Genomic DNA, 72,089 nt, shown 5'->3' on the forward strand with positions numbered 1-72,089 from the left:
AAGCCCTCCGGGGCCACCGTGTCTCGGAGCCAGGCTTCCAAGTAGGCCACCATGTCGCCATCTTCGATCTTCTCCGGCAGGTCTACCACTCGGATGTTGTTGCGCCTGTTACGGCCTTCCGCATCCTCCGCTCGCTGCTCCAGGGCAGAAATCCGGGATAGGGCATCTTTCATTGTCGCGGCCAAGGATCGCTGCGCCGGCTCCAAGGTTTTCACAGAGCCTTCCACTTCTTTGACCCTGTCCGACAGCTTGCCGTGATCCGCCCTAAGGAGGCCCAGGCTCGTCGCCACCTGGGCAATGTCCTGCTGAAGGGCCGAGCGTGTGGTCGCAATCGCCTCCAGGACGCGGTCAAACTGTTGCTGCAACGGCGCACCACCAGCACTTCCCGGGTCTCCATGGCCCTCCTTGTCCGGGGTCTCCGAGTCAGAGGCGGCCGGGGTGGTCCCCTTGGCCCCTCTCGGCTTCCCCATGTCGCGGGAAGCGCACAGTGTGGACTCAGGTAAAGGCGCCACCGAGTGCGGGCGTCGGCTATAACTCTCCCGATTGCTGGCCCTCAGGTTGGGGGCTGGTGATCTTCTTCTCCAGGGCCAGGTGGACCTCCACAGTTTCGGCTCGCGCCACCACCGTGTCGTCGGAGAGCACTGAGGAGGAGGCGGAGACACTCGGCGCCAGGCCGGGCAGGCCCGTCTGGTTAACGAGGACCCGGAGCACGGGCCACCCACACCACCAGAGACTTTGTGGCGCCATGGGGTTGTGCTTCCCATGGGATTGGGTCGATCGGGGGATGCAGCCAAGTGCTGCGTCGGGGGTCGGCACCACCGTCAGGTCCTCCAGGCGTCCGTGTGCCGGGGTTCACTATGGTAGGGGCATCCGACCACCCAGGCGCAATCACCAATAACAGGGTCTCATCAGATCAAAGTCCAGGTCCTCACTTTCCAGGAAGACAAAAGAGCGGAGGGCACGCTGTAACCGGCGACGTTCCTCCAGTCTAATGGTCCCGTCCGAGGGGACAAAGGGGTCCGGGCGCCATGTTGGGTCGCTCTCCTCGGGACCACAAACTTCGAGTTTCGGACGGATCACCACCCGTCCAGGCTGCACCAGGCGCCTCAGTAGGGTCCAGTCGGGCCGAACAACGATTTGCGGGGGCTAGGGTGCCCCGCGGCCTCCGATTAACAGGATAATCCCGGGCTCAGTCCCGGAGCCGAGCTCTCAGGCGACCATCGCCATCGGCGCCCAAGCCACGCCCCCCTATCTTATTGGTATGATGCAGCAAAGTCACAAAGGAATTGTGGTGCATATCTTCTCTGTGGGCTATTTCTTCAGGTGACAAAGTGCATGCAGGTATGATAGCAGGGGGTGTTGGTGTTGGGATCAATTGTTCCATGGGATAGAACACGTCCAATAAGTATACAGTAATTAATGCTAGCAATAACAGACAGAATATCACCCCAGGTATGCACATTTTAGACTTGTACCATTTTTTCTCCATTTTTAGAGCTGTATATTCCCTATCCATACCTATCTATTCCTCTACTTTCTTTAATTAAATGTAGTGCTATTCATGACACTATGTTGTGAATTATCACTTTGAATATTTACTATAATATAAGCTAAACACACAAAAAGAATGAACACATATAAGGTGAGGCTGTAGTACAGAATATATTGCGAACAGCTATTCGTTAATATTTCAGATGGACTCTGAGAATTTCTTTGTACTTCTCGCCTCCCAAAGATATGCATGTAATTCTTGTAATGCACGACCCTTTGGTCACTTATATTAACCGTTAGTGCAGCCTAACTTAATTTTCACAATATTGTCCACTGTACCTCACCCTAAAGGTAGCTTTTTAAAGCAGGCTGTCTTTCCAACCTGTGAAAAGTTATTTGCTGGTTGCTGCAGCAGCACGGGTGCTCACCGTGACAGGAGGACTCGCAAATACCTCCCGGATCAGTTCATCTACTAATTGCTGCAGTGGCACGGGCACTTTGCAGTTACAGAAGGATTCGCAAATACCTCCTGGATCAGTTCATCTACTAATTGCTGCAGTGGCACGGGCACTTTGCAGTTACAGGAGGACTCGCAAATACCTCCTGGATCAGTTCATCTACTCAACGTTGTACTGGCCCACTTTTTACTAATAACTCCCAGATGAAGTGTGCTAAACCTTTCTTGTTCTGCAACTGAGCTATTACTTCTGGTGGCAGTGTGCAATATACCCTAGTTGAATTCTCTCAGTCAGAAAGTACTCTGTCTAAAGCTTCTCGTAATGCTATACTATTTAAGTCTTGCATTAGCTCATATTCTAGCTGATGAAATGAAATGAAATTAAATTTGATTTGTAGAGCGCATGGCTGCCCGAAAGCGTCCCAGCGCTTGCTTAGGGAACCCGTCCTGGTATCCCCCTGCGAGATAACCCATTACTGGGCATCCCCAAGGTGAAAGCCAGGCATCCCACTGCGAGGGGCCGTTGTGGGGATTAAGCAAGCTATTGCCCAGAGTTACAGAGTGGGACTCCATGATTGGAATAGGCACCGAGGCAAGAATTGTCAGGTCCGGGGAAATTTGAGCCCAAGACCCGCCAAGGCGGGGAATTGAACCCTGGTCCGGGCCAGACCTCTGCATCAGGGTCTGCCGCTCCAACCACTTGAGCCACACTTCTCCACATGATCAAATGATTCCTGGATGTACAGTAGTGCGCTTTCGTTGTTTTCTTCACCGTTATTCCCAAAGTCAAAGATATTTGTTAAAATATCTGTTAGGATGATATCTAGCAGTAATACTTCATCTATTTCCTGAAGAGGATCAATTATAGGTATTATTGACATTTCATCTCTGTCTTCTTTGTTGACCGTAAATTGTACCTCTTCTCCTCTTTGATCAATTCCGGTGTTGGCATGTGCTGCTGACCTGGGTCTTGGCTGGATGTGGTGTCAGGTGGTGCCCTCTTGATGTTGCTGGCGTGGATCCAGGATTTGGTGTTGGTGCACTTTACCGCAGTCTTCGTGGCGAGCAGGACCTGCTGTGGACCCTTCCAGCGAGCTTGGAGACAGTTGGACCTCTGGAATGCCTTGATGAGCACCCAGTCCCCAGGTTTAAACTTGTGTCCTTCAACTTGCAGTGGCTCTGGAAGGGCCCCCTTCACGTGCTGCTTGATAGAAGCAAGAGTGCGTGTAAGTGACATGCAGTAATCATTCAACAATTCATTTGTTATCATAGGCAGAGCATTGTTGTCTGGAACTCCCCAAGCTACCATTGGCAACCCAGTGACTATTTCATGAGCACTGAGTTTAGTCTTGGCATTTAGGTAAGGCATCCATCCAGGTCAATTTTGTGTCAGCACATATTTTTGCTATCTTGCTCTTGAGCACGCCATTTTTTTCTTTCTACTGTACCGGCCGCCTCTGGATGATAAGCGCAGTGTAGCTTCTGCTGTATTCCCAAGGCTTTGCATATCAATTTTATTATTTCATTACAGAAGTGGCTGCCATTGTCTGAAAATATGGTTTTTGGGACCCCAAAGCGTGGGATCAAGTCCTTTATCAAGCACTTGGCTGTTGAGATGGCATCATTGTGTTTTACCGGGTATGCCTCTATCCATTTTGAATACATGCACACCACCACCAGGATATACCTATACTTATTTGTAGGTGGTATCTCCACATAGTCTATCTGCAGGGCTTCAAATGGCATTGTTGGTTTTTGAAAGTGGCCTTTGGGTACTGGAGCAGTCTTACCCACATTGTACTGTGCACATACCATACATCTTTGACATATTTCCTGTGCTGTTTTCCTTATATTCTTGTTCACCCAGAACTTGTCCATACAATTTACTATGGCATCCCTGCATATGTGTGCCGGGCCATGCATGGCCAAACACGTGGAGTAGACCATCCTGTCTGGTAACATATATTTATCCTTGGTGTCATTCATCCAACATCCTTGAACAAATGACCCGTCCTTTGACCAACCCATCTGTTCTTCTGCTGTTGCTCCTTGTTGCATAAGTCTTATACCTTCAGTTGTTAGATCTAGTGACTTCACTTCATCAGGTAATTCTTGGGCCGTTAGTACTAGTGCTGAATTATTTCTTGCTGTCTGTTTTGCTGTTATGTCAGCAAATGCATTTCCCTGGCCTACCTTGTCAGTAACTTTCTTGTGAGCACTGCATTTAATTATGGCCAATTTCTTTGGAAGTGCCAAGGAGTTAAGCAATTTAGTGATCAGCACTCCGTGCTGTATCTAGTGCCTTGTGAGGTAATAAAACCTCTTTCTTTCCAGAGTCTTCCAAAGGAATGTGCCACATTAAAGGCATATTGGCTGTCTGTGTATATGTTAACACACCTCCCTTCAGATAACTCACAAGCTCGTGTGAGTGCCACAAGTTCTGCTGCTTGCGCAGACAACTCAAGTATCTTACAGGACTCAACTACAGTTTTATTTGTTCCAACTGCATAGGCTGCTGACGTATTTCCATCCTCTGTTCTAAGGCAGGAACCATCCACCCACAATTCTCCTTCAGCATCTGCATAGGGTGTATCAGTCATATCTATTCTACCTTTTGTTTGCTCCTCAGTTAACAAAATACAATCATGGTCTGAGTCCACTAGATCATCAGTGGGAACAGGTAACAGAGTGGCAGGGTTAAGAACATTGCACTTGTGAAGTGTTACATGTGCTGCAAATAAACAGATCTCATACTGCGTGAGCCTGGCATTTGTGAGGTGTTGAGTACGTGTCTTATTTAATATCAGCTCCACTGCATGTGGTACATAGACATCAACTTCATGTCCCATTATTATGCTTTCTGCACGTTGTAGTGATAAGGCAGTTGCTGCAACAGAACGTATACAGGAAGGTAAAGCCTTGGCTACAGTATCCAAGGTGGCAGAGAAATATGCGCATGGTCTTTTGTGGTCACCGAACTGCTGGCATAGAACCCCAAGAGCACTCCCGTCAGACTCATGAACATAGAGTTGGAAAGTCTTAGAATAGTCTGGTAGGCCTAAAGCAGGAGCAGAGCAGAGAGCTTGCCGAATGGCAAGGAAGCTTTGTTCATGTTCTTGCAACCACTGAAGGGGTTCGGGCGTGTCCTTGTGGGTCAGGGCCAATAAGGGTTTTGAATTCAAGGAGAAGTTAGCAATCCAATGTCGACAATAACTGGCCATACCTAAAAAGGCTCGCACCTGTTTTTGGGTGCGTGGCACTGGTGTCTGTAGAATCAATTTAATGCGCTTATCATCCAATCTTCTCTGCCCTTTCGACAGGATGTGTCCTAGGTAGGATACTTCCTGTTGAACAAATTGTATTTTTTCTGGTGAAACTTTGTGACCACGTTCAGCTAAGAAATTTAACAAATTAATGGTGTCAGTTGTACATTGTGTCTCAGAGATGCTACCAAGCAGCAGGTCATCTATATATTGTATTAGCACAGAATTAGGTGATAAATTGAATGTGTCTAGGTCTCTTTTCAAGGCCTGGTTGTAAATGCTCGGGCTCTCTGTGAACCCTTGAGGGATACGACAGAAACAGAAGGCTCTCCCGCTTACAGAGAATGAAAAGAGGTACATGCTATCCTCATCTACTGGAATTGAGAAGAAGGCATTTTTTAAATCCACTACAGAAAAATATGTCATTTCTGGTGACAATGTTGACAATATTGATACTACATTTGGGACAACCGGGAACTGTGGCACCACAATTTTATTAATTTCTCGGAGATCAACTATGAATCTGTAACTTTTTTCATCAATATTTCCATCTCCTGTTTTTTAAGACCGGAAGAATAGGGCTGTTACAAGGACTGCCTGATATTACTTTAACAATCCCTTCTTTTAGTAAGTCAGCTACTATATCCTGCAATCCCTTTAGACCCTCTGGAGCTATTTTGTACTGTGGTATTCTTGGTAATTTCACATTCTGTTTGACTGTAATTTTTACAGGTGTGATGTTCATTTTCCCAGTGTCATTTTTGTGTTTTGCCCATATCCTTGAATCTATCTGATCCATTATTTGTGCGGTAATATTTTGTATTCCTATTGATAGGAAACAGTTGCCCATTTCCTGTGCCATTGGTCCATCTACTTCCAAGAAAACTCCGTCTGCAGTGCACTTAATTATGGCATTCATCTTTTTTAGCAAGTCCAATCCCAACAAATTAAATGCACATTTGTCTGATATAAGGAATGAATGCGTGTCCTGAATTGGGCCTATACTGTATTTCAAGGGTGCTGAAATTGGGCTTGTTACAAGTATGTTGGTGAATCCCACTGACTTATTTATTTTTCCCGAGAGAGGAACATCTGGAAACTTTTTCTTTGTTAAGGAGGAATTGGTGGCCCCTGTGTCTATTAGTAATTCCACAGGTGTACCTTCAATCTTACCCCTCACATATGGTCCAGTGGGATCTACAGGGATTACCATCCTCTGTATTACCTCTCTCGGGCCTCCCTAACGAGCATAATAGTCCCATTCCCCTTGGGGCCCTTCCTGATAGATCCCATCATAAGGGTGATGCACCTGCATTTTTGGTATTTCTTCATTATCAAAGAAATTTGTGTTGGGGGATACCCTGTTGGGCCAGGTTGTGAGTCATGTCCTTGCTGTTGATATCCAGCTCTTCCCATGCTTCTTCCCCGGCCTCTTGATCTCCCCATCCCACCACCTCTCTGTGACTGCTTGACTGGGTGTGGGCATTGCGCTCTCCAATGATCATGGTCCCCACAATTAAAGCATCCATGTGTGTGTGTTAGTTCATTTGTGGTTGTATGCTGTGTTGGGGGTGCAGAGAATGACCTTTGTGGGCCCCCACGGCCTCTTCCTCTCCCCCTGCTTCTTGGACCACGGCTGCTATACTGGTGAGCCTGCTGAATCAAGACTTTCGTTTTTAATTCTTTTATTTTGTTATTTTTATTTTCCAAATCCTTTTTCCCTAGCATTTCGTAATACTGTGCTAATTGTAAAACCTCTGTTAGAGGTTTGCATGACCAAGTAGGGTTGTACTCTAGAATCCCTCTTTTAATTGCAGGTTTTAAATTATTTACAAAACAGGAGACAAGTGCGCTTTGTGTTGCTTCTTTTTCAGTGTCTAAACCACTTGAAGCTGTGAAGACCTTCTGTATTCTAGAGAAAAACCCGGATACTGTTTCTTCAGTATCTTGAATGCATGCATTTAATTTTGACCAGTCAATTTGTTTTCTTGGTACTAGTAAATTTATTTTGGCCATTATTTTAGCCGGCAAATTTTTATTTTCCTCTGAAATATCTTCTCCTTGTTCCCTCTTCTCTGTAGTTATTTTTTCCCATTTTATTTTTAAGCATTCATCATCTTCTCTTCTTATCTTTCCCCAAAGGTCTGGTGGCAATATTATGGAAAACATCTGTTCTATGTCATCTAGTGTTAGAGTGCCCACTCTTAATATTATTTCTGTCTGTCTATACCATTCCTCTCTTTCTTGTCTAATGTCTGGAAACTGAAGTGCAAATCTATGTAATTCAACATTTGACCAATATGTGTGAACTTTAATAGTGGGCTTCCCTTCCTGACTTCCTGGTACTTCTCTTAATGGCATGGTGTGAGTAGGGGAAAGAGTACTAGCTTCCTCCTCTTTACTTTTTTAAGTTTTGTACATTTTTGTTCTAGTATCAGTAGTGTATCTATCCATTCAGCTAAAATCTGGACAGCATCTAATATTTCTGTGCTTGTTGCCCCTACATCGTCCATTACTGCTGATATTGTGCCGTTATGAACACGGGACAACCTGTCAGGTTGGGGGTAGCCGTCTTCTCAGGCCAATATTTGTCCCAGTCTTTAAACCAGCTGTAACTTTTTTTGTCCAACTTTTCCAAAGCGCTGCGTTGAAGTGCATGCGTGAAATCAGTCGGGAAGCGGCTTTTTGCATTATGCCATGTGGAAGTACCACTTTTCATAACCTCTATTACCCACTCGTGTATCGCTTTCTGTTCTTTGTCTGATATTTTTGTTCGTAACCCTGTTCTACCTGAACCAGAAAGAGGCGTATCTTGAAGTTGTATAGGTATTGTCTTACTAATTTGTGATGTAACTTGTGGTGTGTGTGGTGCTGATGAAGCTTGCATTGTTTGCGGGCTGTATGGTGGTGGAGTTGTCAATAAACCTTCTATTACAGGGTCTTCGGAATCTTCCTGTTCTAAGGGAGCATTAGGTAGAGTTGGGTAAATATCTGGTATTGGCTTGTGAACTGTGAAGCATTTGTCTACTTCCATTTCCTTTTCCCTACAATGACTTACATGTCTTTCTTCTCCTTTCTCCCTATCATGGACCATAGCTTTTCCTCTCATAGTTTTAGGTTCACTTGAGAACCTTGAAGCTACATATGATCGCCACGCATGAAAAGCATCCCACTGCAACAAACGTACCTTCTTCCCTTTCTTTTCACGTTCCCTTAAACAATCTTCTAAATAAAGCATTTTAGCTTTATCAAATGTGCCATATTCTGGCCATTGCAATTCATTATTTTTCCTGGTGTAATGAGTCCATTGATCTAGATGGAGAATTGAAGAGTATCCCTTTTTCTTTGATACGTACCACGCTGGGGTACCGCGAGGGGCTGTAGGTTGGGTGACATCTAACGCTGCCCTGCGGCCTTTAGCTGTGCTCAGAAATAATTTGCTAAGCATTTTTAATTTTATTTAGTTACAAATTTAATTATTTTTCTTCCTTTATCACTTTTTATTTCTTTTCTAGAAATACACTGTTGTACACCCTATTTCAACAATATGCATATTTTTTAGACGTCTTTCAGAAGCATGCTCTGTCTTGAGGCAACCACCCACGGTCCCTCTGAGGCAACCTCCAACGGTCCCTCCTCTGTCCTTGGGATCCTTATGATCTTTCACAGATTGGACAGTCCTCCTCAGGCACTTATGTTAAAGGTACCCTCAGACCTCCCCAAGGAATTCCTAATAATTAAACAAGTTGGAGTTACTGCAGAATGGACACGTACACGTTCACTTGCAATTCTTTCTGGTTTCAGCTGAATTTCAGACAACTTAATTTTAACCATTTGTGCAGCATGGAGCTACCTTCCATTATGAGTGGCTCATATCATTTACAGGCAGATGTCAGACATAAATTAATATAAACTACGGTTCACTTTATTATTATTATTATTATTATTATTCTGAGTTTTGTATAGCGCCTGGTTACCGAATAGGCATCCCAGCGCTTACCAGAACATAACACTACTAAAAGAATGCAGGGATTAAACGGAGAACAAAAAAGTTTTTAAAAGTTTGCGGAACCGAAGAAGACTAGCTTCCGAGCGCAGTTGTAGGGGCAATGAGTTCCACAAGGAGGCCACATTTATTGAGAACCTTCTGCCACCGGTTCTTGCCTTTTTCACCCTGCCAACCTGAAGGAGATGTTGATGGTCAGAGCGAAGAGATTCATATTCATTCAAGAGGGCCAACTAATTTTTCATCTTTTACAGTAGTAGAGTAGTGTAGAGTGGAGAAGAATAGAGGAGTGTAGAGTGACATCACATGGAGTGAAGTGTCATAGAGTGGAATAAACTGTTGTAGAGTTTCATAGAGTGGCGTTGCATAAAGTGGAGTGGAGTGGCGTAGAGTATTGTGCATTGCTGTGTAGTAGAGTGTTGTGGTGTACAATGGAGCGGCATAGAGTGGAGTGTTGCAGAGTAAAGGGTTGTGGAGTGTTGTGGAAGATCATAGACTGTCAATTGGAGTGGTGTAGAGTGGAGTGCTGTAGAGTGGAGTTCCGCAGAGTGAAGTAGAGTGGAATGACATATGGTAGACTGAAGTGGTATAGGACAGAGTGGTATAGAGTGGTGTAGATGAGAGTGGCGTAGAGTGTCATGGAGTGGCAAACAGTGTTGTGGAGTTTCATAGAGTAGACTGTCAGGGTGAAGTGGAGGGTCGTGGAGTGGCATACAATGGAGTAGAGTAGTCTACAGTGAAGTGATGTAGAGTGGAGTGGTATAGAGAGTGTTGTAGAGTGGAGTGGCGTACAGTGGAATGGAGTGGAGTGTAATAGGGGGGATTGTCGCAGAGTGGCCTAAAGTGAAGTGGGACAGAGTGGCATAGAGTGGCAGGGAGTGGAGTAGAGTGTTGGAGAGTGGAGTATTGTAGAGTGGAGTGGAGTGGTGTAGAGTGTCTTAAAGTGGGAGGGAGTAGAGTGAAGCACCCTAGATTAGAGTGGCATAGAGTGGAGTGGAAAATAGTGGAGCACAGTGTCATAGTGTGGAGGTGCATAAAGTGGCATAGCATAGAGTGGAGTAAAGTGTTGTGGAGTAGAGTGCCGCAGATTGGAGTGGTATAGTGTGGAATGAAGTGTCATAGAGTGAAGTGGGGTAGTGTGTAGTAAAGCGGCTTAGAGTGGATTGGCACAGAGTGTTGCAGAGTTTTGTACAGTGGCATAAATTGAAGTGGCATAGAGTGGTGCAGAGTATCATAGAGTGGCGTAGTGTGGAGTGGCATAGGGTGAAGTACAGTGGAGTGGCATAGAGTGGCATAGAGTGTCACAGAGTTAAGTGGCTTAAAGTGGAATGGAGTGGTGTAGAGTGGAGTAGAATGAAGTAGAGTGGAGTGACGTAGAGTGAAGTGGCGTAGCATAGAGGGCAGTAGAGTGCCATAGAGTGCCTTGGAGTGTTGTATAGTCAACAAACATAAAGTGGCATAGAATGTGGTAGGGTGGAGTTGTGTACAGTGGAGTACACATGGCGAGGTAACACACTGCCATTACAGAAAACACATTTTAAATTGAAATGTTCATTACATTAATACAGACATACAGTTTTACTGATAGAACTAACACCACACAATAACACATGTAAATGGCATCACCAAGTGTATTGATTTCTTTTAATTATATTAAAATATTTGTTTCCTCCACACTTCAGAATTACAAAAAAAAATCTTCATTCGTGCTTTGCTAATTCTGATATATTCTGAAATATTTGCACAGGTCATTTACAGAGATTTACATTTTGTTTAGTGCTGGGAAAAATAACATCCGTCAGCCTTTCCTCTCACATGGGCACTCAGCAGGGTTATCAGATAAATCCTCTCACTTTGAAGTCAGAGAAAGAAAAGTGAACATCAAGCTCCCTCGGAAGATAGAGCAGTACATACAAGCTAGCCTGGCTGATGAGGGCTGTTAGCTCGAAACCGGTCCCAGGATGCTTATTTCCGGTTCATGGAAGACATGGCTTGGCAGTTCGGGATGGACTGTTCCCATGAGGCATAGGGTCAAGACTGATTTGCATATAGCTGTGTCTGAACTGGGGTAGTGAAGTGAGCTAAAGAACAATGATGGATTCAACCCAGATCTGTGACTGGGGGTGAGTGTCTGAAAAGTTTTAGTGCTCACTCCATCATCTACTTGTGTTTGTTCAGAGCCTTACATTCCACAAGGCCCTACTGAATTGCAGATCACTCCCTAAACATGGTTTGCAAATTTGGGATCTTCTTTTAGAGGAGAAGCTGGACATACTCTTCCTGACAGAAATGTGGTTGGGGGCGGACTCAGACCCTGAGGTCATTGAGGCATTACCGCCGGGTTATAGCATGGCTAGGGTGGATAGACCCTCAGGAAGAGGTGGGGGGTTGCAGTTATCACTAAAGCCCCTCTAGTGTGCTCTTTTGAATCTCTAGGGATAGAGATTTGTGAGGCCGGCAGCTTTGGACTACAAATTGGCCTCAGGGTCATATATCGGGTATCCTTCTTTACAGACCACCGGGGAGCTTAGGCAATTTTAGACAAAGTCTGCAAGAATGTGTAGCACATATGGCGCTAGGTGTAGTAAGTTTATGCTACTGCGAGATATGAATATTCACTTTGAGGATGCACGACTGAAAGAGGCTGTAGAGATTAAACAGGAATTACAGGACAACTATTTGGAGCTGCTAAATCACACCCCCAGCCATATGCATGGCCATTTATTGGATCCAGTGTTTACCAGCTGGGATGGTATCATGACGAGAGCCCCAAGTCCGCTCCCTTGGACTGACCACTTTCTGGTTCCTTTTGATTTCTGTATCACTGGGGCTGAAGATATCCTGAGGGGGGGTTATAACAGCTATTCCCACAGAAAGTGGAAGACCTTCTCCCAGTCTGTATTTAATGAGAAGCTACGCATTGGGGGGATGCCGGGAGGAGAGGATAGTGAAAGCTCCAATTTAAATCTGGAAGCCCGTATCCTTGAAACCCTGAATGTAGTAGCGCCATTGTATACCGCTAAGCAAGGGAAGAGGGCTAGACAATCTGCCCCATGGTATGCTTCAGATCTGCAGTCACTCAGGTCGGAGTGTAAGAAGCTGGAAAGAAGCTGGCAGAGGGACTTTGAAACTCTTAGGAAAAATGAGTATAGAGTTGCCCAGAGGGGCTATCAAAGAAAGGTGAGAGAAGCAAAGGTCCTTCATTACAAAACTAGAATCAGTGAGGCAGAATGCTCCGCCAGAGAGCTTTTTAAAATTTATAAGGAGATCTCAGCGGTTTCCAGCTCCAATGCGCCTGAGTCAGACTCTATCATGGAATGTAACAGAGTGGCAGAATTCTTTGCTAGTAAGGTGCGTAAAATTTATAGCTTCTTCTCCAGCTGTCCTGCAAGTGGGGAGACCTTTGTAGAAATGAGGGAGACTGAGTACTTTGACTCTGACAGTAGGCTGGAGTGCTTTACAGTACCTACATATAAGAAGCTTGTAAGAACATGCCTTAGTGTGAAGTCAGGATCTCCTCGTGAGCCAGCCCCCCCTAGAGTGGTGGGAGGGAGCTTAGAGGTTTTAGAAACATTCATTCGCTATGTCCTTGAAACTTCATTTAGCACCCAGATCCTTCCGCTGAGCTGGAAGAAGGCTATCGTTCTACCGATAAGGAAAAAGGCCAACATAAGCCATGCAGTTTTAGACAATCTGAGACCAATTTCCTTGTTGCCATATACCGCGAAGGTAGCTGAAAAAATAGTGAACTCACAATTGATGGCGTTTGTGGAGGAGGCCAAACTCCTTCATCCTTCCCAGTCGGGGTTTCGGGCTGGATATTCGACAGAAACTGCCTTACTGCGTGCCACAGAGATGCTACGGCAGGGCGCTGACGCAGGTCACACCATGGCACTGGTTATGCTTGACCTAAGTGCAGCGTTCGACACTGTAGCACATATCACCTTGCTACAGTGTCTGAACAGGGGAGGTGTGACGGGTCGGGCGCTCAGCTGGTTAAAATCCTTCCTGACTGGCAGAAGTTTCCCGGTCCAGAGAGGCTCGCTTCAATCTGTGGAAATGGCACTGGAACAGGGGGTGCCGCAGGGCTCGGCCTTGAGCCCTACCTTATTTAACTTATACATGGCCCCCCTAGCAGCTGTGGTTCAATCGTTTGGTGTAGAGATAGTATCCTACGCCGACGATACTCAACTGCTGCTCACCCTCTCCCAGGCACCGTCAGGTGGAGCCGACAACTTTAGAGCATGTATGCAGGCCTTAGCAGTGTGGTTGGATAACCACTGCCTAAAGCTGAACGGCTCAAAGACGAAGGTGCTGGTGGTCGGTGGTGATCAACTCAAATGGACGTGCGACTGGTGGCCAAGCTGTCTGGGTACAGCGCCTACCCCGTGTACGGAAGCTAAAAACCTAGGGATTTGGGTAGATCCCACACTTTCCTATGAGGCACATATTGGGTGGCTGGTGGGGAAGTGTTTTTGAGTGCTTAAGATCCTGAATAAAACCTTGGAGCTGCTCCCCTTGGAGGCTAGACGCACGTTGACCCAGGCCCTGGTTACATCCCGGCTTGATTACGGGAATGTCCTCTTCTTGGGAGCTTCCAGCACAAGTATAGGGCGGCTTCAGGTATTACAAAACGCAGCGGCACGTCTAGTGCTAAGACTACCTAGGAGAGCGACATCCAGAGTCGCATTGGCGACCCTCCACTGGCTTCCAATAAAGAAAAGGATACTGTTTAAGGCCCTTCTGACATGTCACCGTATCCTATGGCAGAAGGCTCCCCCATACCTTACTGATTTGATCACTAGGTATGAGCCGAGGAGAGCGCTGCAGTCTTGCGGAATGGGCACCTTGGTTACCCACCGTTTTAAGAGGGCTAAAATGGGAGGTCGCTCTTTTAGAGTGATGGCCGCCACAAGCTGGAATAAACTCCCGCTCAGTCTTTGCCTCCAACAATCGGAAACTACGTTTTGGTGTATGTTAAAAACTCACCTGTTCCAAAGGTGAGCTGGGTGCTGTTCTAGGATGTGGGTCAGTCACAGTGCCTGGCTAGTATTGCTCTCACAGCGTGGGGACACGCCGAGATGGAGGAGCCATAGCGCTTTACAAATATCTTTATTATTATTATTACATTAAACCTGTCTTCGAATACACAACACATGTGACAAGATAAGACCAAAATGTAAGTTTCTGTTTATAGAAAGCAAGCATTTGAATAAGAATTCAAGGAGCGATGGTGAAAAGGGGATAACAGCAGCAAATAGCTAGAAAATATGAGTTACAAATCACATAGGTAACGGTAAACAATGGGTGGAATGCCTTCCCAAGGAAGCTTTTTAGAATGTCCCAAAGCCTCATAGTAAACAAGACAGCTTGGTAGACTTCAACCTAAAAACGGAAAACGCCTACAAGTGCTTTAAAATATTGGAGGTGGTCCGGCTGGACTGTGGGACTGGAGACCCCAGGAAGAAGAGTTGCTTTCATTCCTACAGTGGAGGGACCCTCACAAGCAGGACAGGGATTCAAATTGCCGGATGCAATGAAAAGAGTAATCTCCAAAACAATTTAGAGAAAATCGTACGTGTTTCAGTAATCCTTAATGTAAAATTTCACATTTTGCTCGACTGCATAAACAAGTCCATTGACATAAGCTGCACGAGCGGTTCTCATTAATGTATACAGAGTTGGCATGTGTTGTTAAAAGCTTGCAGATGTGGGTAAACAGGACAGCCTTGCTGGGGAATTTTTCACATTCTTTCTCGTTTGTTTCTGTGCACAGGCGCCATCCCTGGGACTCTTCCACTTATGTTGGTGCACATTCAACTAAAAGAGCTATTTCAGAGCGAAAGGATGTATTATTTTGTGGAGATAAGCAGAAACATAGTTTCATATCCAAGGTATTTTCAAGTTATCCTTCTGGCTGTGTAGATCTTTGAAGGCTTCAATAAACATAGAGAGTCGGAAGGTCTGTTAAACAACATAGCTGAGTAAATGAGGTCCTAATGAAGTGACCCTTTTGGACTACACCGAACCAGGCCAAGTGGTCACGCGACACGAATATGTATTAGATATCCTATCAGCCCACCCATCTGGCGGAGCCTCGTCATGTAGGACGTCTAACCAGGGTGGTGAGTCCAAGCCCAGATGAATTGGCCAGACAACACACACTACTGGTACATCTTGTAGAAGTGTCCGTGCCACAGAATGGTGCTGAAACAGTGCAGTGCAAAAAAGGGAATAAAGAATAAGTGATCTAAAATGGCGGTCGAGGCAAAGAAAAAAGTATTTATTAAAGATATTCACCAGGACGCCAGATTAAAACGAAGTGTAGAACAGTGTGAAAGAATCACTGTGTTGCTTTGCTGTGTTGTGAATTAGGCCAACATGTTTCTGCCGAAGGTGAAACTACACCGGCATTCTTCAGGGCCAACTACAAAGAGATGTTGCTACTGCAAAGGTACACTCAGATAATTTATACAAAGTGAAGCAAAAAAAGGAAGACAGACCAAATGTATTGTAAAAGACCTGTCCAAACTACTGGTGTGGTCATCTAGACCATCCTACCATATCCTCCAGATCAGCAGTTGATAGAGGAAGTAATCCTAAAAATGAAAACACAAAAGAAACGACAAATGTTGTACATTATACAGTCAAGATAGACTATTCACGATATCAGGACCTACATATGAACTCAGCTTGGCAAGTCCCTATTAGGACGGCCATATGTTTTGAAGGTTTCAAATTAAAGTAAGCCAATAGTCATTGCTAAACATTAATTACAAACATGATATGAAAGGACTTACCCAGCAATATGTGGGAGTCAAGCCTCACCTCACCCGGCAACGGCTCGGAGATTGAGGCCCCGCTCTATGCACAGAACATAAAAATAGAACATGTCACCCTGAGTTGACTCAGTGGTCTGTAGTCAGTATTTGGTTGTACAGTCTGTGCATATATAAACTGGTTGTGTAACTATCCTCACCGAACGCTGTCCCATGGAAGACAGGAAAAGGACTGGCTGATGGACAAAGCTAGTGTCTAGTCAGTGGCTAGCACAGTCACCCTGGAATAAACCCATAGGTATGGCTAGTGCCTGTTCTATGGTAATACAGACTGTTGTATACTCCCACCATGAGCCCAGGAATAGATGTAAAAAAAGTGGCTCAGGGTTGACTATGTTCCAACTAATGGGTCTAAGTTAACCAAACCCCTGTGTTGTGATAATAAGGAAGGGTACTTAAAGTAAAGTGAGCCTGGAACTAACCCTCTATTTTGGTATAAAGAGTTAAAAAGAGCTCGAAGATAAAGTAAAAGCTCAAAATAGCGTCTATTTGAAAGGCAATTCACCTACAGATAAGCTCAACTTGAAAAAAAGGGGGGGAAGCCAAAGCAGGAACACAGGACTAAGCGCTGTGCATCATTATCCAGCCACTCACCTCTCCGTCGGTACCCCTAGGCAGACACCTAAGCCGAAGGGGAGGCGACGAGGAGAGGTGAGGCTGATGTATATATACCCCATATGATTGGGTAATTGGAAGCAGCTGTGTGCCTATCGCCGCTGCCGGTGTTGCGAAGAAAATCCTTATGCGCATGCGCGGTAAGATAACAATGCTCAGCGCTGTGAGCACAATACCGGGCATGCGCGGTGAAGTATCACCAGCTACTGAACTACGAGCGCCGGTCACGGAACCGCGCATGCGCAAAGGAAAACGGAGTGATTTCGAGAGCGACTCGGAATCCCCATGTCTATGCGCATGTTCAGTATCAGTTGTCAAATCAACCAATACAAACGGCGGGCATAGCGTTACTCTGCTGTAATGACCAAACCACTTGCACATCTAAAACGAGGGCTGCCATCGATGACTGACAGGTATGGCAGTTTGAACTCAGCATCAGTGTAACCATCATCCGTTCTAATTGTCCAATACAATCTCTTGATGCAGATGAGCGAGCCACCAACAGAAAGAGGAATACTATTGCAGGAGAATGCAGTGTCCTTTGAAAAATCAAAGAGAGGGTTACTGAAATAGGATACCCTTGGTGATAAAACCAGGAATAAAGGTAGCTCGGAAAGGGGAGTCCAAAACGAAATAGACTCGGAAAGGTAGAATAGTTTGAAAATCACAGACCAAATCGAGATCTGTAGATAAAAGAAAACTCAAGTTGAAGGCCAGGGTTGTCCAAGCTGAACACAAAGAGTGAGGGGTAAGAGGGAACGCTTCACACCAGCTGACAACGGGACAGCCAAGCAGAATCATGTCACTAATTCTAACTGAAGGCTGACAGGAAAGGAGGGACTCAGCCTTTGCTTTCTGAATTTACCAGTGCAGCTAGCCTCGAGTGACACGCATAGCAAGCCTTGCTATTATTTTAAACATAAACCCTATTGTTCAAACAGGTATGCAAGTGTGAACCATCTAAAACTCAAAATAGGTTTAATTTTCTGCTGCGGTAGAATTAGCATGTTGCCAAGAAGCAGCAGAATGGGGGTTGAATTGTTATAAACATATAATGCAATCATATTGTATTTCTTCCTGATATTGACGCTTTTAAAGCAGCCCTTATCCAGTGCTTCCAATGGTACACCCCTGCTTAACCTCTACGGTCCGCGTCCTTAATGAATATCACTATACACAAATTAAAAAAGGTCCGATGGGGCGGCAGGAGTTTTGTGGCTGGCACAGCAAAATTATGAAACTTTGTTTTGAAAAATTCTCCCAGTTGCATTCATTTTAGAAATGCATTAAAAACGTGGCTCTTTAATCAATAATTAGACCCCATCCACTCTCCTCCTTTTTCAAGGTAGCGCCAAGACACCGACTAGGTATTTAAGCGCTTCTAACCCTTTTAACATAACATAAAATGTTAATAAATGTTGCTGGAGCCATTTTATTTATCTTCATTATTTAAAATAAAATCGCTAACATTGATTCCTTTTTCTGTAGTGTTCTTGAGTGTGTAGTTTATTAATCTAAAAGGATTTGGGGTTCCACTAACTATCCCTGTAATATCTCATAGGATTGGTTGTTACGCGAAACACATCTCACTCAGATCTTGCTCAGTGGGGTGATTGCAACCTAATTGTTTTGCTGTCTGCTGTTGGCACACTGACTGAGTCCTTAGTGTCAGGGAGCTAGAAAAACACACTCTGTGACTCTAGAACAATCTGTAAAACGTATCACAATCATCTTCAACAACCACCACACGACAATTCTGATAACTGTGACCCTATCCAAACGTGAATGCTTCTTACTGGCAGAAAGCAGTGTTGTGGACGGAGGCTAAAAATGCATGTTTGAAACTTCTTCTTGTCAATTTAAAGGGTTTGCAATGGCTAAGGATACTTTAGAGCAGTTCATTCAGGGCACCCAAATCTCCTTGGATATTTGACCACACCCAGAAACTCTTCCAACCAGTCAGGGCTGTCCAGATCTCCATCTCAAACTCAGGTGAGGTGGAAGAACCTGTAGACCAACAGAAGAACCTGAAATTCCAATGAACTGGCCCTGGAGGTGTTATGGCACCCCTTAAGGCAACTGTTAGCAGTTCCCTCCCAATCTCGTACAGCGAAGATCCCTTTCCCATCATGTGAAGGTAGCTACAGTATCCCTTCAAATGGATCCAGACTGCCAGTGTTGCATAATCCATAATCCCAAGTGAAATTAAAGCTCAAGATTTTGCTGAACAGTAATTAGCAGCATTCCAAGAGCCATAAGCTCCCCCATAATGGAATGGGTCAAAAGGTTTCAGTTAGTAAATATTTTTTAATTAATGTAATTTGTTTTAAACTCTGGGGAAGCAAGCAGGAGGGTGTGTTATTTGCTTCATTTAATTTTTTATAACATAAAATACAAAAGTAGAAGCATAAAAACCAAACAACACCAGAGACCTGATAACGCTAGGTACATTTAAAGCATTAAAGTGAATACACCAAACTGTATCCAACTAAATATAGGAAGCTCTACTTCATTCAGCGATGTATGTGACCACAGCAACCTGTTAAATATTGACACTGCCCCACATTTTTACCCAACTGACTGTAAAGCTGTGTATATTCTGCAAGTTTTGTGGACTTTGTTGGCTAGAGTGTCATTAGCTGGACTGCAGTCCCCTATAGATGTCAAAGATTAACGGCGGCAATGGAAAGCCCTCGAGGACACCTCAAGTGGCATGTTTGCACAGTAATGTGGCAGTGTTAGTTCTGATTTATTGTTTGTAGAGACAAACAATACCACTGTAATGTCTTTGACTCCAGCCCACCTTTCCAAATGTTGTACTTGGATTTTGTGATTTTCCATATTGTACACCACAGGGTGTGCATAAGTAGGATTTTTTATTGACCTGCATCCTGAAACGTGAGAAGGCCTTCTTTAATATTGACTAGTGGGGTTTCCGTACCCCAGGAATGGTCTGAAGCCCGATTGTAAGATGCATTGATGATTGTTGTAACAGCAGAGTCTAATGATTGTTTATGGCTGTCCCTAGGCAAGGCTTGGTTTGGAGAAATAAGCTTCATGCTGCTTATGGCTCATCAGTGTGAAGGATGAGAAGAATTCCACAATTTTGGGTGTGATTAGGATAAAAGGAACGATCCCATGGCTAGCTCAGATATCAGCTCGAATCTTCGAAGAAAGGAAATGCTTTTGAAGTGCTGGGTGGTTGTGAGTGTGGTGATCTTGATTGGCCCTATTTCTGTCACTACTCATAAATTGCTGATCATGTTAGATGTTGTTTGAATTCACAAACATGTAACTTCCATGATCTAGGCTGAGAAGGTAAGGTTTCTCACACGTCTGTACGAGTATAGTGGAATCCAAACGTGTCTTTCTTGAGCTTAGGTGTTATGGTGGAATGCTCTGCAGCTCTGGACACTGCACCTTGTATGAATCATCTACTAATGGGTCTAGTGATGGCAGAGGCTAATGTATTACATACATTTGGTAATGTATCAAAGCAATCGTTTAAGGGGGTACTATGCAAGGCATGGAAGGGAGATTTCAGGCTTCGGTTTCTCATGCTTTTTAGACTTGTTTGAAGCTCCTATTAGTGAATGATGGTACAGGATGCCTGCATTTTGGAGTTGGTGACTGTAGTAACAGAGATCTCTTGGTGTAGGAAATTGGGGGCGCTGAAGACCTTTTTCAAGCATCAAACACAATCCGTGTCAAGATGAACCACAAAAATCACTAAATTAACCAGTGCTTAACCCTCTTGTAGCTTGGCACAAAAGCAGTCAGGGCTTAATTACAGGCAATGTGTCAAGTATTTATGCAGCACACAAATAGTAATAAAGTGAAAACCAAACACACACCAATCCCACACCACTTTAGAAAAGTATAGAGGAAAGAAATGAGACCAAAATGACAGAAATCAGTAGAGCAGGAAATATGTAATTTAAGTGCCGCTTGAGGCTTGGGACGTGATTGTCTGCTGTTCGCCCTTTCCCTACCTCGGAGTAAGAGCTGGGATTTCTTGCTGCCAGACGGGGACCAGTGCCGCCAAAGGAACCACCGGGTGAGACGCGGGACTGCGAGGACCAGGGGGCCAAGCAACACCTGACAGGCCGCACCTGGTCCTCTTCCCGCCCCGCCCCCTCGGCAAACGACCATCCCTTGGGAGCATAAAATCATTGCATGCCTCCCGCATCGCGGGACGCACGCGGGACGTAGCCCGGGGCTAAGACCGGGCAAAGAGCGGGCCGTTTTAGGCCGTTAGAGGCCGGCAGAGACCGGACCGGGCCCCCCCTCTAACGTTGTCCCTGTCCCAAGGCTCTTCTCCTTACTCCATCAGCCTGCAGTTCGGACTGTTCCTCTCGCCATGGCTACTAGAGTATCCAGGAGCAAGGCTGCCCAACAGTGCTCCAGCACACTGGAAAAATTCTTTCCGAAGGCCAGTGCTGCGGCTAGCAAAGGTCACACAGTATCAGACACTCTCCTTGAGGTGAACTTAGAAAACGCGTCAGTGTCAGTGGACCCCTCGGACTCTTCTTCCATCGATGTTAGTACTCCAATACCCCTTGACGCCACCCATCTATCTCTCATGGATAGCATTGATCAGACAATCGAGTCAGTCCTCCAACAACTTAGGACCCCGTCTAATCTACTGAGGGATAGTGAGCCTTTGCGCCCCTCGGGGGTGGTGGAGACCACTCCGTATATGAACTGTGCGGAAATGACTAAGGCGCAGGATGAAGGGCAAGTTGCAGCGCCAACAGATCCCGTAGGCAGTAGAGTGGACCATCCCCCGAAAAGGAAAAGGTCAAGGAAGCTTAGAGGGGCAAAAAGGGCCAAAGTGGATAAAGCCAACCCAACATTAGATGTTAGCTCAGACATTTCGGCTTCTCCTGTGGTTACTTCCCCGGGAATTGGGTCTGATCAACCAGACTCGCCATTAGCCACAGTGGTACCTGGGTGTTCTGGGCCGTTCATATTTGGTGGAAATCCTCCTAATACGGCTGAGGCTCTAATTGGCTCATTTAGGGACATTCTTAGGAGCCTGTTGGAGCCCCTGTCTGCAAAACTGGACTCCATAGCTGCTAGACTTAGGGCTATAGAAAACGCACATAACAGAAATAGTCCTAGCAGGGGGTTGGGTCCAAGTGCACAGACGGCTCCCCGGGAATCTGTAGGGAATAGACCAACTACTGCTGGAACAAGCATACAGGCCCCGGCTGGGGCACAACACAGTGTTACAGGCAGTCATGCTCCCCCACTGCCCTCTTCACAAACGTCTAGGCCCCCTGTCCCTGCACCTAGAAGATCTAAGCAACCGACACTACCCCTTCCAACAAGTGGGGGGCGAGTTAACAATGAACATATTGGTTGCCCCATTAGCCCCAACACTAGGCGCAGGGCGGTCAATCTGCCCCCTGAGGCTGTGCCCTACACAGCGATTATGGTGGGAGTTCCTGAGCTCACTGGCGACACCAGAGAGCCACAGGACTCACTCCGTAATAAGGTAATTAGCTGGCTTAGCATTAACAGGCCCCTCCCTTGCAATATCAAAGGTGATGTGTTGATGGTTAGAAGGATCCCATGGATCGGAGTCACCCCCAAAAACAGGGTAGGGACTGTATCATAATTCGTTTTAAAAGCCCACTGGTTACCCCTTACATTTGTAACTGGCTGGTAAGGCCGGATAAGTCCAACATAGAATTAGTGTCCCTCTCATACTTCTACCCAAATGTTTCCAATCTAGTAGTGGGGAGGGAACAGAGTTGGACCAGAGTGGGCTTCGCCGTAGATGGTTCACGGTACAGACCCAAGTACAACACACTGCCCGCCCATGGCAATTTTGTCCATCAGAATAGATTCTCCTGCCTGGACCAAGTAGATTGACCAAAAAGGGGAGACTCACCACAACACCTAGTAATTTCTGCATATGGGTCTACACTCAGGGGGGAAGGCACATCTGCTCCCGTAATTGAAAAAAGGTCCCTGGCCCCTGTAAATGAGGGGGGGACCGCCCTGGGAAGCATCCAAGTTTCAGATGAGGATCCACCAAGCACACCAACTGCTCTTACAACGCAATTGGTGGAGCTTGTTGAACTACCCACCCCGTCGCCCATTACTACTGGTTTGGGTGACCTGGGTAATTCTGCACATGACATCCCGCCTGCACTAAGTGAAGCAGGTCCACAATCAGAAGGTCCAGGCCTGACTATCCTTTCCTGGAATGTAGCTGGCATCTCAAGTAAGGTGGGCACCCTGGAGTGGGAAACTCTGGTTAGTAAAAGTGACATCCTCCTCTTCCAGGAGACATGGGCTAGGGCACCACAGCTTAGGAGGGGATATGACATTTTTGAAATCCCGGCAAAGACGAATGGGAGGGGGAGACCCTCGGGCGGTTTAGCAATCTGGGTGGCGAGCCACATTGGGTGTCAGGTGGAAAGGATGGACACACTCTCACAGGACATTCAGTGTGTGCTCCTCAGATGGCCTGGTAAAAGTACATGGGCTATTGTTAACGTCTACTCACGACCAGTCGCTGTGGGCAAGGAATCCCCAACCCTAGTTGATCTTTCATCTTTTCTAGGGCAACTGCCAGGTGACCTGAAAATAGTGATGGGAGGAGATTTCAACTGCCATTTTGAACCCCTGGAAGGTCTAATGGGGGGTGCCTTCACTGCCGAGGATGACCACTGGGGAGTTCCACCTTCCACCTCACCTCACCCCAAAGCCTGGTCTCCGTTGGCAGTACAACTTACCTCTCTCACTCTGAACTTTGCACTGAGGGCGTGTAACGGACGTACCCCTTCTGACACTCCTTCGGTGTGCACTTTTAACAAAAAGGGCCATGAGTCAAGGTTGGACTACATATTTATAGATATTTCCCTGTGGCCCAAAGTTCAAGATTTTAGAGTGATCCCGAGGACAGACAGTGACCACAATTCCCTTCTGTTGGAGATCCAGCACCCTGCCCCTGCTGTAGGGCTGCCAACTACCAATTCTGGAGTTGACCAGGGAGACATACTACTCACTACAAGTAGGCGCCGGGTGAAATGGGGGAAGCTAGTTGACAAAGAAGAAGCTATAAATAACCTCTATGGCATAGCACTCCCCAGGTTCCAGGAGGTGGTGCTCTCATCAATCAACCAAGATCCTCTGACTACAATGAGAGACTATTTGGCATTCACCAGGCCTTAGTGAGGGACCTTGCAGATGTCTTCAATCCGGCGCTGCCCACCAGAAGTAAAAAGACTCGCGCTCCGACTTGGTACACCTCCACCTGTAGGAAAACTAAGTCTGAGCTACTTTCCGCAATTAAAGAGGGTAGCGATAAGGTGAAGGTTGCAGCCCTTAGGAGGGGGTACAAGTTAGCACTGGCCAACGCAAGGGCAGAGTGGGATTGGAACCACTGGCATGAACTGACTGAAGCCCTCAAATCCAAAGACTCTAGAAAATGTTGGGCTCTGGTAAATAATGGGACAGGGGATCTGTTATCCGCAGTAGAACCCAATATTGCCCCCTCTATTTGGGAGGCTCACTTTGGGACACTATATCAAGAAACCACCCTCTGGCCTGAAGGGATGGTGGTGGAGTCCCCCTGCCCTTCAGATGTGGCCCTGGAATTTTCCTTGGGGGAGGTGAAGTTAGCACTGGAGCGCCTAGCGCTGGGGAAGGCACCGGGGTTGGATAAGCTACCCGGTGATCTGTTCAGATACCACCCTGACATCTGGGGCCCGTACTTTCTTGTTCTCTTTAATGCTATATTGGGAGGTATGGCGGTCCCTTCCTCTTGGCTAGGGGCTGAAATAGTTCCGATTTACAAGAAAGGGTCCCCTTTGAGTCCGGCAAACTATAGGCCTATTAGCCTGATAGATGTTCCCCAAAAGCTTTTTGCGCGCCTCATTCTGAACCATCTATTAGACTGGGAGGAGGAAAATGACATCATGAGTCCCCTGCAGGCTGGCTTCAGGAAAAACACGTCGACCATGGACCAGATCTTCCGCCTCGTTCTCCTCTACTGGAAGACGGTGAGGATCGAGGGGGGGAGATTGTACATGGTCTTCGTGGATCTGAGGTCAGCCTTTGACCTAGTCCAGCGCAGGAAACTGTGGGAGGTGCTGGAAAAGTTAGGAATTCCCCCCCAGCTACTTAACATCTTAGCCAGGCTGCATGAGAACAACTATGCACAAGTCAGGTGTGGTAGAGATGGCAAACTTTCATCCAGGTTTCCTGTCCGTCGAGGTGTGAGGCAGGGTTGTGTCTTGGCACCGACCCTGTTTTGCTTATTCATCAATAACGTCATCTCACACCTGGAAAACGTCAAGGACAACGACGCCCCCTGTTTGGCAGGTAGGAAGGTACCGGCAATCATGTTTGCCGATGACACCCTCCTCCTTTCAAAATCCCCCATGGGGATCCAGAGGATCCTGGATGGATTTGGTCTTTTTTGTCATCAGCATGGGTTGGAGGTGAACACAGAAAAGACCAAGTTCATGATCTTCAACCCACCAACCAAAACTAGGCCCAATCCCACCCTGGGGACCGCCAGCCTTGAGAGGGTGTCCACCTTCATATATCTGGGGGTAACACTGCAGGAAAATTTATCATGGGACCGCCAGATAGTACGGTCTAGGGCCAAATTATCCCAACTGTCGGGTGCAATCCTGAAAGTGGCTAATACTACTTCCTTCAAGCCCATAAGCCCGGCCCTTGAAACTAACAAGACCCAGGCCAAGGCTGCGGCTGCGGCCATGTATGGCAGTGAGCTATGGGGGTACAAAGCGGTGAAGGACTTATCAACAGTTGAAAATAGTTTTCTAAGGCGCCTTCTAGCCCTTCCACGTGCCACGCCACTTCAGCCTCTGAGAATGGACATGGGTCTCCCCCCTATTGCAGAGGAGCTTGTGTCAAAGCCAGTGAAGTTCTGGCACAGGCTCTGGTCTACGGACGAACTTCATCATTATAGGGAGGATCTCACCCATGTCATGAGTTTAAACTGCAGTGGCAAAATCCCCTGGCTCACCTTTGTGGAAAATGAACTGTCTGCCATCAATCTCCGCGACCTGTGGGAGGACCCCGCGCGAGGCTGTCAAACAATCTCGCGCAAAGCCCTGGCACAAATCTACAAAGCCAGGTCCCTTGCTCACTTGATGGACGCTCAAAACAGCGGCACCCTAACCTTGCGATTTTTAGAATCCAAAAATTCTTATGCTTTTGAACCTTTTATGGATTTTATCTTTCCCATCCTGGCGAGGAAACTGTATGTTCAATGGAGGCTTGGCACACTCCCCATTAACTCATACACCTGCAAGTGGACAAGTGGGGGCGATAAAACATGTCCCTACTGCAACAACCATGTGGAAGATGACCCCCACATCTTGTTTGTGTGCCCTGCATACCAAAGGCCCAGAAAATACTGGATAGCGCCGCTATGTAAGAACCTGGGGTTCAGAGAGTATGCTCAGGCATATAGGATTTTTTGAAAACCAGCACCCTGGGCCTCATTGTGTTCGCTGTTTCCAAATTTCTTATGCCCATATGGTTGATCAGAAAGAAAAAATCCTCTGAAGCCCCCTGAACTTTCTAATGTAATTGTAAACCACTCCTCGCTGGGAGAGCGGACTCTATTTAAATGTATTTTAAAATGATGTATTTTAATGTCTGTAATGTTTGCATTGCATCTTTTATGGTCTATATGGCCGAAATAAAGAATTTTTGGAATTGGTAATTTAAGTAAAAATAGACCCAAGAAGCAGAAAGTGCCAACCAGGAGTCTCTTGCTGTGCTAGACCGGGACAATGTCACAAGTTCAGGCCAACCACAATGGAGTGTGGGATGGATACGGGGATCAGGTTAGTCCTGCTGAAAATGTTACCTTCTCCAAGCCTGGAACACAAAGTTCAAAACGTTTTCAGAAGAGGAGCTCCACTGATGCCAACCAAGAGTCCAGGAGCTGGGGAGGCACCTCTTGAGGATCAGGAACCCACTTCAGCAGAGATCCTCTGGGCTTAGGCAAGTCCAGTTGCAAGTCCAGGAAGGTCCAGTTGCAGGTCCAGTTGGACCAGGTCATCTGTGCAATAGCAAGGAGGCATCTGGAGCTTGTTGTGTCCTTGTAGCTCAGAACAGGAGGTCAACCAATAGATCCTTGGTGTCACTCAGGTTTGCCTGGGATGAAGGGGGCAGGTTCAGTCTTCCTACTCTGAGAACCTCTGGCAGCAGGCAGTCCTCTGAAGAACAAGACAGGCCTCAAGCTACAGGGAAGTCCTATGGGGAACAAGGCAGGACTCAAGCAGGGCAGTCCTCTGGTAGTAGCAGGGTAGTCCTCTGAAGAACAAGGCAGGCCTCAAGCAGCAGGGTGGTCCTATGGGGAACAAGGCTGGCCTGAAGCTGCAGGGTGCTTCTCTGGGGAACAAGGCAGTCTTTCTTCTGTAATGTACAGAGGTCCAGGAGTGTACTGACGCTTGGGTCAGGAGGTCCATGTGGTACCACCCTTTGAAGTGGGGAACTTCCAGTCCACCCCACAATCGGTTCTGGAAAGTTCCTCCATTCCTCTTCCCAGACTTCAAAAGGTCTAGGGCATTGATACTCAAAGTACGGCCGAGGGCCCTCCTGACATTTACATGCGACCCCCTAGTCAACAGCAGCACTGGGTTATTGTTTACTCGACTCAGCACCACAATAAAAATATGTTAAGTAACCAGGCAAGCATTTCCCTAAAGGTTAATTGATGTTAAAGAAAGGAAGTAACTAGGGAGTCTTGTACCGCCTAACTTTTGGAACACCTTCATTTTTAAAGCCATCTTGCAGCAAAAGTGTAAAAATATGACAAAGTCTCTTAAAGTTCAAAAAAGTGTATTTAAATAGCTTGCAGAACCTTTGCACCTTAGTATATCAGATTTTCTCAGTGCATTGAGAAGTATTAATTTAAATGTGGTTGTTTTCAAACATGAATTTAGAAACATTAATTCTTCCCCCTCCCCTGACAACAATTCCAATAGTGAACTAAAGAGGCATGCCAGTTGTTTTGTGCATTCTTTGGGTGAATGGGTTCCTATTATACATAACCCACATTATAGTTTATGAAATCAAACACAGGAGAAGTTCTTGTACAGTGCACATCACAAAGTCATGTGCTCGAGGTCCTCTTATATGTGATAATGAAGAAAAAGGAGGGAAAGTGAAATAAAACAAGGACTTAGAATCATGCAAATTGGTAAACTGGAGAAACCTGGATTTATTCTAGGATTTCTGGTTTCATAATTCAGCCACTAGATGTTTATGATTTGCTTATCCTACACCCATCTTTCCATCAATCCCCCTGCCACCCAGTTGTCATCAATACGGCCGTCGGTCACATCACAGACCAAACTTTTAACCCCTGGAAAATGTTTGTGAGTATGGTCTACAGTGACAAAGTGTGATGTCAGGTTCCTTTGTGAGTGTGCTGGATGAAGCTCTTAGAAATGTAAGTGGGGCATGGAAGAGCTCCACCACTCCCATCTTGGCAGATTGACTCTCTCCCAGCTACACCCAGATCCTATTGTTCACTATCTGGACTCAACAGACATTCCTGATAGTGGATCAATCAACAGGTCCAGGCAGCCGGAAACTTTTAGAAAGCCTCAGAAAGTTTTTGGGCAGTAAATTGCCTTTTTTTTTAAGTGACATTTTCACAATTGTAACCTAAAATCTGACTTTACGGTTAAAGAGGAGTTTCAATTGCAATTCATTTGAGTCCAAGCATGACATTTGTACCTGCTCCCAATCAAAAGTTGGCATTTATTAAATGTATTAAGGTAACCCAGCGAGAAAGGTGGGCCTTACACTAGTTTCAAACAGCTCTTTAATTTTCCAAGTAAGTAGTCTTTTCCCTCTGGACCATTTTGTGATATCCCCTCATGTGGACTTTGCAATAGATTCTGTCAGAGGCTAGCTGTGTTGTCATTACATATTAGCTAAATATGTTCTGAACCACTACTTGCTCACCTTATCAGCTGATGGGTGTGGAGAAAAACTCAGGGGGTTTCTTATGATGTTGGAGTGAATGTCTTCCAGTAGTCTGTTTTCCCTTGCTTCAACTGGGATTGATGAGGTGAATTAGAAGCAGTTTGATTGGGTATCTTCTTTTCTCTAGGTTACTATGTTGAATAGGGACTTTCGGCCTATATCCTGTTAGTATGGACTTTGTCATCCCCTTCAAAAACTTTATCAAGGAAAGATCAGATCAGTATTTTCGAAAGATATGTATGTCTTAGGAGAAAATGCCACAGGTAAAATCTTGGTCTGGTTTGTGAGCTTCAGTCTGGGCAGATGTTTCAATCAGCGAAGAGAACATTAATGGTTCAAGATTATACAAATGCAAGCTGTCTGTTTTGTGGGATGGTCACAGAATCGCCCATCCTCATAATCTTTTGTGATAGGCCATGTGTTGGCAATGCTAGAGCTGTGATGTCCTCAAAAAAGGTGAAGTTAGATCCCTTTTTAGGGATCACTACTGTAGCAATGAACAATTAGATTGGGCATGATGAGTAGCAGGCCATCAAGTTTTCATAGGAGGGCAACTTTGGTTCAGTTATTCCTGTGCACCATATAGAGGCAACTTTGATTGGTGCCACCTCACAAGTTCTGCTACTTGATATGAACTTAATGAGGATTTTATAATGCATGGGGAGCAGGTCATAGAGTAAGTCTGCGGCATCAGTTGGGACTAAAGTCTCCATCACCCCAAGTATGAGAAGTCCCTCCGCCCTGATTAAGTCACAAATCTTTAATCTGTGTTGTAGCTGGAAGAGCATTTAAATGACCAATCTAAAGGACAGTGAATTGGGCAGTGGTTATATTTATCAGTGTTTTTTTAGACTTATTGGTCGAGATTTGTGGTTGGTATATGTTTGTTTTCTAACAAATGTTGGGTTGAGTGGGTATTTTGAAGTTTGGTTCACTTGACCCTTGACTTGCTTTTGTTTTTTGCCTTAACATCAGGGTCTTGGTAGGTGTTTTGGTAGGTGATTTTACCTCTGCTAGTTCTTATTCACAGTATGATGACGTAAGGTAGATAGGCATTGAGCTCTCTCTTGAGTGAATTGGGTCTCTTGTTCTTGTTGTGACAACACAGGTGTCTCCAACTTCAAGTCAAATTTATGCTGGTTCCGGAGGTGAAAGTAAAGTTGAAAACAGCATATGAAATGATAGTAATCGTGAGAGTATACAGGTGCTTGAGCAGGTGTGTAGGAGTGTGATCCCTATGGCGCTATTCGAAAAGCCAGGTCTTCAGCTTCTTCTGAACTGAAGAAGTGATGAGGAGGCTTTGATGTGTTGAGGGAGGTCGTTCCATGTTTTGGGTATGGCATAGGAGAATGAGCTGGCTCCTGCTTTGCTTCTGGGATTGCAGTTTTTTTAACTGAAGCAGAGTTTAGGTGTCTGGCAGGCTGTTGAAAGTGTATGCAGCTGTTCAGGTATGCTCGTCCAGTTTTGTGAAAATCTTTGTATGTGTTCATGAGAAGTTTGAATTGGCAGTGCTTGTGAATGGGGAGCCAGTTAAGCTCCTTGAGGTGAGGTGTAATGTAGATGTGGTGTGATGTGGGAGGCTGAGTATGAGTCTTGCAGTTGTGGATGGTCTGGAGTCTGAGTAGGAGTTGGTTGTAGATTTCGGCATAGAGTGCGTTGCCGTAGTTGAGCCTGCTTATTATAAGTGTTTGTGTGATGGTCCTTCTGGTGTTCTGTGGCTTTAAGAACTTTTTTTTGCATGTGGGGGATGGGGAAATAGGAGGTGTTCACTGTGTTGATTTGTTCCATCATATTGAAGTTGTTGTTTAGGATGATTCATGGATTTTTTTGTGTGCTTGATGGGTGTTAGTTCTAGCTCCAACGGCAACCAGGTTGAGTCATATGGGAAGGCCTTATTTCAGAAGACCAGTACTTCCATCTTGTCAGAGTTAAGCTTCAAGCAGTTGGTCCTCATTCACTCAACTTAAACAGGTCATGCAGTTGGTGAAGTTGGTTCTGGTGTCAGTTGTCTTATCTGTCAGTGTGATGATGAGTTGGGTGTCGTCGACATAGGAGACAATAGTGTTGTTTTATGATTGGATGATGTTTGTGAGTGGTGTTCCACTTTAGTGTAGTTCCTATATTCCTGATAGGCTCTGCGCATTGGAATAATATACACTATAGTTTTGACATAGGACTGCAGTCAGTATGTCTATAACGAGTAAATTAAACTTAATTACGTGTGTGTGTAGCTAACACAGAGATCACTAGAAACGTTATCGAATGAACAAGAAGGGATCAGTTTCTGACAACAGCATAAACATGACAACTTTGTTTCCCTTAGAGTCGGAATAATCTTAGAGTCATGGAAACAATAGATAACCATTTCACTCAGTCAATCGTGCATTCTTCGTTTCTACAGAGTGTTGCACAGAAATAGGGAGACGGGCGTTTCAATAAAAATGGTTTATTCAACAGTCTTATTTCTCATGCAAGAGATATGAACTGCCACAATCATAAGACAGAATGTGAAGTATAAAATGTACAGTGTTAGCAGTAAGATGAAATAGAACAGTAATAGTATGTCTTGTAGCTATGACATATATTCATTAAAATACATACATAAATAACAAAGGCTAAAATACTCATCTGATGCTTCTAAAATAATCCTACCCCAGTGTACCTGAACTAAGTCTAGTACGAGAGAAGAAGTAGGTGCTGTTTTAGTCTGGTTTAGTTATGCCAAGTGTTGCCAAAAGTTTCTCTAGGTTCTAATCAGCTCCATACCTTAGAATGAGAGAGGTTGATATCTCTTTCCCAGGACTCGATCTCTAACACCTCGCAAGGGGAGTCAGCAACACTGGAGCTGGATTCTCAGTGAGGAGGATGACAGCATCTGGTCAGTGCATCAGTTGGGGACTTGACTTCCTTCGGAAGTTGCTGTGGTGAGCCGCGTCGTGCAATTAGGTAGCCGAACCGTGAACCGAACCGTGCCTTGCCATAGCAAGTGAATGTATATTTATACCTTGAAGGTGTTTAGGAATGCCAGTATTGACGTAAAAGTCGGGCATAAGAACGTCATAAATGAACTCCTAAGGATAGATGTTCATTCATAATAAATGAGTTCTTGGAGAAATCAATATCCAAGCAAGGGGAAGTCTTAAAGGCTTAAGAGTCTGGTTTTCCAAGACCTCGTTGTGGCGTAGATGAACGGATGTAAGTAGCCATGCTTTTATTTGGTTAGCATGGACAATGCTTAAATAAGGGCTGGATTTCTATGCCTAAATAAGGGCAATGTAAATTGTACCTATATAAGGGCATGAATCAGGAAATTCATAAGGAATCTAAATCAATACACAACACCGACTCCACTTTCATATGTACGACGTTACTAAATCCTAAACATGTAATACATATTTAAAATACATCTACACACGAAGTGCTAAAAATATGTCCAAAAATACATTGTAAAATGCATTCGAACTGGTCGTAAGCATAACAAATGCCTTGGTGCTGTACAGATTAATTAATTAACAAAAAATAACTGAGGGTCTAAAGCGATCTACTTGTGTTCTCTGTGCATGAGAAACCTATACTCTGTGTATCCTATGTGCAATATGGAATACAACAGAATATTTCACAATGTGAAAAAATTCCATCAGTTATCGTTCTGTACCACCCTTTTGATCATCTGGGTCCCTTCACACAATGAAGAGTCCATGTTGTAACCACTTCTTAAAATTTGGAAATTAAGTGTGTAGCCCAATGTGGAGAAAAAATATGTAAATTTAAAGATGGCATGTACTGGTAACTGAAAAGCAGTGCATAGAAAAGAAGTGAAAGTGACAAGAGTGAACTGTTTAAAATTGGAGAGTCAAGGGGAAAAAAACTTTATTAGATAACCCTCAACTTCCAATGGCTAAAAAATCAGTGCAAAATATATATCAGTAGTTTAAACAAATAGCTACTGGTTGGAATATTTAGGTCAACATGTTTCTGCAGTTTCAGAGATCCACCTAGGTATATACTGCTTTCAACAGGACCGTATTTATGCTACTGCTTTATATATCAAGGTGCAAAAGAGAAAGAAATATTTTCTATATCACCTGAATTTTCATTATTGTCCTCCTTCGTACTGATGAAATATCCGTAACGGGAGGAATCAGGTAAAACAGGACACATGGAACACAAAAGTAGAGAAAACATGGCATTAAGAAACATTATTCATTTAATAGATTGCCATCAAGGAGCCGTTCACATACTAACAGGCTCATGTGTACATTTAATGTACACAACCCATCCACATCTGTTGGGCTACCCTCCTGCTCACCTTTAGTGTAGGAGGAACTTGCTTCTCCTTACCTGGCCACGGCTCAGGTATATGGAGCACCGCTCTGTTTTTAGAAAAAAGCATAGATAAGGAACAAACCAGCGATAACTGAGTTCTAATTGCTCTCATTGCGCGGTTCTCTTTAGAGATGGTATTCGAGAGTAAACCTTTGTTATACACTTTGACTAATGATTATTCATACAGGACTTTAAACACATTCCTTATTAAGAAGGAGTTCTTATCATTAGTACGTGTACCCGTGAGATCTCTAGGGTAATGCATGTACACAGCCAGTTCTATTTATACAGCAACAGGCACCAGAGCGGTCGATTGCACAGTGCCCTTCGAGCGACGACAAACCGCTCTTGTTGTCGTAGTGGCCAGAGTGTTAAGCCCCAGACACCGACGCACCCACAGATATACTTAAGTGTGTTACGGTGCCTTAGAACGAATACAAAACGCCTGTCTCATTAATGGATGTGCAAGCCCTGCCTCACTAGCCCGAATTTGTGGGCGAAAGAAGGAATATAGTCAGGAATGGGGCGGCAGGACTCATCCAATCCGTTGGTACTCCTCACGTCCATCTGGGCCGTCTCGGGAGGTACCGGGAGGGTGAAAGCCGCCATTCTTGTAGCTCGTCATGTACGTCCGAGCGGGTCTCTAAATATTCCCTTGGACCCTATCTCCATTGTGTGTTCGTATGCTGTACATATTAAAGCAATGTTTCATTCTAAGCATATGTTGACATTTGAAATGCAATTTGAATGAATCATGAAAATATACATTTATGAAATGGCTCGTAAATACAGAAGAAAAAGGCCGAAACCATTTCATTTCAGATTACATAATCATTTGGTTGTGGACAAGGTCATATATTGTCTCTGAAAGTATTCAAAGAATTCTTGTTCTCTATGAATAGTTTTGCTATAAGCAGATTACTGGTGCCAAAAAGAAAAATACAAATTTGTAAAAAAAAAAAATATCATAGGAAAAAGTTCCAAAGTTAGTACATTATTTTGAAAAATGAAGGTCAAATTCAAAGTTTCTCAGAACACTGTGTGCCAAAATCAAAAGTCAGTGTTAGGGCTGGGAGAAAATATGAAATATTCTACATCTGTAGACAAAAAGTCGTCTACCATTGTAGGTGAAAGTTGGATTACCTCAATTAGAAGATTAACCGCACATAGATGAGAAGCATAGCCTTCAGCATTTGTCGCATCAGCAATGTTCGTATCGGATGTTACCTGCGTGCCTGTTGTTTCCTCTCATACCTCAGCAGCAGCATTTTGTGTCTGTGAGATCTCAATGAATGCCATCATCAGAATTGGTAGCCGCGGCGGACAACGCAGAGCATGGGCCGTTACCGGGTCCAGCAAAGTATTGATATCCGTAGGCATGACTGATGGGAGTGTTAGACAGATGTCTAGCACATATTCTTCACCGCAAAGCAGGCAGCATAGAACAGGTAAGATGCAATCTTGCCAGATTGGTCTGAATGACTGAAACCATGTGGTATTTAATTCTCGTAGACGAGGTAAACCCAGAATTTGAACTATGCGCTCACGACACTTCATCTCCAATAGAGCTCGCTCTATGGTGCTTGGAGTAGCGTTGGTAATTTGGCTTGCCATATCGTAGTAGTAGGATCAAAAATAGGATCCCTGCAACGAGTCCAAAAAGCAGTGTCGGTCCGCCAAACACAGAGTGCACGAAGCTGGAAAGTATTCTGAGGACTGCTTGAAAAGGTGCTAACAGTCCTGAACATACATTCTTAACTAGATGTACTATACCGCTCGTATCAGACATGTTTAAGATATGTTCCAACATTTCTAAGAAATGTATAGGGAAGTTTGTATTCAAAATGGCATCTATCTCGGCAGAAGTCCTTGCACCTTGTAGATCAAAGGTTTCTTTGGCCGAGGTCAGTGGCACAGTTTTTTGCAAAAGAATGACTTTCATTCTGCTTAGAGTATCAATTCGTATAGAAGAGATTTTCAGTGAAGGCCATAGAGGCGACTCCCTGGATGTCTTGGTTTGGGGAAACAATACTTGCATATAGCAAGTGACCCTGGATGACACAGTTACTAGATATGGAATCCGTGGCAACATGCCACAGCAGCTGTGATCGTTCAACATAAGGTAACTCCTGTTTGAAAGTAGTCCAAAAATTGGTTTAATCACTGCAGCCAGTGAACCTTGCAGGTGACCGGATAAGTTTGTAGTGGAACCACTGCAGGCCCCATGTAAATTAATACCATGACAAAGGAGAGAACTGCTTAGTGTGTTTTCATAGTTTGAACCGCTAAGAAACACTTCACCTCTCCCACTCCGAAATCTGTGTGCGTATGGTAAATTCCAGGCTGTCTTGATGTATTCTTTTCCCAACCTTTCATATTTTCCTACTGGTATGTGTTTTAGGCAATACTGAAAATGGAAAATTGTAACAGGCAGTGTGATTTTACCATGTATGATCCACTCAGTAGCTGGCTTTTCTGGCACTGGGAATGGTAATCTTTCCAGTTTTTCAATGCTCAGCACCGTATAAGTCTGGTTCCCTTTGTGACAGTTTGATCTGTTTATCAGTGAGATTGAATTCTGAAAACAGTGACGTAGTATTAATTAAAACGCCAAGGCACATAACTTTTGTAGCATCCAGCCTAATAGCATGATAGAACGTAACTGAGACTAACCATGTTACAACATGACCAAGTCTTGTTCCATGATGTCTATGGCAGAGAACACAATGCTGTCCAATGAATATATTCTGGACGACAGAGTCGTTAAACCATTGTCTACTACAGAGAGAGATTTCTATAAATGAATACGATCAATTTCACGTATTCGTTCTACAGTCTCTGCTTGTGTAATCTTCCATAATTCGTTATATGCAGCATATATACCGGCATATATGAAATGTTTTTGACGCAGTTTTCTTGGTCCTAGCAAGAACTCCCTAAGTTCTACACCATCTTTAGGTAAAGATAAGTGTTGTTTTACATCTTCAAGTGTGAATGTATGTGGCCAATCAAGGCATAGTTTTCCTACACTGTATGTTGTTACTATCCCAGGATGCTGTCTTTGAACATATCTTTGGTCTTGCCTATTGATAGTGAAACCCTGTCTTTTGTTCACAAATCGATCTTGACAGTTGTTTGTGTCTGTGGGCAAGAGCAACCATTTTTTCCATTCTGGATTTGATCTGTTGTGATGCAAAATGGTATGTACGTCGACCTCCCCCCTTGTAGTGCTATTACTAGTAGGTGCAGGTATGGTCGGTGTGTTCATGTCCTTGATCTTGGCTAACCCAAGGCAAGACCATAATTTGCTCAGGGATGATACAGGCTCTAAACATAGCTTCTATCCCCTGCACTTGCCAATCTTTTGTACCTCAGAGAGTTTTTGTCTCAATGTTGTCTTTCCAAAAGTCGAAACCATGTCTAGACAGTTGGGCAAAAAAGGCTGCAGAATAAATTTGTTTCGTATTTGTTAACATATTTTTAGTTCTTGTCTTGTTCACATATTTACAGTAAAATGATTAAGCATTTGATAAATTGAACCCTGAAAAATATGGACATTTCATTGCAAAGGTTTTTGAGCTACCCTTTGGAGGTGTAGGACAATGTTACCATTGGTTATACATATATACATTTCTAGGTATTGCAGATTTGTGCAAAAAATTATGCCCATAATGGTTATAACAATACATTTGTTCATAGTCTGATGAACCCTCTAAATATTTATGATTTGTGAATACTATCGACATTTCTAGATCAGATGTCATATTATTAACAGTCTCAAAGTCCCAATCACCAGAAAAGGTATTAGAGGTAATAAAGTCACTTAATGAAATCTTGAATAAGTGAGGAATCTTCAAAAGCTCTAACGGGCCAAAAATGTCATATTCAGTTCTATACCAAACTATACCATCTGGTATAGAAAGGGCTGTGATGTTCACTGCTGACAAGTGGCTTTGTTCACGTTGGGATGATTTGTGTGGCTGGAGAAGTAAAGTCACACTTTTACTTGCTGTGTCTATTCAAACATATCTTCCATTTATCAGCATACCCAGAGTTATTACCAAAGTAAAAAGAAGAATATTCCCAAGACAATCCACACTTCAGTCCATGGTGAAACCAGATACGTTTTTTTAAGGAGAAGAAAAAAGTCTGTTGCTTGTTCTTTGAAAGTTCTTTTTGCTGGTGTCGTTTCAGGTTCGCTGGGATCCTCAGGAAACGTATCACAGTTAATGAAATAGCCAGAGGCAGTTCTGTCAATGGTTGGAATTGCATCCGGATTTGTTGAAATCGCTGGAACCACTTGCTCACTTGTTACTTAGATGGGCGAAACAGGACAAACTGTTATTTGGGTCTCAAGAGGAACGGGTTCCATAGCATTGTTGCTTTGTCCTTCATTTCTCACTGTAGGATCTTCAAAGGTGATGAGTCTCTCAGTTTGAACCTCTTGGATTGTAGCTAGAGGAGTGTGTCTGCTACATTGTCGGAGTCCACTTGGCCTACCACATAGTGTAATGGTTTAATTAGGTCTATAGACACAAATCTTCTCTCCTTTTTACCAGGAAGGGGCGGAAGTAGTACTGTTCTTGATCCGTGGATTGCTAGGACAGGTACTGGTTGTCTGTAAGAAGGCCCAAATTTCTTCTTGTCCACGATCTTTTCGCTGACTAGATCACCAAGCTTTGGGATCCAGACAGGCCTTGCTGGGACGGTTGTTTTTCCCCCAGTGGTGGTAGGCTTCAGGAACACATTGCTTTGTTTCATTCTTAGTTCATTTGAGTCCTGTAAAACAACCAAACGATCTTTTAAATCAAATTTCTTATTTTCCACCATTGTCCTATGACAATCAATGTCCGCAACCAACATTCTTGACCCAAATAGGACCTCATATGGAGTGACACCACCTAGAGAACTTTTTGGCAAATTGTTAAGACTATGTTGGACCCCATAAAGATGTTTGACCCACCCATCACCCGAACATAATACTCTAGCTGTTATAGACTGCTTCATGTCCCGGTTTTTTCTTTCCACAACAGAATTTCCCTCCGGATGGAATGGAGAAGAGTACCGCAATTCAACGCCCAAACTGGCCATGGCTCCTTTGTAAGCTTGAGAGCTAAACGCAGGGGCCTGGTCAGAGTGTAGTGTGCGTAATGCGTATGTGCCGATGAAGACTCGCAAATCTTTTATAACAGTTTGAGCGTCAGCCGAGCGCTGAGGCCACATCCAAAGGAACCTTGAACACGAGTCCATTGCAACCATGATACATTTATAGTTACCATCCCTTTGTAAGGGACCGCAGTGGTCCAGGTAAACACAAGCTAATGGTTTATCTGAAATTAACAGGGCTCATCTGCGCAGGACGTTTCACAGTAGGGACTTTAATCTTTCGCAATATTTCACAGTCCAAGACATTGTTTCTGGTCCGTTTCCTAATGTTGGGCCACCAGTATTGTTGCTTTAATAATGACACTGTGGCGGAAACAGCAGCATGAGCTGAGGCAAGCCCTTCATGTGCTGCTAGGATTAGTCCTAATCTATGTTCCAGGTTTGGTATTACCCTATCGCCCACTCCAGGGATTCGAGCAAATGGAACATTGTTTACATCAGTTATATACGAGTATTTGAGTGGAAACCCTTTAGGTAACGCTGCACGGCTGCCTTTGCATGAAGCATTGACAGCCAGTATTATTTCACATTCTATTTTCGTTTTTGAAAGAGTGATTGCAGCTACAGAAGCCATTTGCACAGCCCCCTTCACGCCTTCATCAGCCAATGAATTCCCTTCAACGTGAACGCCATCACGTTGAGGATTCAGCGTGTGTATCATGTGCATATTTTGTAGTCTGTTTCGCAACTGAACTACTTGTTCCCAAACCGTTTTATGCTTGATTGTGCCACCTTTTGCATCTTTAAAACCATTTTGAAGCCAATTCTGTAAATATTCATTAACATGATTTTACACAGTAAAAAGAATCGCACACTATGAGTGCGGGAAATTTGCGATCCGTATTTTCAAGTGCCATTATGAATGCTTGTAGTTTAGCTCGCTGAGCTGTACAATCTCCTAGAGATTGCGTTTTCATGACCATAGGTCTGAATTTGCCATTGCGCATACGACCTTTAATGATCGCGCATGCACATTATAAGCTTCTTTACCCCCCCGTAGAGGGTTGTGCTGATCCGTCAGTATAAATTATACATTCATGTTGGTCTAGAGGTAGAATTTCATCAGGCAAAGGACATTTGTGTTCTTATTGCAGGAATGCTTGTGTTTTCAAATGAGGATCAAAAACGTATTCAACATCAATTGCAGCAAGAGAATTATCTCATTGTATCCATCTTGGATGTAAAGCTTTTGCATTCGGAATGCTTACTTTTGTAACTGCCTCTAAGGCTGGTACAGGAGCTACGACCGTAATGCGTTTCCCCTGTGCTAGGGCTCTTTCTTTTGCTACAGCGGTTTGAACTGCTGTCAGAATTTTTCTGTCGATGTAAATTTCATTTCTGGTTGCGTGTGCAAGTGTAATTTGTATGCAATTGGTACTATTTCACCTTCATTAAAAGTTAAGTAGGTGAATCCGCATTGACCCGGAATGATTCGGATCACTAACTTGCGTACGTTTACGCGTGTTTGTAAATGTTTTGTTGCTAACATGTCTGAAGTGAACGCAAGATTTCTGTGAATTCTCTTTTCAAATGTGTGATTTTAGAATCAGGTTTGATTAATTTGTAGAGAGGTTTAACCCTTTCTGCGTAGTTTAGAATGTATGTTCTTCCAAAATTCAGGAAATCTAGAATCGACTGTAAGTTTTTCAGCATTTTTGTAGGTTGGAGCAGCACACACTTTTCTAAAAAGTTGGCTGCCAGGCTTTTGCTTTCACTTGATAGTTCATATCCTAGAAAAAGGACGTTGAGATGGGCAATTCTTGATTTTTTTAAATTGAATTTATAACCTTCAGAGGTGAAGCCCAGTATATTGGTGTTCACCCTGTTCAAGTGCCGGTTCAGGTCATCATTTGTCAGATAGATATCATTGACATATGACAATGCCTCGTCATCATAAGTTTGTAGAAACTCTGTTACCCTTGCTGAGAATAACCCCGGAGAATTCTTGACTCCTTGAGGGAGATGACAGAATTGAAGCTGGGTCCCCTTTATTGAGAAAGCGGTCAAATACCTACTTTCAGGAGCAATGTTTTGGCAAAAGAAACCGTTCGAAATATCTAATGTGGTTTTATATTTTTTAGGCAAAATGTTATTCATTAATGCTGAACTATGTGCATTTTGCACTTTAAATGTTTTACAACAGGAGTTTAGGTGTCTGTAATCCAAAACTAGACAATATGTATTGTCTGGTTTGGAAACAGGAGACAAAGGATTGTTCATTGATGAGGTGCATGTTTCAATCACCACTTGGTATTCAAGTTGATCTAAGATCTTCCTGGCCTATTGTTTAGCTTCTTGCTTAATTGGACACTGCCTTTGTGCAGGAGGTTGATTTTTTAACTGAATTGTGTGGTGAGGTGAGTCCTCATCCCATCCTACATGATTTTTATATAATTCTGGGGCTTAGGCGACAGCCCATTTCCTGGCATAAGTATATTTTAAGTTACTGGAACATGGTTGGAGAAGGCTGGCATAATGATGTCTTCGCCATGTGGGCACTCTCTGACAAATTCTGGTGGCCAGTCCTGTTCTGCTAGAAGTATACCATAACCCTTTGAAAGTGGCTCCCAAAAGAGTGCTTTCACTTTTTATGGTATGTCTCCCTCCATCTGAAGTGTTATCTCATATAACCTTTGTGGATAACTAACCCTGGCATCTGTATTCTCAACTTGAATGTATTCAGTCAGGTCCACTGTCTCAAGATGTCCATTCAGGTTCTGGCGACCTATTGATACTTCTGCTGCGCTGTCCAACATTGTCTGAGCCCATTCTCCGTTCCTGAGCTGTGTTCTCAGAATCATCGGCATGTCTAATTTTTAGATCTGCTACTTTCTTCTTGGAGAATTTAGGTTTTGTTTTTCTGAACGTGTTGATCGTCTTTGGACTTCACACGTTCTTCTTTTTGATCTGACAGTCTTCTTCTTTCGGATGTCTGTGACAATATCTGAAAGGTACGAGAGGAACGTGTAGCAGTATCTTGATACCTGTCAGGTTTTCTCAAATTATCCCTATTCCTGAGGTTCTACCTCCTTTCACAGGACTCCCTTTGAGGAGACCTACCCCGGGATTGAGAATCTTTCTCTTTTAAACGTTGTTTGTTATTTTCCCACTTATTTTTAGAAGATGTAGGATTGTTTTTAGTAAAGGCCTTTTCAGGACTTTCAGACAGTTGTGGTTTTACTGGTTTCCCACCTAAACTGTCTCTGCCTAATTCTTCATATAATTTTTCAATTATTCTGGCTAGTTCTTGTAGTTGTTCTGTTACATCAAATTCCCTTAGTTTCTGGCAGATTGCCACTGATGCTACTACTCCCTTAATATTAGATAATAATATTGTTTAGACCTGGTTAAAATTTTTTAGTAACTTCATACCTAAATTTAGAGCAGGTTCTGCCCCATATTCATTTTGAAACTGTTTCAGGACGTCAGGTATTACCGCCATAGACAGAACCCAATGGGTTTCAGTGTAGATAGTAACAAAGACTGTACTCGAAGTGGTGCAGTCTTCCAGATGTGGTGCTATCCCCATTGGTAAACAAATTGTTAGAATTCTATGTTTCTCATAAGGGCTGGTATTGGGAAACACTGCTTCAAATTGAGCTATCCAAAATGGAATTTGTTCACGTTTTACAGGCAATTTACCCATGTAAAGTCTGTGATGTGATTTTTAGTGTATTTCCCTGGTGAGAGGTTTGTTGTGGAATAACTAATGGTGGTTGGACTGTGAGAATCCACATGATATATTGGACTAATTGTCTATACATTTTGATTATCTCTTTGAGTTGAGCCATTAATTCTTCATCTGTGATTTCTTCAATGTCAGGATGTGGTCTATAGCCGGATAAAACCAGCCATGTTGCTCCTGGTCTACCTAGTGGACCGAGCCTGGTAATGTGATTTAAATGTTTTAGGGCGCCTTTAAACCAGAGAGTATGCTCCTGGTATGTAAGTGGAATTTCAATATCGTCGAAAGGAATATATTCCATAGGTGGTTCATCTTCTTTGTAGAAGTGAAACATGTGTGTTACTGGATTTGATTCTGGGAATACTATCCATGAATAGAATACTCTGTCTGGTGATAATCATGTGCCTCTATCACAAAAACTGCTCTACCACCTCTTGGTGTTAGGCCATGTTTTATAAGTTTTAGAGTGATGGCTCTCCTTAAATTTGGAGTAATGATTATTGCATTCTCATCGGTTTAATTAAAACTGTATTGTAAAAAGCTACCGCAACATCGTTGGTTACAGCTCCACCGGTTTCGGTGTTATTGTCGTTATTAGACATTGTTTAATGAAATTTGCAGAGCAAGTTTCAAGGGAACAAAGATAAGGTGCACAATATTTTGGAACATTATATCCTTCAATGTTGAACAAACCAAAAAGCTGATACCTAGGATTTTCGTCCTACTCAGCTATGGCGGATATTATCTCTACCCACTCCAGACGTCTTATGGAGTATTATGAGTAGGGGTCTCTGAGAAAAGCACGACTGAGTTACTTCAGTATCTAGAGTTTAATTAGTGCCTTACCAAAACGTTGGGCGCCATGTAGTGTAGTTCCTATATCCCTGATAGGCTCTGCGCATTGGAATAATGTACGCTATAGTGTTGACATAGGACTGAGGTCAGCATAAACATGACAACTTTGTTTCCCTTAGAGTCGGAATAATCTTAGAGTTTTTGGAAACAATAGATAACAATTTCACCCAGTCAATTGCGCATGCTTTGTTTCTACAGCGTATTGCACAGAAATAGGGAGACGGACGTTTCAATAAAAAGGGTTTATTGAACAGTCTTATTTCTCATGCAAGAGATATGAACTGCTACAAACGTAAGACAGAATGCGAAGTACAAAATGTACAGCGTTAGCAGTAAGATGAAATAGAACTGTAATAGCATGTCTTGTAGCTATCACATATATTCATTAAAATACATACATAAATAACACAGGCTAAAATACTCATCTGGTGCTTCTAAAATAATCCTACCCCAGTGTACCTAACCTACGTCTAGTTCGAGAGAAGAAGTAGGTTCTGTTTTAGACTGGTTTAGTTATGCCAAGAGATGCCAAAAGTTTCTCTGCGTTCTAATCGGCTCCATAATTTAGAATGAGAGAGGTTGGTATCTCTTTCCCGGGACTCGATCTCTAACACCGCGCAAGGGGAGTCAGAAACACTGGAGCTGGATTCTCGGCGAGGAGGATGACAGTGTCTGGTCAGTGCGTCAGTTGGGGACTTGACTTTCTTCAGGACCTGCTGTGGCGAGCCGCGTCGTGCAAGTAGGTAGCCAAACCGTGGGCCAAACCGTGCCCTGCCATAGCAAGTGATGGTATACCTTGAAGGTGTTTAGGAATGCCAGCATTGACGTAAAAGTCGGGCATAATATCGACATTAATGAACCCCTAAGGAATAGATGTTCATGCATAATAAATGAGTTCTCAGAGAAATCAATATCCAAGCAAGGGGAAATCTTAAAAGCTTAAGAGTCTGGTTTTCCAAGAACTCGTTGTGACGTAGATGAATGGATGTAAGTAGCCATGCCTGTATTTGGTTAGCATGGACAATGCCTAAATAAGGGCAATGTGAATTGTACCTATATACGGGCATGAATTCGGGACACTCATATGGAATCTAAATCGATACACAACAGAACAGGGAGGGGCTGAGGAATGATCCCTGGGGACTCTGGAGATCAGTTTTTGGTTTCTGATGTGAAGGGTCCCAATGTTGCTTTTGGGGTTCTTCATGTGAGGAAGGATCCAGTTGAGTACAGCTCCTTAGATGCCAATCATTAGGTACACTATGTAAAACCACAAATTGTTGCTAAATTTACTCTCACAGTGGATTTTAATTATTGCTGTTATCTTGAAGTGGACAACATCTTACATCAAAGAGATATATGGTATGGAAAAGTAAGTTCATTCTTGGTTTGCTCTTCTGTTTTTGAATGTGTGTTTTTATTTTTTTTACCAGTGTCTCCTATTGTATGGGAGAAGGATATGGGGCCTTTTATGAATCATAGTAGCCAAGAGTAGTAGTTTTAGGGCAACTTTGGGTTACATCTTGCAAGTGTCTAGGTGTGTTCAAGTGTACATGGCATTAAATCTAACAGTTAGGGTGTTGGGGATAGCTGAATGATACTGGCAGTTGTCTTATGGGTGATCAGCAGGATGCTCCCTGGAGGTGGTGCATGGAAGGAGGTGATCCTTGAGCACTAGTGCTATGTTCAGAGGGGACATGTTGGGCAACATATCATCTAAGTGTGCTCTTGTTAGTGGCTGTTTGGAGTGATTCACCGATCCTGTGACCACTAGTTCACAATACGAATCAAGGGGCAGGGGATTTTGACAGTTGTTGATGTTGGTCACTCTTCATTTGTGCATGTGATGATTAATTTGATATTCGTTTTCACTATAATTATTCCAGATTTGTTTATAGGTGTGTGGATTAATTGGGATTTGTTTATGGTCAAATATGAGTACATTCACTGGCCATACCTGTTCATTATTGATTTATAACTTTTTATTGGGTTACATTAACGCCCTGTAAGTATTAATATGACCATTTATGGAAGTCCATGGGACTCAGAGTATTAAATAGTTATGCAGTATCTGGCCGTCCTTATATAAATGCAAGCTGATGAGAGATATCAGTTTCCTTCATAACCATTCTAATTTGTTACTGAATGTTGGCACCAGTGGTTCCTAAAAGGGGTTGCAATGACTTATTGTGTTTCAGCCAGAAGAAGGGCATGCACTCTTCCTCTTTTGAAAGGAGAGAGAGGTAGACCATTTCAACATGGCTCCATACACAAAGAAAGGATGCTGCTGATGGGTGACAGTGGCAGGGAATGGAAGCTCCCAGGGCCTGAGTGAGTAAGATGGGACACACCAGTTATTATTAGGGGACCACTCGATGGAAGCAGTCCAAGAGATAGAAGTGGTAAAACAGTTGTGGGTTAGATTGGTCAATGAGCTTGGTGGATGAGGAGGCTTTGCAGGATGCCCCTAGTGGCTGCCTGTTCTTATAATGTGGGGTGTACACATGTCAACAGAAGCTATGTGGTTGAGCCAGGAAGGGAGAATTGGTGTTGGGGATACGTTGTAGTACATCCATCCTGTTGGTCATCTTGATTCCAAAGACTACATAGGTCGCAGCATCTAGAAGCTTGTGACACTCCACTTAGCCCCCTACAGCCACCAGGGATTTAAAAACATCAGCACAGAGAAGCTATGTCTCCTTTGCTTGTGTCCTGCTACATAAGTAAAACAACAACTGCACACACAGCGCAATTTACCCCTCCTGCAGGCAATCCGAGTCCTATCTTTGCTCTAACAGATGACAGTGGATGACATTTCAATACATTTTTAATGATGCCTGACCAGGACATTCCTATTGTATAACAAAAAAAATGCGAGAATTTGGAATTGACTATTCCGAGATGTTTCATTAGTTTAAACCAAAGAGAGTAGTCAATTGGGTACCCCTTTCAATCACCTTCCTGTATGGGAGTCCATGATGGGAAACATTGGTTACATCGCGATGTTCACACCGCAATACCATTACAAATTGGGCATTACAACACAATCATTACAATGACTTGCGATGGATGGAAGAAATAGTATGAAAAACTATCCCAACACCTTTCCTACTGTAACGTAGGCTGGAGCTGGTGATGGAGTGAGGATTCGCACGTAAAGCGACTTGCTCTTTCTCATGAACCTCGTTAACTTGTAATAGTACTAAACAATCCTGTTTGTCATTAATATTACACTTTTACAGTACACGCGGGTGTCCTAGAGATGCTTGCATATGTGTTCATTAATCATAACTCCGCTTGCATACTACAGAATGGCCGCTTCGCAGAAATTCAGTCTGCGCATGCGTCGGTCATACCCATGTGATGTGACGCACTGGCAGATTTGGAGGGAGAGTACGCTCATGCGCATTGTAGCTGACATGGCCGCTTATTTTTTAACCACGCGACCTGCTTGCCCATGCTGCTTTTGCAATTCTATCTATTTCTGCTTAATCATTAATCGCTATAGTTATTATGAAGTAAGGGGTGCAGTGTAGATTACCATGGTGTACAGTGTATTCTATTTTTCTGTGTTATTAATTTGTTTTCGCTTACTTTTCATGTACCACGTATCCATGGGCCTGGGAGAGGGGGTAACTCCATCTTTGAAACCTGTTTCGACCCTGTCACGTGATGAGGGAAAAACCCACACTGCGCAGAAGCAGAACCAAGCCAGCTGGCTTCTGAAGCAAGATGCGCTTGGGAAACTCACCTCTACCCTGGGAGAAGATGCTGGATTTCACCTAAAATTGTTACATTTGTTTCTTTCCACTGTGTACACCATTGTCTTCTTCTACACGTATGCCTGGGAACAGGAATGTAAGGGGTGGGTACTGTCATTTGAATATTTAATATGGGAACCTGGAATTTTAGGTGGTGACAATGACCTAACCACCTCTCCTGACCAATCGTAAGTTGGGACCCTGTCACTTGCAACATTTGTGGGTGGTCTGGGGACCCAAGAAGAGTATAACTAGCCGAGTTTAGTTAGGGAAAATTGTCCGACTTGTCCGAATAGCTGACCTGTCACCGACCCCACGACTCTATAGGTGATTGATACAGAGAGCTGCGGAGCACTCTGTCCGAATTTCCACAAACTCCAAGGGGTGGAAATAGTCCTAAGTGCTGGCGAAGCACTTTGCTGGGAGATTCGAGAACCCAATCGGGGTTTCTGGCGGATTCCGTGCAGTGAGGGGGTAGCGCAGGCGTTGCATCCGAAGCTGCAGGGGTTGGTCGTGCCCTTTGGTGAGCCCAGTCCTGACCCAAATCCTGAGGGGTATCCTGTCCTGAATTTCCGTGAGCTGTACCTGCTCACCTTCTGGCATCCCAAATCCTTGAGGGTCCTTGTCCTCGTCTTTCCCGAAGCTGACCCGTGGCCAGGGTTAGTCCTCATTCCTGTCCTAGGTAAATATACCTGTGGGTGTCCGTCAACTATCCTTTCCTTCCTGCTCTTTAATAAAGCCTCTATGCCCATGATATTTCTCTCTGTTCTCTCTATTGAAGCATTTGCAAAACTGTTTTATTAGCATGTTCCATTTTTCCCCTTTCCTGTAGGGCATATTTGAAAACTGTTTTTGCTTAATTAAAGTGTGATGAACATTATAAATGTGTAGGATCTAAGCTAGATAGACTAAGATTAGGGTTTGAATCACTTATAGGCTTTAGGCTCTCACTGACTAATGTGTTAAAATTACTGTCCCTAGTTTAAGCCTGAAACTGGATAGCATGTTCCCTGTTACCCTTACCCAATAGAATTCCAGTTACTCTCAATGGTGTTTTCCCTTATCCATAGTTACATAATCTTTGTGATTTTGCTTATTGATGTTTTTATCAGCATTTGTCTTATACTTTTGTCACTTTAAACTTTACATTCTTACATAAAGACTTTAAAACGCCTCAGGTGTCTGTGGTCATTCAGAAAACTACAAAGTGATGTTAAATGAATAGACTAAGTGTTTAAGAATTATCTTGTTGCCTGTCCTCAAACAGCTCCTGATCCATCAGGAAGAACAAGTACCTGTGGTAAGTCAGGTGCTATGGTAACAGTCTTGCAGGAAACACACATAGAATACTGATAGTGGCGTGTAAACTCACCCGACTCACAAAATTGTACTTAGCAATCACGTCATGGGCCCGAGTGCGTGAAAATCTGGTAAACTCTGAGCCGGGTGACCTGCGCGCTCTATCACTGGAATAATAAATCATACTATTCCTAAGTCCAGCGCCCTCCAGCGCAAGTCGTTGAAACGTCTTGCGTTGTAATGCCTGCATTGTAAAGTTATTGCAGTGTGAACACTGTGATGTAATATCGTATATTTGTCAATGATGTCTAAATATACAGTCAAGGAAAATCTGTGATAACTCTAGAGCTGTAGGGATCTTGTATAAGGGAATGGAATGTCCTGTTTTAGAAAAGTCGTCTTTAATGACTAACAAAGTGGTGAGTCCTTGTGGGTTGGGTCGTGATGTGAGGAGTTGATGGAGTAATCCCGTTGTTTGATTATGGGATGCCTTTGTCTGTGAACACACACATCTTTGCACATAACTTCTCATGAAGTTTCGGCCATCAAAAACGCAAAGCAGCACAAGATCGTGTTTGTTTTATTGCCCTTGATGTCCTGCTGCTGTAGAGTCTTGACACCATAGCAGCACTTGTTCTTGCAGTTTCTCCTCAGGAATATACAAAGCTTCTCCTTTAAAAGGATAATTCTCTTTCCGCTGCTTTAGGGAGACATAGTGTACACAGAGACCATAGTTCACTGATTGCTGGGCTTTGGTTACTTTCGCTACAAATGTATTTCAGTAAGGATGGGAGACTGAGGTAAGAGTTAGATAGTATGAGGTTGGTAAGGCTCTTCTTTTCCAGCTTGTCTTGACAGGGCATCCATGTTATTACCATGGTCGGTAAATGATCTCATGGTGGAACCTGTAAAGGAAGAGAGATAAGTAAACATGCGGAGCACTGAAGCATTTCTTTGATGTGAGGTATTGCAAGTTATTATGGTCTGTTAACTTTGATCTCATGCATAGATCCCTCCAATTAATGCCACCAATGACAGACTGCATCCTTGCTAGCCAGCTGCTCTCTGTCATACGTGGTATTACTGCATTCCAGTTTTGTTAAATTGTTTGAATATTAAGCCTTAGGTGCAAAGCTTTATGCTTATGGATCCCTATTGCATAAGAGGAATCATTCTTCTCAACAATGAAGGTAATTGCATTTCAGAATAGCGAAGAATAGAGGTTGTTGTAGATCCTTTCTTTAACACAGTAAAGATTGCCTAATCTTCTTCCCATTTAAATGTTATTCCTTACTTGGTGAGATAAATAATGGGTCAAATGATGGTGGAGAAATCATGAATGAAATGTCTATAAATGTTGGCAAAGACCATATAGTCTTTGATGTTATGGGGATATGGATGCAGACTGCTTGCACTTTGGATACCTCCATACCTATTTGTTCTTGCTGAGAATTTGTGCCCTAGAAAAGTAACTTCTGGCAACTCAAAGGGAAGCTTTTCTAACTTTGCATAGAGCAACTGTTTCCTGAGTCTAGAGAGTACCTCCTTGACTTAGACTTGATGTTGATGTGTTACATTTCCTTTCTAAATGACTGTATCACCCATGTAAAGAACCATGAATGTATCCAGCTGGTCTCTAAAAATGGCATTCACAAAGTGTTGAAATGCAGCATGACCATTTCATAGTCAAAAAGCTATACCAAATATTCATAATGTCTTCAATTTGTCTCTCTCACTATTCTTGACAAAAATGTAAACCCCTTTTGGATGCAGCTTAGAAAGAAACAAAGGACCATCAGTGATATCAAATTATAGGAATTCCACGTGACCACCGAAAGTGCTCATTACCAATTGTCTGCTTCCCTTCCTTACTGACGTAAATAATTCTATCCATTGATTTTAGGTTTATTTCAGTGTGACACCCTACATGAGCTCAGATATGGGCCCTGTGTTCACTATGACACTAGAATCAAGCTGTACCTGACTTAGGAGCCTCACTTAGTGTGAAACCGGTCTAGGGGTGATTGTGTTCTGGTTCAGAGAAGATCACGCTTGGTAGTTCGGGGTGGCCTGTTCCCAATGGAGCAGGATCAGGACTGATTTGCATATGGCTGGGTCTAATCTGAGGTGGCATGGTGGGCAAAAAAAATGATGGACTGAGATTTTGTCTCAAGTAAATTACCAGTGGCTGAGATTAACTCAAGCATTCCACCCATCACTTTTTTGTTTACTTGAGTTCCATGCTTACTGCTCATGATGTGAGAGAATAGCTGTCTATTCCCTTTACTTGTTCAGGTCCTTCCCTGGTAAAATGTGCGATGATATGGTAAAATCAGAGATATGGCCCGTGGAGCAGCCAGAAGCACCTGAATGCACCACAGCATAAAGTATAAGTGGAACTTCGGGTAAGCCAGGAGTACTTGTAGGAAAACAATCTTATTTGGAAGCAACCGAATGTTGAGTGTTAGATACGATTGCCCTTTGCCTTCTAGGAATGAACAAACCCATTTCCAGGTAAGGTTGATCATTCACACACAAAATGGCCAGGAGTGCCACAATATAGTCACAAATATTTTTTCCGGCAGCACTCTGTTCCCTCTGGAGGAAGCGTTTTTCTAACTGCCCCTACCTACATTGGTTCATGAGCTTTAGAATCTCCCATTACACCTGTAGATTGCTGTGAATTCAATACACAATGAGCCACCTCTCCTCTCTTTTTTCCGATGCTGTGATTGTGCATCAATTTGTAATGTGAGATCGAATAATCCCATTTACCTGGTGATGAAAGGGCATCCTTTGATTCTTCCCTTACACCTTAATAAAATATTTTGGCACAAGATGGGCCAACAAATATTGACAAACAAAGGAGGGGTAAAGCTACAAACTAAAGGGCAAAAAAAGATCGAACGGATAACCTAGTAAGGAAGAAAACAAAGGTGTTGGGATGCCAAGATGAGTTGATGACTTTTAAGAGAATGGAGACACAATTCAACTGTGAGATATTATCAGGCACAGAGCCATGTTTACAGTGGTGTCAAATATGCACTGCGGCTGATGACCCAGAAGTGACTGCAAAACTGGACAGTTCCACCCTTGCAGTGGTTAATGGTCTAGCTGTTCTTATGTGCCACTGTCCCGTCTTTCATAACATCTAAAGCTCTCTCTGTCCATATCGGACAACTTTGTAATTCCCTTGAGGAATTATGGTATGATGTCTCTTCTTGCACATGATATTACTATACGAGACAGATTGGAAGATTTTCCTTACTTGTTTCTTTGTTGAAAACATGACTGTAAAGTTCATCGATGCCTCTTGTCACTTAAAGTATAACACCAAGCTGAGTGAGAAGAGATTGCGAGTTGAACAAATACGTTTTAAATATTTTTTAAACTGAAAGAAATGCATTTCAGCCCAGAATTGAATTGCCATGGAATTCTACATTTTCACTGAACTGGCATGAAGTTCCACATTTTCACTGGTGCCACTGAAAAAGCTGTATCACCGAACATGAATCCTCAGGTTTACGGAGCAAAGCAAGTTGTGGAAATGAGCCTTTTTAGGGGCCCATCGGTGCAGGCGTTCACCCCCCTTATCCGTCCACTCCTCTTCAAACCAATAAAATAGAGATTGACACTGAAGCTGGAAAATCAAATGACAAGTTTATTAATCACTCATGAGTGGGACTACATCAATGCAACACCCTTGGGCTCTGTAGGAGGTAGTACAAGGAAGGCAGAAACCAAGGGTCTTTTATACCCTGTTTGTTGTTGAGTAAGCATGGAGACTCAAATAGAAGGTACAGGCATACACAGGATTAGCTACCGACTAACATGGGCAGACAGATATCACTTGGTCAGCAAAGTAGGAGGGGAGATAGAACTGCTTACATCAGTTGGAATTGCCTGACAGTTACATTTTAAAACAGGTGCATTCTAGCAGCTACAGGCCTTTCTTGGCTCATGCATTGCTCTGGCTTAGAATAGAAGGAGTTACCTAAAGCTGATGACTCAAGCAGAATAGAAAGGCAGGCAACAGTGAAGACGGCAGAATCACTTGGCTTAACAAAACCACAATTAAATTGGCTTCAGCTTATGCTAACGGGAATTTCTGTGATTATCACAGACGGCCCTTTTAGCATTAGCTGAAGACATTGCTATGCAGTAGAAGAAACATGGACGTTATTACGGATATCTATCAACATTAATTGACTATTTTCTTGGTCAGTTACTAGTCAGGCATTTACATTCTGATCATTTCGTTTAGCTAGTATACATGAGATACAAGTAGAAACACATAGGGAACAGAGCATTGGGCCACATTGTATACAGAGGCAGCAGGAAAAATGTATCACAACAAATATACATAGGGCTGATAATAACTTCCAGCCCCAGACAGTAAACATTGTTCTTAGCCATCCAGTCAAGGTACATGTTCCTGAATTCTAATGGATTTCAGTGGCTATTTTGTGCATTTATAAATCGCCTCAAAAACTGATGGGGCGTGGTCAGGGATATACACGCAGCAACTGCTCCCAATGATGCGGCATGCTCCACCACGATCGGCCAGGATGATGTCAAGAACCATCCTGTTTTGGAGCGCCACAATTCTCACAATTTATAGTTCTTCCATGAGATTTCCAAGTGCCATGGCTGTCTGATTGGTTACAGCCTCTACAACACGTGTCAAGCGCCTGATCTTTCTGCTGTTTAAGGCTGCACCAACAAAGAAGAAGAATCCCAAATTAAAGTCAGCGTTCAGCTGCAGTGCAGTATCAGTTTGATCCACCTCATCATGATTTATTGTCCTCTTATATCAGTTCTTAGAAATGTCATTATACAGTTTATAGTCTGTGTGGTAGGATGCAGGAGCCAAAAACACAGGTGGTAGCAAAAAGGACACATAGCAGCTACCTGACCATCCAATAGGTAGGTGGTAATAACCTTTACTTCTACAAATAAAATAGGTGTTATGTGAAGACCAAAAACTGCTATTGTTCGTTCCAGTAACATTTAACACTATAGTACAGTCACTTTTCCCCACAGGTATAGTGCCAATACTGATCACACGAAGGTCTGCTTGAGCTCTACTAACAACTATAACAGGAGGTCCATTTCTTTTTGTTGCTCAAGGACTAGAGAAAACATAGCATGCAAAGGAATTTTCTCGACGATACTCCACCGTTTCCCATACAGTTACTTTAGCTTGTGGGTCTCCTTCCTCATCACTTTGTTCAATTGGGCTTTCAGCCTACCTACATCAGCTTCAGTAATATTAGCAACCTTAGCAGCACATAGTAGCGCAAACCAGGCCCTACAAGAACCATTGTGTGAAAACAGCAGAGGAATGAAAGGTGTTCCTCCCTTTTTCTGATGAGCTAGCATCATTCTGCATACCCAACAGTTGGTAATGTTCGTAGCAATGTGGGTGTGATGCAACATTTGAATAAACGTATTGTTGAGATAAGACTGCCGGTGCTTCTGCTCATAAGGGAGAGTGTAGTAATGGTGCTCAATGGGGGCAGAAGTAGTAGCAGTCAGTAGATTTCGAGCAGGAGCTACTCCCTCTACAACCCATGTTATAGTAACGATGATGAGAATAATCAAAGTGAGTCCAATAACAAACATAGTCTTTAAATCACAGACTCTCATAGCAATTGATCTCTTCTCCGCAGGCATGTTCATCTCGATGTTGAAAAACAAAACAGATGGTACCCTAAGGTCCTGGGCAGCCGTTGGTTTCTTGACTGAGATTGAGAGGAGTATCACTAGTAGAGTCCACCCCCCTTTGTAACTCAGGCTTTCACTAACCCAGGACAGTATCTCAAACAGTCTTTTTCAACAACGAAGTATCTCTCGTCCGGGGTCGCAGCTGATATTGAGATGTAACAGGGATCGTATGGTCTGGGATGACTTCCTCAGGTTCTTCAGTTGACGCAGTTTGGCCTCTAACTGTGTCCAGGATGTCGCAGTGATCTTTCAGCGCTGCAGGTTCTACCAAGGCGGACGGTACCCTCTTGCAGTGGGTGGAGTGGCCACCGGGCCGCGGATCATGACCATCACCTTGCGAGCTGTCAGGAAGAGCTTCTCAAACCTGTTGATGAATAGAAAGCAAGCTGTCAGCCAACTGAGACAGGTAGTCGCTCATCAACACATAAGGTACATCATGTATAGGGCGTGGCTTAGGAATCCCCCAAATGTTCATTGGCCTCCCGAATACCACCTCATATGGTGTGAGGCCAGATCGTGTATGTGGTATCGATCTAATGGAGAGCAAAGCTAGGGGCAGTGTATCAAGCCATTCCAGAGATATGGATGCTAGGATTTTGGCACGTTTCAATTTCAACGTGGAGTTGTAACGCTCCACCAAGCCTGCTGACTGCGGGTGAAAGGCTGCATGAAATTTCTGCTTAATCCCCAATCCTTTCAAGACATACTCAACAACTTGCCCAATGAAATGGGGTCTGTTGTCACTCCACAAAATTCTACAAATGGCGAATCAGGGGAAAAACGTCTTTAGGAGCACCTCTGCAGTAGTAAGAGCTGTATTATCTTTCGTAGCGTATGCCTCTATCCACTTACTAAAGGCACAGACCTCCACTAAAACATACTTCAGATTAGTACAGTGTTCTAACTGATGTAATCCATTCGCAGAACCTCAAAAGGTGCAGTTGGTATTGCAAACCCTCCTGTTGGAATTTGTGTTCTCTTTCCAGGATTATACTAGAGACAAATCAGCCAAGACTGGACTATCCTTTTAGCTGTGCAGGCAATATTTGGATGTTCCCAAACTTGGAAAGTAGTTTTGCTATTGAGGATGCTCCAACATGTGCCGGCCCATGTGCCATGTGAATCATGGGATGTAAGTAGGCTGTGGGCTATCTCCACTTGGTCATGTCTTTATTCCTCCAACAGCCCTCATCATCCAATGTTCCCTCCTTAGACCATTGGTCTAATTCACCAGCTGAGGCAGACCGTTGCACGTCTAGTACCTCTTGCCTGGCATCATGCCAACATTCAGCTTGTGACTTAACCACGTACATATGTACATAGATGTAGTGCTTCGTGGCATTGCAGTCTCATGAGCTGTACAATCCGCAAAGGCATTGCCCTGTCCTATTTTATCAGTCACTTTCTGGTGAGCGCTACACTTGACAATCGCTACTTTCTTAGGATATGTCAAGGCAGTAAGGAGATTATGCACTAATTCCCAATGCACTATTTGCGTCGCATGTGATGTAAGGAAGCCTATTTCCTTCCAAAGCTGCCCAAAATCGTGAGCCACTCCAAAAGCATATCGGCTGTCGGTGTAGATGTTAACAAATAGATCAGTATTAAGCTCACATGCTCTTGTTAGCACTATCAACTCAGCTGCCTGAGCTGACTTCTGTGGGATGCGAGCTGTCTCAACTACTGTCTGAAGTGTTGTTATTGCATAGGCGAACATATATCAAATACTACATGGAATTATCATCAAGTATCATTATTTTTATTCAAGATTCAGACAACATAATATGGCAACAATCATACTACTAACATTCTAGATCTTATTGTAAGTAGTATAGAACATCTTTTGCTCAATTGTATGAACAAACAAAATATCATACAACACAAATTTTTCAAAACATAATGTGATAATTTCAAATTAGCACAAAGGTCCGTTTTTAAGCAAATCGATGTTAGACGTCAACGTTACGGTCCCCTGTTGGTTTAAACATTCCCCAGGACCATCTTCAGGACGAAAATGTTGCACATGTGTATTTCACAACATCTAATGCTTCCAGCCGGAAGTATTATATTAGCCAAGTGGACCACTGAGTCCCAAAATCTAGAAAATATTAAAACACCACAATTATGCAGCCCTCATCAAAGTAGAGAATCGGACGTACTTTGACGAGGGCTGTGATTAATTCTAAGAGTACAACACGCCAGAGACAAATTCTGGCTATTGCAAGAGCCAATTAAACATGGTTGACTGCTGAAGAAACCTGCTCTACATAATTGTGGTGTTTTAATATTTTCTAGATTTTGGGACACAGTGGTCCACTTGGCTAATATAATACTTCCGGCTGGAAGCATTAGATGTTGTGAAATACACATGTGCAACGTTTTCGTCCTGAAGATGATCCTGGGGAATGTTTAAACCAACAGGGGACCGAAACGTCCACGTCTAACATCGATTTGCTTAAAAACGGACCTTTGTGCTAATTTGAAATGATCACATTAAGTTTTGAAAAATTTGTGTTGTATGATATTTTGTTTGTTCATATAATTGAACAAAAGATGTTCTATACTACTTACAATAAGATCTAGAATGTTAGTAGTATGATTGTTGCCATATTATGTTGTCTGAATCTTGAATAAAAATAATGATACTTGATGATAATCCCATGCAGTATTTGACATATGTTCACTTATTGTGACTATTTATAAATTAGAATTAATTGAGAAACAATTCCTTAGGGGACATTTTTGTAGTTTTGTGATAATTATACTCAGTCCTCTTGGGATAATTGAGTGGCTCTGTCTTCATTATAGTTATTGCATAGGCAGCAGATGTCGTGCCATCGGGCAATTTCAAACAGGACCCTTCAAACCACAGTTCCCCGTCAACACTAGAAAAGGGTGTATCTTGTAGATCAACACAACCCTTTGTTTGTTCTTCAGTAAGGAATATGCAGTCATGGGACTCTTGTGACTGAGGCTGAGTAGCTGGGAATGGCAATAGTGTAGCAGGACTTAGGGTCGAACATCTTTTCAGTGTGATATGAGGGGCCAAAAGTGTCAATTTATAACCTCTCAAGCTAGTACTGGTCAAAAGTTGTGTATTCGTTTAGTTCAAAAGGGCATCAACTGAATGGGGCACTAACACAAGGAATCTGTGTGACAAGACTATTCTCTCACTCTAACGTATGGACACAGCTGTCGCCCCTACCGCTCGAAAACACCCAGGCAACGCACGAGCAACTGGATCAAGGACAGCTGAGAAATATGCACACGGACGCTGCTTATCACCATGTGTCTGGATTAAAACCAAGAGAGCACAACCGTCCCTCTTGTGTACATAGAGTGTGAATGCCTTGGTGTAGTCTGGAGTTCCTAATACTGGTGCAAAGCAAAAAGCTTGACGAAACTGCTGAAAGGCATTCTGGCATCCAGTAGTCCATGGGAGAGGCATCGGAGTGTCTTTAGTCAAAAGGGCTAACAAGGGCTTAACAATGTAGGAAAAGCCAAGGATCCACTGCCTACAGAAAGAAGTAAGGCCAATCAGTGCACAAACATCCGTCTGAGTACAGGGCACAAGCGTGTCCAAAATAGTTTGAATGCAATCTGGTGTGAGTGCATGTCCCTCCTTAGGCAGGAGGTGACCTAAGTAGGTAACCTGCTGTCTACAATATTGTAATTTCTTCCGAGAGACTTTGTGATGATGAGAGGCAAGAAATGATAATAGGGACAGTGTTTCTTCTTCACATTTTTCAGGGGTATCGGCAGCCAACAAGATGTCATTGACATATTGAATAAGAGCCACCCCTTGTGGTACAGGAAAAGAATCAAGATGCCTTTTCAATGCCTGGCTATAAATGCTAGGACTCTCTGTATACCCTTGTCGAGCTCTACAGAATCTGAAGGATTGATTATTCAAAGTGAAGCCGAAAAAATAATGGCTGTCAGGGTGAACAGGTGTGGATAAAAATGCATTCTTCAAATCAATGACACTAAATGTAGTGGCAGTAGGAGGAACCATAGTAAGAAGTGTCATGATGTCAGAGACTACCGTGTATTGGGGCACTACGATTTTGTTAACTTCTCGTAAATCAATAATGAATCTGTAAATTTTAGTGTCAGTGTCTTTTTTCAAAATAGGAAGAATAGGACTATTACAAATGTTATAAGGGACTTATTCCACAACTCCCACTCCACTCGAATCCTGCACAATGGGTATCAATGCTTCTTTACCTTCTCGAGAGATTTTATATTGGGGCAATGGAGGCAATGAAGCACCTTCCTTCACTTGAGTATGTACTGGTGGGATAACTATTCGTCCCACATCAGTATCTGATGTAGCCCACAAAGTGCTAGGTAACGATGCTAGAGCAACATCCTCTTTAATGAGACAAGACCTCTCAACCATCAGATAGTTATCATTTAAAATAACACGCACACCTTCTGGGAAACAACGGTTCCCTTGACGCTGACAAATGCTGCCTCCTCATACTCCTTGATTTATCCGCAGCTTTCGACACGGTGGACCATAAGCTCCTCATCAAGACTCTGCAAGTAAGAGCTGGCCTCGGCGAGGTAGTTCTCGAGTGGTTTTCCTCCTTTCTACACAACCGCTCGCAAATAATAAAAATGAAGAACTTCACCTCCGAATCCCAGCAAGTCAACAAGGGTGTCCCCCAAGGATCAGTACTTTCTCCCCAGCTCTTCAACATCTATATGGAACCGCTCGCCAAACTACTCAGGAATGCCAATATCCACTTCCACCTCTACGCGGATGACACACAGATCTACCTGGAAACCTCTTCACTTAACGACATCCACAGACTAAATGCCATCTTAAATGATGTTCAAGATTGGCTGACAAAGAATCACCTGAAACTCAATCCCAACAAGACCGAAACTCTTCTCATCTCAAACAAAGAAGACAACCCTCAAATCATCGAGTGGCTGAAGTCGATCGATGCTCTTAAAGGTTCTCTCACGCTAGCTGATTCCGTAAAATCTCTGGGCTTCACCTTAGACCCCAAACTAACCTTGACAAACCACATTAAGAACTCGGCAAAAAGCGCATTCTTTAACCTCAGACTTCTGAACAAAATCAAACCTTTCATTCCCAACAAGGACCTTAAACTAGCCACGCAATCTCTAGTTCTATCTAGACTGGACTATGGGAACTCAATTCTAACAGGCATCCCCAAATCACACCTGGCTCCATTAAAAACAACATTGCATGCGGCAGCAAGAATGATCACAGGATGCAAAAAATCCGACCACATCTCCCCTGCACTCAAAGAACTTGAATGGCTCCCGGTGGATAGGCGTACCACCTTCAGAACGGCCTGCCTAACCCACAAGGCCCTCCACACCGGAAAACCAGAATACCTGGCAAACAAACTCACAAAAGCTGGCCAAAGTAGAATCTTGAGAAGCTCTAACTCCCGGCTGCTCATCCTACCAAAAACCAGAAAGAAGAAAACTGCGGACTGCTCCTTCACAGGAAATGCCCCCAAATTATGGAACTCTATCCCCCCGCATATCAGAACCATACCGTCCTATGCGGAATTCAAGAGCCAACTCAAATCCTTGTTCCTCATCCGTTCCCTAGGTCCTGGGTAACTAGGATCAACATCCATTCCCAGAACTATGTGATAACTCTGTATCCTATTACCAAGAAGTCCTACTGTACGAACTTCTCCTCCCCCCTAATTGTCATTTGATGATCACCTTTATTTGTTATGTGTCTTTTTGTCCACCTTTTCACTCCTTTTACTGTAAAGCGCTCTGCTACCTTCGGGTCTTGTTAGCGCTATAGAAAACTTCTAAATAAATAAGTATTGTAGCACAAAAATGTTTGAGCATATTGATACCCACAATATTATCCCATGTGTTAGGGGAAAGCAGAAATGGACATGCTGCAGTAAATCTTTCAAGACCAAATGCAAGTGCCTGTGACAGTGGGCTAAGGGAAGGTGTCCCATCGAATCCTATTGATGTTATCATTGCACCAGACAGGGGAGCCATAGGAACCAATTGTTAGACAGAGCACTACGAGTAGCTCCTGTATCAACCAGAAAGTGATCAGTAGGACCCAAGATGTTTGCATCAACACAGGGACCCCTCTGATGGAATTCCAATGCATAATCAGAATCCTTAGGGCCGTCAACCAAGTAATCAGACATTTGGTATTCGTTTTGTCTGCCAAAGGTATTAAAAGAAGTTGGGTTGGTTTCAACTGCCTCAAATCTGTTACGATTGTCTATGCCTCCCCTATTTCCTTCCTGTGTTCCATGGGTGGCCTCTCATACTACCCCTACCCCGCTGATACTGCTGACCTCGCAAAAGGGGGCACCCAGAATGCCAATGTCCTTACAATACGCACATTGATCAGTAGACAAAGTTGTTTGGGGAAAAGGGGTAAACCAGGGTGATACATCGCACGTACACCTCTTGCACTACCTCTAAATGATGGACCATAGATTTGAGCCAACATGACTTTTGTTTTTAAATCCTTAACCTTTTTATCCTCCTTGCCTTTTGCTTCCAATTCCTGAGGCCATAGTCAAAAGGGAGACGGGGAAGACGTAGTCCATGAACTCTCACTGGGCTTTAGGCGACTAGCTATTTCTGGCAACATGTTAGCGACACATTTGTCAATGAACAGAAGCTTACCCGTGTCATCTGTCAATGACTGCCCACTAAAGTCATGGAATGTCTCTTCGAATCTTGTAAAGAAATCAGAAACTGACTCATACGCTTTCTATTTACAAGACGCTAATGTTGTCCAAACTATTTTCATAGGGGGTATAAGAGTTTTCAACTTAGTTACAATAGTTTTGGGAAGATCTAATATCACCTGTTGTGGTTTCTGCGCAGGCTCTCTATCAGCATCTATTTCCTCTAAATGCACCCAAATATCACCATAGACCACATTATCATCTACCTTCCGAATTGATCTCCACATATAAGGGGGTAAAATAAGTCCAAAGAACATGTCAATATCAGGCAATGTCATAGTGCAAGAACTACTAGCCCCTTCTACTTCTTCATAAAAAGCGGCTGGATTTTTGTGCGATCAGGCAAAGCAGCTTTAACACCTTGGCTACGGCGCGAATTCTGCTGTGGTGCTGTACATTCCATTCTTGGGTGTGGTCCGGAGGGCCCCTGGCCGTCGTGCGCACACGCCCACCATGACTCATGACGGCCGGGGGCCATCATGAGCACCGAAGGGGTTAAGAGCCATAACGTCTGCTCTACTCCAAGGGGAATAGACCCAATTATAAATAAAATATCCCTTCGCATTATCTGAAGTTTTATCGTCACTTGTGCCCGCTCCCTTTGGAGAAACATACAAAGGCGCAGCTTCACACATCGGCTTCACAGTAACTACAATATCACCAGTGTCTTTATCTGTCCTTGCAGCTCCTTCTCGTTGCGCCGGAGACTGAACTGTTAGTTCAGCTGTAGATTTATCAGCTGACTCAACGCGCAATGTAACCAGTCGCCTAATTAGATTGGCCACCTGTGAAGAAAGAAGGGTGCCATCCCTTAACTGTTTATGAGCAGAATTTATATCAGAGGGCTCTAAAGCAACAGAATGTTTTCTAAAACTGAGTATTACCTCCCAAGTAAACGTTTCTGAAAAATATAACTGCTCTAAAACTGACCATTGCTGAATCATTGCTATGAGGTCTGGGGCTGAGGCACTCCCACGAGCAGCTTTACGAACAGCAGATCTAAGGGTGGCCTTATGCTCAGTGGTTAAAGTAGAGCAAGTTGTCCAATTTGCATATCGTCATGTTTTTCAGCTGAAGAAAAATGCTCATCATCAGAAACTTCATTCTCAGGGGCGCTAGGGAATTTATACGGGGCGGAGGTGTATCTAACAAAACAGAATCATCTTGAGGTCTATTAAGTATGGGATAAATGGGGCCCATAATAGGGAACTGGCCAGTTACATCTAAATGATGCTCCCTATCTTCTTTCTCTTTTATTTCCTTCATCTCTTTATTTTTCAATTCTAATGCTTTCTGGTAAATTGTCCTGTGCTGTTCTTTTTCTTCTATAGCTTCTCCTCTCCTCATTCTCTCATTCACTGCTTTCTCTGACATTCGTACACAATCAAATATATCTTGCCGGCTCGTTCTCTGAAACAGACACTGCTTAACAAACTAAATCTTCTTGAAATCAAATGACTTCACAGGGCTCTCATGCGGATGTATGATGGTACAACCCGTACCGTCACAACGCATACCTTTACCACGCGGCCGTGACAACGCAAGTCGTTACCACGACTTGCGTTGGGGGCGCGGATTTCGAGTAGTATAATTTACTATTCTAACACCAGACCCCGTGGACCCTGGTGAAGGTGTTGGGATAGTAAATTAACTATTTGTAATCCTTTAGTGCCCTCCAGCGCAAGTCGTGGTAACGACTTGCGTTGTCACGGCCGCGTGGTAAAGGTACCGCGTTGTAAAAACAACAATGTTTACCTCTCATGCAGAAGCCGCTGGAGGGGGCTCGCCCGCGGCCTGTGATTGCCAAATTGCTGAACTACTATGACCATGACACTATCTTGCAGCAGGCCAGGACCAAGGAACCCCAACTTTATGAGAACCAACGCATTCTGATCTTTCCAAATTATACGCGCTTAGTGCAACAGCAGCGGCAATCGTTCACGGCCGCCAAGGCCCGTCTCCGAAATCTTAAGCTCCCCTACGCCTTGCTCTTCCCAGCCCGCCTGGGGTGGTCTTTCAGTCCAGCACCCACTTCTTTGATACTCCAGAGGAGGTATATAAATGGACTGACAAAACAGTAAAGGTGAGGGTGCACACACCGCCGGGGCTGGAGTCGGATTCATCTCTGAGCGAGGCACAGGCACAGGCTTCCCGAGGGTCGCAGAGGAGGGGGAACTGGGGATCCAGGTCCAGACGGCGCTCCCCATCTGGCGATGCCTCAGACCGAGGGAAGGAGGCTACTGAGCGGTGGACAGTAGACCCTTGACTTTTCTATCTGGCGGGCAGGAGGGTGCTGGTGTGCCTTTTTTGCATGGCTATGTGTTAATGTGCGCTGTGGTGGGGTGGAGGGAGTAGCAATGTGGGCGGACTCCCCCTTTAGCCTAGTGCTTGTTGGGGGTGGGTCTGGGTATCATGGACTGTTGTTTGGGGATCCATTGGTGTGGGTTGCCTCAGGTTCCATGTTGGGGGCTGAGAGTCTCCCATGCTGCGACAGGTACTTCAATGTTTTTGAGGTATGGGGTGGGGGTTTGGGGGGTCCTGTTAGTTCCTGGGGGGGTCTTGTTTTGGTTGGGTATGAGTCGTACAGTCGAGTGAGGGTTCCCACATTTTCTGTGTGTACACCTGCATGGCCCAATAGCCGGGCTTTGGCTCTGGGCGTTCCCTGATTGAGGATCCTCTGGATGAGGCTCTAGGGTCCCGAGGCTCTCTTTGTGTCCTTAGGTGGAATGTGCGGGGAGTCCTAGATAAGATCAAGAAGGGGGCAGTGCTAAGGCAGGCAAAGAGGGCTGGAGCTGATGTGTTAATGCTGCTGGGTACCAAGGCTCTGTGTCTGCAGCGGTATAGTTACCAACAAGTTTTACATGCAGGCTTTGCTAGGGGCTCTAGGGGGTTGGCTATTTTAGTGCATCGCAGAATCCCCTATGTCCACTCAAATCAATGGGTTGATACGCAGGGACGGTACTTGTTTATTAAGGGCTTGGTCGGGGAGGAGTCTTTGGAGTTGGGATGTGTGTATGCCCCGCCCCCTCTGCAATGGTCGCTGGTTGAGAAGTTGTTTGCTGTATGGGCCGATATCCCCGACGCGTTAGCGGTAGTGGGAGGGGATTGGAACGATGTTATGGATGTGCTCAGAGATAGGTATAGGCCCGGGGGCGGCCCCGTTGTGGGTCAATCCACCAAATTGAATGACATGATTAGGGGCTTAGATTGGGTGGACACATGGCGGCACTTGCATGGCAACGGGCGAGAATACACATTTCTCTCCGCTGTCCACAAATCCTTTTCCAGACTGAACTATATATTTGTTCCTAGAGAAGCGGTTGGTAGGGTGGAGTCGGCGGACATACTACCACATGTGCTCTTGGACCATTCCCCCATCTCGGTCGATCTCCGTTTGGGTAGGGGCTGCAGCCATTTGGCTGGTGCCTCTCAGTGTGGCACATGCAGCAGGAGGACTACCAGAAACGTATGGGCGAGGCAATTGCTGAGTACCTAGTCGAGATCGTGGGGTCCGTCGCCAGTGCCGGGACGCTTTGGGAAGAGCTAAAGCCCACGTTACAGGGGTAGATATAGCTTGTTGAACTGCTGCCCGGAAGAGGCGCAGGGCGGAATTGGTACGGGCCGAGGCTGAGATTGAGGCGCTGGAGCGTTGGGGCCGCCCGAGGGTGAGGGCCAAGTGGTGGGGCAGCTACTCCTGGCACAGCAGACCTACGCCTCTCTGCTGATAGATGAGGCGCAGCAGATATGGCTCGCGACGCACAGCAGGATATATCAGTGGGGGGACAAATCAGGTACTATGTTGCACCGGCTGTGTCAGGGCGCCTTCCAGGTGCAGACCTTGCCAGGGATACTGGACAGAGCGGGTGCCTTAATTACGGACCCGAAGGAGCTGGCAGAGAGCTTTGCTGCATATTATCCAGATCTGTATGCCCCGAAAGAATGCCTACATGAGGAAGAGGTGGACAAGTTTATTGCCGATCTGCCACCTCGTGCGGTGTCTGATGAGGTACGAGAAGGCCTAGAGCTCCCACTGAGGGATGAGGAGCTGGGTACAGCCCTGGGTGAGCTCAACCCCGGGAAGGCTCCCGGACCAAATGGGTTCCCTAGTGAATTTTTCAAGAAAACTTTTCAAGAAATATCACCTACAGCTGGGTTCGCACTACAGAGCGGCGTTGAAAGAGGCCCGGGAACAGGGTAGCCTCCACCCAGATTGGAGTCATGCTGAAGTGGTGGTGTTCCACAAGCCGGGCCGGCCCCTGGAGCACCACGCTTCTTACCACCCAATCTCTCTCTTGAATGTGGAGGCAAAGTTTTGGCCAAAGCGTTAGCAAACCGGCTTCTATCTCATATCTCAGCGCTTGTCCACTTGGATCAGGCCAGCTTTATGCATCAGAGGGCAACCAGGCACAACATCCGGCAAGCGCATGTGGCGGTGGCGGCGGTTCGGAGTACGGGGGAGCAGGCTGCACTTCTCCTAGCGGATATGGACAGGGCATTCGATTTGCTGAGCTGGGTCTATCTGTTCGCACTCCTGCCCCGTCATAACCTTGGGCCCGCTTCCTATCCTATTTGCAGCTTATGTACACGGACCTGACAGCCTCTGTTCGAGTGGCGGGACCATCTCTTCCAGATTTCCCATCGGGCGTGGTACCCGGCAGGGCTGCCCTCTCTCGCCATACCTCTTCGCCCTGTCTATGGAGCCGCTGGCGGCATGGGTGCGCATTGATGCGCAATTACGAGGGTTTGAGTGGGCGCAGGGACCGTCCGACAGGATCGCGCTGTATGCGGACGATGTCCTGTTCTTCCTTACAGATCTCAATAGGTCGAGGCCGTGCCTCCTGCAAATTATGCAAATATTCAGAGAAACGTCGGGCTGTATATGAACCCTCGCAAGTCCACCCTATGGGTATTGGGGGAGCGTTCAGGAGTGGGGAATTGGGCATCTACACTCCAAGTGGCAGTGGGGGGCATTAAATATTTGGGGGTGTTTCTGCCTGAGGTACCCACAGTCTCCGGTGAGCGGAATTTAGCGCCGGTATGGGACCGGGTCAGGGCGGATCTCAGGACATGGTCACGTATGCCACTGATGATTTATGGCAGGTCGGCCATTTTTAAAATGGTGGCTCTCCCCCGGCTGTTATACCAACTGCAAAACCACCCATACCCCATCCCGCCCAAATGGTTCTGGCAGGTAAATTCTGTACTGGGGCAGTTTCTCTGGGAGCGGGCGCTGTGCGTGTGGTGCTGCACCCCTGCTTTTTATCCACATATTGTGGTGGATTGGCAACTTCTGACATTCTCTCCCACTATCAGGCCTCCCACCTCCTAGTCTTGAACAAGAGGTGGTATGGAGACAGGGGGACCCGGCGTCCGCTCTGGAGCGCTACCTTATGGGGTCTCATTCGCTGCACACTATTCTATATACGGCACCATTACGTAAAGTACTTTCACCGGCCACGCAGGTGGTGTTTCAAATTTGAAGGCAGGCTCTGCGCCGTATGGGATGATGGAACACCCTGACTGGTGAAATCCCCCTGTGGCACAATGGGCGGCTACCTGGGCTTGCGACGCTACAGGGTTTCCAGGGATGGGACAGCATTGGCATCTCGACCTTAGGGGATGTATTATCAGGTACGACGCTGAAGTCCTTTCAGGATCTTTGCAAGGAGTTTAGTATGCCCCGCTCGCAGTTTTTTAGATACCTTCAGTTCGGCCATGCACTGGCCCCCAGCCTAGAGGGTTTGGAGTCCCTCCCTGAGTTCAGCTCTCTGGAAGCGCAGGTGTTCATGGGAGATTTGGAGACGAAGAAGATTTCACGCATATACCAGTCACTAGTCACGCATTGTTTCCCCACACTGCAGAAGCTCTGGGAGACTTGGGAGGAGGACGTGGGAGAATTGGAGGAAGAAGATTGGAGGGAGACACTGGCAGCCCCCAGGGATGCGGCCATAATGATGCGCCTATGTCTCATCCAATTTAATTACTTACATAGAGTTACTTTACTAGGGTGCGGCTATGGCGGGCGGGAATGATTGCATCTCCGGACTGTCTTCGATTTGGCGGGGACGTTTATACATACGGTGTGGAGTTGTGGTTCTTTTGATCGGTTCTGGAGGGGGTGCTGACCTGTTTGTCTGAGGTTTTGGGTAGGGAGCTCCCTCACAGGTCGCAGTTAGTCTTACTGCATGTGATGAAAGGAGTGGGTGGCAACATCTACAAGAGGCATTTGCTGCTGCTGGGCCTCACATTGGCAAAAAGGGACGTGGCCAGAGCGTGGAAGGATCCGCGGGCCTCTTCGGTGGCGGCATGGAAAAAAGGGTTAGATTATTGTATGAGATTGGAGCAGCCAATTTTTGTAACCCGAGGATGCCCACGAAAGCATTATAGAATCTGGAAACGCTGGGCTGAGTTTAGGGGCCTGTGGCTTAACCCTCCGGTGGAACGGGAAGACCTCCCGGAGGTGTAATGAAGGGGCCATGATAGCGGGTATACATGTGCAGTTATTTGGGTGTGCTCTGTGTAGGAGACTTGCGAAAGAATTAGTGCGACTCGGGGGGTGGGTACAGGGTTGGGGGGAGTGGGGGCAGTTAGGGGGAGAGGTGGGCTTGCCCAGTGTTGCTTTGTTTATATTAGCTGGTTTTGTTTATAAAAAGAAAAGTCGATTGCATTTCAGTAGATGTCATGTTTCTGTCCTGCAGATGTATCTGATGCGCAGAGCCCTGCGAAATGTGTGCAGTGTATCAATTAAGTCTGTTTAAAAAAAAAAAAAATCTAATGACCCATTCACTGGTCATCATAGATCAGGATCCTTTTTTTGTATATTTGTTCCACAGTGTACTATACATTATGGAAGAAATACCATATCTAATATACATAAACCTATTAGGTGTCCCCTCTAAGGGAGTCGGCTGACTACTTTCTAGATCAATATTGGTACCTTCAAGACAGCAACACATTCTACGAAGTGTGCTACGAGCAGGCATGCCAAAAATATTAGAATAACATATATTATAATCAAATAGTATTTATTTCAAGTGTATCAACAGTAGAGACAAAAATCTTCTCATTACCTGCCTTTGTTTATTGCAACAAACAAACAAACAAAACCAGAATCTTGACCAAGCAAATCCAAAATCAAGAGTGTCGCAACAGCAACCTTACCAAGCAAAAGTGTCCAGCCTCCACCTGCCAAGCTCTGGGTTGACCTAATGGTCACTGGAAAAAGTTATGCCAAAGGAGATCTCAGTCGGGGACCGGCCACCACCCGGAGGGTCAGATCAGGAAAACCGGAAAACACATTGGTCTGTAAAGACAAAGGGTCTCCTCATGCAGGGTACCTCCTTAGTAGATTCCTGTCTTCCATCAAGACCACTCCTTCGGATGGCCGCATCTCCGATGAGCCCCACAAATTAAGTGCCAATTTGTGGAAATTAGCCTTTTTAGGGGCCCACTGGTGCAGGGGTTCGCCCTTATCTGTCCACTTGTCCTCAAACCAATAAAATAGAGATTGGCACTGAAGCTGGAATATCAAATAACAAGTTTAATAATCACTCATGAGTGGGACTACATCAATACAACACCCTCGGGCACTGCAGGTGGTAGTACAAGGAATACAGAAACCAAGGGTCTTTTACACCCTGTTTGTTGCTGAGTAAGCATGGAGACTCAAATAGAAGGTACAGGCATACACAGGAGTAGCTATCGACTAACATGGGCACACATTTATCACTTGGTCAGCAAAGTAGGAGGGGAGATAGAACTGCTTACACCAGTTCGAATAGCCTGACAGTGACAATTACATTCTAAAACAGGTGCATTCTAGCAGCTACAGGCCTTTCTGAGATCATACATTGCTCTGGCTTAAAATAGAAGGAGTTAACTAAAGCTGATGACTCAAGCAGAATAGAAAGGCGGGCATCAGTGAAGATGGTAGAATCACATGACTTAACAAAATGTATGCCACAACTAAAATGGCTTCAGCTTACGCTAACAGCAATTTCTGAGATTTCCACAAAGTGTTTGACGCAACAAAGAGTTGGCCTAGTAGAGGTTTTGTACTAAAAGTCTGGTGATTCCAGGTAATGTGGTCTGTTTACAATTACCATTACCCAAAAAATTATTCTAGTCCAGTCTAGAAGCTAAAAGAGCTGCAGTAATTGGGAAATATGAGTGCCTCTTAGAGGCTATAAAATGAGATGGGACAAGCATTCTTAACTATTTACACTTAAAAAATCATTGATTCAGCAGAAGAGAGATAGACTGTGTTTTCCATTACCAAGAGTAGATTGAATAAAGAGGGATTCACCACTGGGCTGTGAAATTGATCCTTAATAAAAGTAAGTCTTTACCAGGTTTTGTCAATTTTTGCCACCAGGGCTTACAGTGGTAGATACTTGCTAATATTACTGCCAAGGTTACTTTTGCAGGTGTTAATATCAATGAATATCATGTCAATGTACACCATGAAATGTGCAGGCCTGACAGCAGCAATACCAGTAAATGCAATGTCGATGTACGCCAAAAACTATGCACTCATAACAATGTCCAAAATAGTGAAGGCAATTTTGATGGACACTATGACAACTGTACGCACAATAATGAGAACATTGGTAAAAATATCGATGAACGCTATGTTTTATGCACGCACAGCAGTGAGCTCACATCATTGCTGTTGAATTCACTCGAGATGACCTCCCAATCAACCCTGAGCCAGAAATATGTGGTCGGACAGGCCCTATGACCCAAACCCAGACCTACCGAATGATGGGTCACAGGTGGACTTGCATTCAGCTCAAAGACAAATGCGTAACTATGGAAACCCCTGATCGATCCCACAGATAAGCAGCTACAACACAAACAGGTCAGATGAATTTGGCCCCAATAGAACATGTTTGATCAAAAGCTCACGTTCCCAAAATACCACAGACATTGGATGCCACATATAGTTAGGAACACTCAGCCAATCGGGACACAGGATGCAAACCACACGTAGTGATCATACGCTCCTCATGCCGAACAGCTGGACACACACACTCGCCCATACTAGCTCTCCCTGAGGTTGAAAGCCACCTGTGTCACAGTTATCAGATGGTTGTACTTATAATTTATAATTAGGCCCAGACCTACTTGCTCTACAACAATGTGTGATTGATTTATTGTACTTAAGAAAACTGTATAAACTCTCTGTACGCTGAGACTGTCTTCAGACACTACTCAGTCGATGCTCTCCCGGCCGCTGCATTTAATTAAGCTATCTTTTTCTCGTTTTGCCAAACGCTTCTTGTCTTTTTATATTTTCAAGGTAAATTCATATCTGAGCACCACAGGCATTGGAAAAACACCCATTAATGATGGTTTAGTATAATAGTTCTTCCTCACAAGATTAAAAATGAGTTGAGCACTTTCAGCATACATATAACAAAGGCACCTATACAAATTAAATATTATTTGGGATAAAATAGATCGCCGAAGAACCCCATATAAAAGGTTCTGTGGTGGAGCAAGAAGGAGATAGAACCACAGATTGCTGTCTATATTTCAGAAAGGAGATAAGTTACTTGAGGAATTCCCGCACCTCTAATGTATTGGACCCCATCGGCCATTACAGAGAGCTCAATGATGTGGAAAGTCGCAGACAAGTCCAGCTTGCCAGTGAACTTGACGCCACCATTTTAACCATCTTTCTCTGAGCATATAGAATGGACCAAGCCACCAAAAATTCAGTACCTCGGAGATGGCAGAAGCCTGCCTGGTTGCATTCTAGAAGGGGGTTGTCCATAACTGTGAAATTTATAACGTACAATTTTTCCTAAACTTTATGTTAAAATAAGGAAGTAATTAAATATGTCTATAGATAATGTGGACCATCAAATTTGGAGTAGGTTTTTTTATTAGAGGATTTACCATTGTATGTGTGACGGCCTTGGTACTATACCATTTTTATGGGAACTATTAAAAAGTGGCAAAAACATCAAGCAACAGAGTGATGAGTTCCTCAGGGTCATCTGGAGAGCCAGTAGGGTGAATATTTTTCCACAACGCAAATATCGAATTGGGAGTAATAATTTCAAACTGCTTAAATACATCTTCTCTAAGAGAGAAATCGTCTTCATATTGTAATGTTGAGCTCATCCAGAGTATCCCATTCAATCGCATTTCAGATCTTAATTATTTTGCCTTCAAATAATAGATGCTAACTCATTTCAGAATTCCTGTAAAGGCATGATAGGAGCTATTACAGCCCGGATGCTGTGACTCCTCTAATATTCGATAAAGGCCTTTGAACAGATTAGAAGAGATCTAAATTCCATCCGAGATGTGTTTCTCCTTTTCTGCTGTTTTCCTCAAGACAAGTTAAGCTAAATGTATTTTAACTGACCTGTACTCGGGTGCTGTTGAAGGGATGACGTGGATTCCCCCAAGCACCTTCCTGTGATGGCCACAGGTAAGACTATGGACTTCGCACGGCCTTTCACGAGCTTGGGAATAGTTTGTTTAATGTAAAAACAGGGAAAGTAGTTTTACGTCTTCATTTTAAACGTTTCTCTCTCTCTCTCCAATGCCGTTCGTTCAGCCACCTTTTCATATTTCAGTCTCAGTAAATATTTTTGTTTTTCTCTCACCAAACTGCAACAAGAACCATCAGTTAATCTATATAACCCTTTATATCTATTTGCTTCACAATAATATCATGTGGCACTCTCAAGATTTAACTTTTTACGTTACGTTGACTGTTCTTTTTTATCTGTTAATTTGAGCCTTGACTCACTTTTTTTTACGGCACAAGACATCTGACAACTTTTCCCTGTTATTGCATAGGTCTTACATAGTCTTTCTTAAACTGCCATCTTTTTACAGGAATGGTCACTCCTTTCATGAAAATATGAAGTCAAACTTTTTTCTTTGCAATTGTGTTCTTTTACTCGCCCTTTGTTTCTATGTTGGAATCAAAGCTCCATGTTTTAAAATATGTTTTGCATATTGGTTTCAATCAATCTTAAATGATTTCTAAAAATTGAGTTTAATCTTTTCCAAACAGCTGTTTTGACTCTAAACATTTGATATGCGTGCAATCACTAACCTTTTTTTCTTTATCGTCTTCACAGGTGTTTTTCTATTGAACTGGATCAAGAATCTGAAAAGCCCCCCCAAAATGAAGAAGGCAGTTCCAAGTGTCATCTTGATGATGCAAGGCGTTTCCAAGTAGGATCTTTTCCTCAAGTAGGCTCTCTCCAACAACTCTCGAAGTCAAGCATTCTTCCTGGGTTTGGCTAGGCCCAATCACGCCCATATCTGCGACCGCGATTCTTCAGCGGGTTCCGCACTGCAGCAGGATCACAGAAATCCATCAAATCGCACAGTGAACATAGGCATGGTCACAGTTCTGGCCAGGCATTGACTGCCATTGTATTGAGGGTAGGTCTAGTTTTGAACGTGGCATGGCACTGGTGTAGGTCGTGATACCTTATAGATTTTATGATTCCGTGTACTTATAAGTTTTGCTCCCTAACTATCACCTTTCTATCATTTTCGTTCAAATTGGTGGGTTAAGAGTTTGACCGTAGCTACCTCAGATGAGAACCAGGTTCATCAGTGTAATTTCAGCTAAGGAGAAATACTATCAAGAAGGCTGGTAACATTTGTGTGCAAATTAATAACCATCAATTTCAGATCTTCAGTTTCACGATGTTTGAGATTTACATTTTCGGACAAAAAAAAAGGTGCTCCAATGCTCAAATGGCAATTGTTTCAATTTCTCTGGTGTGTTGATTATAATAGTATAAGAAGACAAACAATAGGTATTTTATTTATTTATATATATTTATTTTATTGCTATTTTGAAACATAAAAATACCATAGTTATCCAGTATACAT

Source organism: Lissotriton vulgaris, chromosome 9 (genome assembly GCF_964263255.1).
Source record: "Lissotriton vulgaris chromosome 9, aLisVul1.2, whole genome shotgun sequence".
In the NCBI taxonomy this organism is placed as follows: domain Eukaryota; kingdom Metazoa; phylum Chordata; class Amphibia; order Caudata; family Salamandridae; genus Lissotriton; species Lissotriton vulgaris.